This window comes from Choristoneura fumiferana, chromosome 13 (assembly GCF_025370935.1).
Source record: "Choristoneura fumiferana chromosome 13, NRCan_CFum_1, whole genome shotgun sequence".
Taxonomy (NCBI): domain Eukaryota; kingdom Metazoa; phylum Arthropoda; class Insecta; order Lepidoptera; family Tortricidae; genus Choristoneura; species Choristoneura fumiferana.
Window position 1 is genome coordinate 16,949,716 of NC_133484.1, and position 72,089 is coordinate 17,021,804.

A 72,089-nucleotide genomic window follows, 5' to 3' on the forward strand; every position below is an offset into this window, starting at 1 on the left:
TTCAAATCGGTTTACCCGTTTAAGAGCTACGGTGCCACAGAAAGACAGACAGACACAATAGCGGTCAAACTTATAACACCCTTCTTTTTGCGTCGAGGGTTAAAAAATAAAGCCTTGATAGACGGATCCCGTTTTTCCTTTCGAGGTCCGGAACCTTAAAAATTCGACATTCAGGCGGTTAAGTAAAAAATGCACCCTAACTTTAATAAAATTGGCGCTCAAAAATGCATTCAATGAGTCCCATTAAGTTTAACGGGTCGTTAATGGGGCATTCACGATGCAATAACGTTTTATGGTACAGCGTCATTATTATAGTCTTAAAGCTACGTAGTTGGATAATATTTTTATTGTTATGACTTTTATTTGGGTTTAATAAAATAGGTAAGCCGTGGTGGCCTAGTGGTTTGACCTATCGCCTCTCAAGAAGAGGGTCGTGGGTTCAAACCCCGGCTCGCACCACTGAGTTTTTCGAAATTCATGTACGGAATTACATTTGAAATTTACCACGAGCTTTGCGGTGAAGGAAAAACATCGTGAGGAAACCTGCACAAACCTGCGAAGCAATACAATGGTGCGTGGGAAGTTCCCAATACGTATTGGGCCCGCGTGGGAACTACGGCCAAAGCCGTCTTGTTCTGAGAGGAGGCCTGTGCCCAGCAGTGGGACGTATATAGGCTGGGATGAATAAAATAGGCAATTTCTTAAGGCATCATCATCTCGGCCTATATACGTCTCACTCAGAAAAAGAGGGCCTGGGCCGTAGCTCGCGCGCGGGCCCAGTGTGAATTGGAAACTATACACACGCTGTTCTCACGATATTTTCCTTCACTGTAAAGTTCATGGTAAATTTGAAATATTTCAAATTTACCCATCTTGATCATTTCCCACCCTATGTCGAAAAAATCGGTGGTGCGGTCATGTATCTCGTGTGGCGGAGGAAAGAGTGGCTAAGCGCATCTTCTTTTGAACCGACTTCAAAAAAAGGAGAAGGCTATCAATTCGGTTGTATTTTTTTTATGTTTGTTACCTCAGAACTCCGTGATTTATGAACCGATTCGAAAAAATTCGTTCGTCTAGGAATGCTTTCAATTATATCCCATGAGCACCAAATCAGGATCTGATGATTGGATCCTAAGTAAATCGAGGAAATTCTTCAAATATTGTAGGAACGCCTATGGAAATTTTGATATATTATATATCATCATTCGGTGAAGTGGAACTGATGATGAAGACCAAATTTGACCAATGGAGCGTTTACTCAATAACAAGTACTTCACGGGTTGAATTTCAATTATTTTAACGCAGTTGCTAAGCAATTTAAGCTCATCGTAATTCATATGGTGAAATGGAACGGGTGATGAAGCACCAGGACTCCTCAATAATGAACGTCTCTGCATCGGAAAAAGCAATTTTTCATAAAAGGTGACGAGCAATTGACATTAAACTATTGTATCTTAGATCTTTTACACTAAAAAGCGTGAAAAAATAAATAACAAAAAATAGAACCGACTACAAAAAACCATGAAAATATTTTTTTACCAGTATGAAGTCGGTGCCTCAGCACGAGCCAGCAGGAGTGATTGAAGCCCAATATACTCGTATAGTTGTAGGTGAGGTAGACGATTATGGGATTATAGGTGCTGGCTCGTGCTGAGGCACCGACTTCAGACTGGTAGAAAATTATCTACATGGTTTTTTTTGCAGTCGGTTCTATTTTTTGTTATAAATTTTTCAGAACTGGAGGAGAGTAAACGAAAACACGGCGGACGGCTCCTACGGTTCAAAAAGAGCAGTACCCTTAGTGTAAGTTTTCGGTTACAAAATACGTCTCGATCGCGTTCGCATTAAAATCTCAATTTATATGGAAACACGAACAGCGCCTCTAGCGGGACGTTTGCGATGTTCGTGTTTCCATACAATTGAGATTTTAACGCGAACGCGATCGAGACGTATTTTATAACCGAAAACTTACACTAAGGGCACTGATGCGACATATGAAAAGGTCGCATTGAGCCATCGCGCGCGATGTACGGTAGGTACTATTAGTTATTCTGTGGCGATGGGTAGATTTAGCAGCACAGCGGCTTGAATTGCAGAGGTAAGTTCGCGAGTTTGAGGAACAGCGTAAAGCCGACCTCGATGCTTAACGCGACGAGCGTAAGTCTTGGCCACCTGCTGCCATTAATTATATACGTGGACAGTGTGCTTACGTGCCGACAATTCGGACGTACTTTCGCAGCTAAGGTAGGCTATGTAAGCCGGACTGCTGGGAGCCGGAGCCGGGTTTTGCAGGTGGTAGGACCTTGTGCAAGGTCCGCCCGGATTGCTACCACCGTCTTGCTCGCTAATCCTGCCGTAAAGCAGCTGTGCTTGCACTGTTGTGTTTCAGCGTGGAGAGTAAGACAGCCGGTGAAATTACTGGCACTTGAGGTATCCCATCTTAGGCCTCTAGGTTGGCAACGCATCTGCAATACCCCTGGTGTTGCAGATGATTATGGGCGGTGATGATCTCTTACCATCAGGAGACCCACTTGCTCGTTTGCCATCAAGTCGAATAAAAAGTAAATAAATAAAAGTTTGATACCTTCACGAGTTTCTGTAAACGGAGTCTTGCCTGACGGACGGAAGTTCATCAAAGTTGGTAGGTATCAGGGGTCCGTTTTTGGCAAGCAAAGTATGGAACTCTACTAAACTCAGTTTATTTGATATGAAAATGTTTGGTATTACTAAGGGTGTATTAGTTTGGGTTGATACCAACTTGCCTTTATCAGAAAGAAAGGGTAAATTCCCAGGGCGGCGAGAAACTTTTTCCAAAGAAAATCTTAGCATGACCAGAGTGTTGTAAATCGATTGATCCTTTTTATAAGCAATCCTTTCTAATACTTATTAGAAACTGCCGTTACCCGCGACTCCGTCCGCTTAGAATTCGTTTATCGCTATCCCGCGGGAACTATGCAATTTTCCGGGATAAAAACTATCCTATGGCCTTCTCCGTATACAATCTAAATCGGTTCAATGGTTTAGACGTGATGAAGTAACAAACAAACAACTTTCGCATTTATAATTCAATACAATTCAATACAATACAAAGACTCTTTATTGTACACCAGAAATAGTAAGCTATAATGTTAGTGGGATGCGAAAGTATATCTGTCTGTTACCTCTTTAAACTTAACGCCTGAACCGATTTATGTAAATGAAATTCGGTATGAAGATGGTTAGAGACCCAAGGAAGAACATTATGATAATTTTATCCCGAAAAATTGCAAATTCCTGCGGGATAACTGTAAGTGCCTTATCATTCCTGTGGTGCGACAGTACTCGTTTTTCAAATTCAGCACAATATTCCATCAATTTCAAAAGGAGTCCCCAACTTACCTGTGTAATCCAATCTTTGAAAATCCTATACTCCAGTGTTATCCTATTGGATATCCCTACACGACTGGCTGCACTACTGTCTTACATGATTTAAACCAGCTTTAGAAACTCTGAAGAGAATTTAATAACGCCGTTTGTAGCCAAATTCCTTTTGATGTCCACAAAAATCTATAATAAAAGTGGGTTGCCGTTTGAAACATGGTTGTGATTGAGGCAAGTGAAGTAGCGGTTATAAAAAGGGCTTGTAAGTATTTGAAGTTTATTAAGTTATAAAAGTATAGGCAAGTGGTATTTTTACAAGGTTACATTTAACTTGCCCGGTTTGTTGTTGGGTCAAATCTAACAAGCTTATTTTGACCCACTTTCTGTGATCGGATTTACTTGAAATTTATTATTTTCCGTCATAAATATTTAAGTCGAGTTGAAAGACAGTATAGTCAGCAAAAAGTTTGTATTAAAAATTATTTTTTTAACTTAAAAACTTAATTATGAAAATAAGCGCAGTATGTGTCGCACTGAATATTCTGAACGCTGTTGTATAAGTATCAGATCAGCAAATGGGGCATAATTTTTAAAATAGCATCACTCTTGGGCCACTCACGTATCAATAACCAACGTACCTACGTCCGACTGTTCCGAAACAATTCGTTGTTCATTGTCAAGAAGAGCTCGGGAAACCCAACATTGAACTCGTTATCGTCGAGGCTTAATAATGTGTCTGTGTCTTATGGTAGTTTTAACTGAAAAAGATAGCAAATCAGGGTCCCTTAATAATAACCCCTAATTTCCTTAGTACAATCGCCATCACAAAATTGGAGCTGTCTATATAGGTGTTCATAAATGTGTGAACACTGCCGTATTGTCAATCCCGAAATTTCACCTTCAGCGTTTTGAGCTCCTAGTCGCCGATATTTATGATGGCAAATGCACTTTCTTTAATCCGTAGTCGAGTAGGTAAATCTCGTATGGTTAAGTCACCTACCCGCTGGATTGGATTGCGCGTATTTTATTTGTCTTCTTTGTTGTGGTAAGTACGTATCGGCTCCGGGCGATCGTAAAAGGGTCGACGTTCGTAAGCTTTTCTTTTAAAACAAAAAGGCCCCTTTGAGTCTGCCTTTTAGACGGCCAGTAGGTAATGACGGAGACGGGTTGTGCACTGGAGATCGATTTGAAATTTATATTAGGCGAAAATTTCGTTTGACATAGACTTTCATACTTTTTAATACTGACGCAAAAAATGGGTGCTATAAAGCAATATGTCTGTCGGAAGCCGTGGCGGCCGAGTGGTTTGACCTATGGCCTCTCAAGCAGAGGATCGTGGGTTCAAACCCCGGCTCGCACCTCTGAGTTTTTCGGAAATTTACCAAGAGCTTTACGGTGAAGGAAAACATCGTGAAGAAACCTGCACAAACCTGGAAACCTGGGATGATCTGTCTGTCTGTGGCATCGTAGCTGTCAAACGGATGGGACCGATTTTGATGCGATATTTTTATCTGAACGCATTTGTCTTGCGGTGGTTCTTAGTTTTGCTTCAATAAAATTGGTTCAGCCGTTTTTGAGATATTGAACATTGAAATGACAATGTATCGTACTGTGAACTCTTTATTGTACATTAGCCGTTACCCGCGACTCCGTCCTAATCGAATTCGTTTATCGCTATCCCGCGGGAACTATGAAGTTTTCCGGAATAAAAACTACCCTATGTCCTTCTCCGGGACTCAAACTATTGGTATACCGAGTTTCATCTAAATCGGTTTAATGGTTTAGACGTGATGACGTAACAAACGAACAGACTTACAAACTTTCGCATTTATAATATTCGTGGGATAAAAGCATATGAAATTATCAAATAAAAAAATAATACACAAGATATAGACAACATTAGAAATAAGGTCTCACGAACTTTTATAGAACCTTAGTTAGTGAGTTAACTTTGTTTTAGAGTAGGTACCTACCCTTCTTGTGTAATATTATACATATACCTACCTAATTGTTGGCAATAAACGCATTTCCTTTCTTTCTTCTCTCTTTCTTTCATAATAAGATGTACAAAGGCGAACTTATCCCTTAAGGGGATCTCTTCCAGTTACCCTTTTGAATGTCGTGTCAATGTTGTGGGGTTAATTAGTGAAATTAACAGTACCTTATGCGGATTCATATTTACGAGTACGTATTTCATCGTTCAAAAATGTATCACAAAACGCCAACCTACCTGCCATAGGCTTCCTATTACCTAAGCTGTGCTCCAAAACATCTTGCTTAAAAATACCTCTTCATATTCTGGAATATTCCATGCTAAGTCCCTGGAGTGGGAATCGAATTCAGCTTTCGCTAAAATATTTCACTAGCCTAAGAGCTGTCGGGTAGGTAAACGTAATAATAACGTGAAAATCACGTTGCCTTCAGAATTTTGCTTATGCTCGTAACATCATTTAGAAAATAAGAGTAAAATTTTATAACGGTCAGATTAGTCGTTCACCGAGGATTTTGTTCCACTGAATGATTGGCATTACAAAATACCAATGATCAATCCAAATGAGTCAATATGGAGAAGTCGGAAACTAAGAGATAACGACACCTGTTCTTGGAATGGCGTCGATTTTTACATTAAATAAAAATAGCATTAGTATTTTTTAAGACTGTCGTTCAAACCGGGAACTGAACCTGGTCAAAATTCTTTAAAACTACTTGATCTTGTGGACTATAAGGACTCAATTTTGCTGTTGTGATTTTTACATGATTTTTTTAAAAAATTTTTTTTTTCAGGGTGAAACGTTAAGGGTTCAAAGTCAAAGTCAAAGTCAAAATATCTTTATTCAATTTAGGCTATAACAACCACTTATGAATGTCAAAAAAAATCTACCACCGGTTCGGAAAAACCTCTGCTGAGAAGAATCCGGCAAGAAACTCAACGAGGTATATATATTTTTTTAAAACAGATTTACAATATTATTAATGATATGTATACATCACAAGTATTTAACACAACTTTATTTTTAACACAGTAGGTTCGCTATTTGAAGGGATCGCTAATGCGGATCGGAATTATTTCCAAATATCCCTGTCCATGATATAATCATTAACTTTATAATACGCCTTTGATATTAATGTCTTCTTGACAATAGATCTGAATTTTATATCCGTTTCATTTATAATATTTTTTGGAATTTTATTATAAAAACGTATGCAATTTCCCAGAAAAGACTTTTTGGTTTTAGCCAGTCTGTAAGATGGAACTTTAAGCTTCCCTGTGTTTCTAGTAGCCTTTGGCTTATCGACGTTAGTGGGAAAATCACATATGTTCTTCCTAACATACATGAGATTATTTCAAAAACATAAAGCGACGGCAGGGTTAGGATATCTGTTTCCTTAAAAAAAGATCTTAAAGATTCACGCGTCTTCAAATTATAATTGTTCCGTTTTTGTCATTTCTTTTTTCTTCTATGCAATGCCGTTAAATAAAGAAAAATGTAAAGTAACAATATTAAAACACACTCCTTGACAACAGAAGCGAAAATTTCGCAAGACAAGTTATAAGTCATAAAAATGTAACTAAATTTTTCAATGTCTTTCAAATTTTTATTCAGTTCATGTAATAAAAATGTCAGCTGGTTTTACAACCTTTGCCATGAAATGGCCATGTAATCCAAATATATGAAAGTTTTACGTACATTCTTTCACCTTCAAAGGTGGAATGTCCGATAAAAACGTCGTTGTCTTTGTCGAAACAGGTGCCATTTTTATAGCCTGATACAAATGATATAGAGACAGAAATTTCAAATTTATTTTAATATTCGAGCGATATATTTACAGTGAAGGAAAACATCGTGAATAAACCTGCACAAACTAGCGAAGCAATTAAATTGTGTCTGTGAAGTTCCGAATCCGCACTGGGCCCGCGTGGGAACTACGGTCCAAGCCCTCTCATTGTGATTGGAGGTCTGTGCCCAGCAGTAGGAGATTATATAGGCTGAGATGATGATGATGAACATTCGATACATTAAATGATGTGTCCAATGTCGAGATTGAAAAAAACACTGTCGGTTTTCGTTTGTTCGGTAATATACAGCGTGTATTTTTGATACTACCTCAAACTGTAACCAGACGAAGGTTTAAGTGCTGTGAACCGATATCAAAACATATTGTTAATTTAGAATTAACTACCAGAGCGTAATTAATTTTTGAAATATTTTCGAGCAGCAATGTAATGCGTACAATAATTTGATACGAGAGAGAAGCGTCCTGTGACAGCTGTCACATCAACAAGTGCGACGTTTTGAATAAAAAACATAGTAGTACCTATTACATAGTGATACATTGCGTTCTAATTAATTTTGGAAGGAAAATAATAAGTAATTTTATTTTTTTACTACGAGTAATACATAATAAAACGTGATAGTATCAAAAATACACGCTGTAGATTAATACTTGTAGTTAAGTTAGCCAGTGGCTATTTAGCCATTGGCTAACAATATACCTGATAAAAAAACCACAATATCGCTAAGGTTTAGTAGGGTAGAATAGGATGAGTCGACAAACATTCAAGGAAAGTTTCTCACCTAGATTTCCTCTCGAAGGACCATTATTCGGTTGTGGAAAGGTTAATTTTAAAACAGCTCTCCAGAGAGGAAAATAAAGGAGCATTAATAATAAAAAGTGTCACTGATAATCCCTAGTGACAGCGAGACAAAGAATATCACAATTTAAAAATAACACCAATTCAGTATTTTACCGAAAACACGGAGAAATTTCAAATTTCCATAAGGCTTATCCTATCCTGGTGATATAAGTAGAAATCAATATTCCAAAACATGATACACGCATATTAGAATTCATGCACAGGAGGGATTTCCATGTAAATTAGAAGCATAATATTACATTTCCATAAAGTGTACACTGTAAGCCCAATCAATATAGATTTTTCTGTGCGAACTTTGACAGTACTTTTTTCAATGCGGGTTTGTTATAACAGGTGAAATATTGGTACATGGCATTAGATCGAGAGGTCTATTTGACATTAAAGTCTAGGAACCTATGATTGGCTCATTTAGTTATTTATCCCATCACAAACGATACACAAATAGCAAAGCTGTCTTCCCGATGTTTTCCTTCGCTGAAAAGCAAGTGGTGAAATTGAAAAAACATGGCATTTCTAATATAAATTCTGAAAAAATCAGAGGGGCGAAACACACGATCTATAGACCACACTACTAGGCTACTCTTTGGCTCTACTTCTACGGCACGAGTCCAAAGTTCTGAACTCTGAACAAACGTTTCTAGTCTGTAGCCGCCACTACCTCTACATTCTAGAAACGGTTCTTTTATTCTGAAGGCACTGCTATAACTGTTTAAATTATCGCGTTCTGCTTTCCCGCCGCAGAACCATACGTGGACGCAATACGAGCTGTATTCCAATGGTTTCTCATCAAACCGTTTTTCCTTTGCCAGAGCACCCTTTGTTTAAATTGGGCAGGAACTTGTTAAGGTACTATTCGGAATGGAGAGCTTAGGGAACTGTTCAAGTGGTTATTTTTACTGACTGATGTGTGCATGTATGCCGTATGTAATACGAGTGTGTTAGGTTTAGACTTTAGTAAAACAAAAGAGTACCAAATTTGTTAGCACTGTGCTGTATTCTGGGTAGTCAAGATCAACATGTGAAAAATATTTTAAAATATTTATATTCATTTAAATACCAATAATTTATAAGTGGCGCGCGTGGTAGAGATAATTAACCAATTTCCGTAGAATTTACATGTTATTACTGCGATGTACAGGCGCTTAGGTACACCATCCCACAGTAAGATAAGTGGATAACAAAAATAGGTACACCTACCGTATTCACGTTGCATTAGACATCTACGATATGATAAAATAGATTATGAAATTATACTTATAGTCATCTTCAAACACGGTATGTACTTAGCTAATGTTTTCCTCTTACTTAACACGAATTGTAGTCGTACAGATGAAAAAGACTATTACTTAGTGGCATCTTCATTACATTAGTACGGATAGCAAAACATGTGACGATCTTTTAAGAAGACGCCGCGTTAGAAAGAGACCTTAGGCTGCTTGCAGAGTATAGGGTCAAAAGATTAAATCGTTCATCATGGATTATGAATGACGGTTCCGTACGTTTACACTAATTAATCCTGGCTTAGCATTTAATTCGAAGTTATAGGTATAACTAGCTTTTGCCCGCGGCTTCGCCCGCGTGGGATTCGGTTATCGCGCGCTGCTCCCTCGGGAACTGTGCGTTTTTCCGAGTAAAAAATAACCTATGTCACTCCCTGGCCCATGAACTATATCTTTGCCAAAATCACGTCGATCCGTCGCTCCGTTTCGACGTGAAAAACGGACAAACATTTAACACACAAACACACACACTTTCGCATTTATAATATTAGTATATTAATTCTTGTCCTCTTCTAGAAATTGAGTGGTCTAAATCAAAATGGAGTTATTTTGAGTTGATACATTGATCTCGGAGTGCAATTTATATTTTATATTGCAATTGGGTTTCGCTTTTCCAGATTTTCCGGGTTGTAAAAACTCACATGCTCGTTTGAAAGAAGTAAAATACTGCTAGCTACCGTGTGGCTTAGACAGTATACACGGAAAAGATAAATAGGTACACGTTTGAAGCAGTGAATGAGAAATACGGCAGTTTCAAAATTAAACGCATTCTTTTTTCTGATATATTATTTTCTCAGAAAAACCAGTGCACGAAGAAAAAAAGGTTTTATATTAACCTAGTATCTTAGTCAAACCAGTAAAGTAATTACTTCTTTCCCGAGAGACTTTCTTTGTGGACTGATGATTAATGTTCCATATCTTTACGCAGATGTTTTTTTCTTCCGCGGTGAAGTTTCCAAGTACAATTTGATTAAGACAGCCTTTCGAAGGGAAGAGGCTAGTACTTATAAGGCCATCTTGAAAGGAAAATGGAGTGTTCTTTTAAATTTGATACTACCTTTACATCGCGGCTTCGCTCCTAGGCAGAACAAAAATTAGATTAGTCCTTTGTACCGTGACTTGACGAACTATATCTCAAGATATATATTTGAAAGTTTTTTCGCAACAAAAATTATGTTACAATTCTTTGAAGTTAAAACTACGGTAGAAAGCTTTTTAACAAAGAAAAAATCCGCTGAAAAAACTGAAAAGCAAAAAAATAATAAACCTTTTTTTTGTTTAACCTTAATCTACTAGTTTGAAGCCAGTGCCTCAGCACTAGTCCTCAGGAGTGGACCTATAGTCGTAGTCGTCTATCTGATGGGCTTCTATTACTCCTCCTGGCTCGTGCTGAACAACGACTTCAAACTAGTATCTAGATTAAGGTTAAATAAAAAAAACTTTATTATTTTTTGCTTTTCAGTTTTTCGGCAATTAAATTTTTTTCTAAAAAGTTCTTATTTTATATTTTTTTCCACATTTAGGGTTGGATTTTTTTTCCAAATTTATATGAGACTAACTTTGAGGTGTATCCTATCCAAAAATAAAGAATTATCAAAATCGGAAAACTCTGTGAAAAGTTATGCGTGGTCATACTTTAAAATCAGTGAGTGAACAATCAAACATTCCCTGTTTTTCTACCCTCAGGGTTGCATTTTTCCAAATTTATACGGAACCACCTTCGGGGAATACCTATTCCAATAAAAAAAGCATTGTCAAATCGGACTACTTTGTAAAAAGATATACGTGGTCATACATAAAAAAAAAATATACGCTTCGACTTGAGATTAGAACCTCCTCCGTTTTTTTTTTCGTAGGTTATAAATTAACTATAATAAAAACCCTCCTATATAGAAAAAAAACTAACTAATAGGTAGGTAAGTAAAGTTGCTATCCTACTATTTATTAAACAGATACGTTGTTACGTCCAGTCATAGCGTACTCGTATTGTATACAAAATAAAATCCCATTGCAACATTTCAAATCAAAAAATAATAATTTCAAGTTTACTTTTATCAAATTTCATAGGCTCTCAAACTTTCATAAATAATAATTATACTAAACACGAGCTAGCTACTTATTTTAATTAAGGCTGAATAAACGGAAACCCATTCAGCCCGAGCCTCGTTTAAAAAGTTTTAATTAAACCGTTATCTCATTGTGCGATTGTCCTATAGACTGTAGCGACGGTGCTAGGTGGAAAAGTTTATTTTGGGCACCACAATCCAATCGCTTTGAGCTATAAATTATAAAAAAAAAAATGTTTTTTTCCTACTATACATAATAACTTCGTCTTGACAAAATTATAACGAAATTCACCATAATTACAAGGTATTTTTTTTACTTCAGCAAAAGTCATCTGATATCAGATGTTATATATAGCTCAAAAGTGAAGTTTTCTGGGATACCGCCTTTTGCCTCGATAGGCCAGAAATAGCTCAAGTAAAAAAAGAGTACCTTGTAATTGTGGTTAATTTCATTATAATTTTTGTGAAAACGAAGTTCCTTAGTCATAAATATAATATATTATATTATAAGTAGGATAACACAAAAGTTAGTTTTTTGGGATACCGCCTTTTGCCTCAAAAGGGCAGTATTCTCTTGGAGTTTACAAGATGTATTCTTACTAATATTACGTATATACTTAAACGCGAAAATGAGTGCGTTTGTGAAAATTAGTAGGTATGCTCTCATGCTTTAAGTACTCAATCGATTGGATGAAATTTGGTATGGAGCTAGTTTAAAACACTGAGACGGGTAGGATAGTTTTCCCAAAAAAATATTAAGTACACACTTGGCGCGTTATAAACGAATTTTATTGCACACAAAGTCCAAGGATACAGCTAGGTGCTACTAAAAAAAAAAAACATTTGGACAGTTTGGCGCTCCTCCACAGTTTGATTTACTTCTAACTTTTTGTTTTTCAGTAGTGCCGAGCTATCGATATCAGGTGTATGATTTTTGTCAAAACTAACTTAAAAGTACACATCTGGGATCAGTGTGACGTAACAGCCCATTGGCTGTTACTAAGATGTTGAATGCAATTCCCTTGAGATTTTAAAAAGCCAGCGACCCGCCAGTTTCTCTAATGCTATACAACAAAACCTACGAAACGTATTGTAACTTAAAAGGAGTTCTTAAGGAGCCAGCTCCACTTGTAATGGAAACCGCGCTTAAGGATTCTATGGCTTGCACTGGTACTTACTAGATGGAATTAGATACAACTTCACTAGCTAGGTCAGAGATAACTGACCGCATCCACTGCTTGTGTCGGACTGAGTTTATGTGCATTGATTGTACGAAATGAGTTAATCGGGTGCGTCCTAAGTTATATAACAACGTTAGATATAATTTCATATTATAAACGTTCATAATTTATAATTACATTAAGTATAACGTTCGATTAGTATAACAGTTGTTTTATATACTTTCATAAGAAATAACATGTTTATGGGCTTTATTCATATTATTATAACATACATAAGGTGTACCGCTTATAATTTCTCATATAGCATTAATATGATCTAATATCAAGTGATATACTTTTTCTTAATTACTTGGTAAAAAAAAAACAGAAAATTAGGTGTTTATCACCCTTTAATTTTGTATTGCAAATCAAAATTTGTGCGAGCGAGCGAAGCAAGCGAGCAGGACGGTTCAGAAGGTTAGCCTTGGGGTGGGAGCGAAGCGGAGCGTAGTACCCGCCTTAGCCTTAGATGTTAGGTTTTTTTATAGCAGCGAGGAAACCGTAAAAGTGAAATAAAAAAAAATATTTTTGAGCGTTATGTTTTCCGTTGTAAGATTAAATGAATGTTATATGTTTTGGTTGTTAGAGGTTGCGAATATTATATTATTTGATCGTTAGACTTAATGTATTTATGTCCATAGCTCATTATACATTATGATATTATATATTTTATCATTTCGCGTTATGAGCATTATAGCAAACGTATTTAAAAAATATTGAAAGTGAAGTTATACGTAATGAATATTATATTTTTTGTTTTTATATATTCTATTACTTACCCGAGTTAATTCATTACTACCTTCTGAATTCTTCATAGTTTTTATATCATTTTAACGCAGATAAGCTATTTACAATGGCTGTAGACTGGGCTAACACTTTTAATACATAGGGATCACAAAAGTTACGCTGTCCTTCGGGACTTGTTTTTTTTTTGCCCATTTAAAGTTTCCCACTGTTATGCAAAGGCTTCCCCTTTTTCACCATTCCTCCACAGGAACGAGCATAAATAAATAAATATTTTTTGGACTTAGTATACCCACGCACCTAATTAATATAAACTTAACATTTAAAAGCATTCAAGCTTGAATATTGTAAGCAAATTAAACATTACACACAGTTAATGTTATAATATGGAGCACTTTGACACATTTAATGATAGTTGTTTCACCATCCATTGATTAAATTTATCTGATGGATTAATGTGATGCCGTCTCTGTTTGTTTTGTTCGAATAGACGGAGACGGCATCACATTTATTCGTCAATTAAAATTAAAATTAATCAATGGGTACAGCCCCTAAATATCTCCATGTTCATTTACTGATACTCTTACAGGAAACACTCAGTAGTAAGTATAAACCATTCACCAATTATCCGATTTTCATTCTCAATAAGAGCAAAACGACTGCTGCCAACAATAAACAGTAATTTGTTACAAACCACAATAAAATACGACATAATACGTGTCATGAACACCCGAACGCAACTTTGTTCCTGGCAATTATTATGAGTACAATTAAATCAGAATTAAAATTGGTATACGGTTGCTGGCTTATAACAATAACGGAGGCCTTTACAAAACATTGCTGGAGTGTCAATTAAATTTATCACATTTGCTGGGAGAAAAGTGACTGTAGATAGATGACTTCATCATCGTCATTAACATTTAAATTATTAAATTTTGGCGTGTTGCCCGTGCTTTGGTAGCTGACAAGACCAATGCGAGAGCGACGTGTTCGTCAGGCCTAACAAGAGAAGTTTGCGGAGGTTGTTTCAGAACCGCCTTGATGTCGTTTTTGTCTCTTGTCAGCAAGAGTCTTGAATCTGGCTTCATTGTAACCTGCGGCCCTCCAGCACATGAGCATTCATGACTTGATGATGTTTATTTCGAATGGGTACATTTTGGAATATGTGCACGATGTTGTATAATGGACAAAAGAGTAGGTATACAGAGACGCTAAGTCACGTTTTCGTTGCCGTATCATGACTTAGCGTAGGGACCGTCTCTATATACTCTTATGTTGTTAATTATTCCTGTCATTTGCGATGCTTTGTTTCATATTTTATACTTTTAACTGGTATGGGATGGAATTTGTTTTCGTTGTCATTGATCGCTGCGCTGATCAATTTTAACTGAAAAAAGCTATCACAAGTTATCAAACTGTGCCGGGTGAGTTTTGTGCGTGGTTCAAAGTATCGTAGTGCCACATTGATGTTAAATAATAATGGTAAATAAAGAGGTAGGTAGGCATATATAAAGGTTAAAGTAGCACGGTAAATAAATAAAAATAGAACTAAAACTAACTTAGTCTAATCCTAAAAATCTATATTTACAAATATCACCCAAGTCGCTGCTATTGGGTAGTTTTGCAGGGTGGTCATAAGGCTGGCTGTGTTTCCTCGTTGTATGGCAATGCCAATACGTTGACCGAGGAAAGAGCCAGCCCTATGATCACCAGGGGAACGGGCAAACTTCTTTTAAAAAAAATGAAAAAGTTTTGAGAAGGTGCGCTCTGAGCATTGATTTCTTAACCAAATTAAGATCATTATTAGCTTATACATCATGAGATGCATTGGCCATCTGGTTGTTATGGGTCGTACATTAACTATTTAACATTTTCTACATGTTTTTGCAGTTTTTTTTTGTACATCTACTGAAATCGGCATAGCTTTTAGAAGCTGCCATTAGTGAAGTTTTCCTTGTTTTAAACAAAAAACTCCACATTCTTTATTTATCACATTGTGAGTGTTTGAATTTTCCTCATTTGTAATTTGACTTAATTGCGAAACAAACGTGGAAAATAAAAGCATTTGCGACACCTAATACCTAAAAAGGCGCGGGAAGTGACGTGAATTTATTCCCTCGGAAATCCCCCAGTTAATTAGGGAGTTATACGTACAAGGAACCCTAATTTAATTAATTCGTAAAGCCAGACAAGTCGAAGAACTGATGAATACCAGTTTTTAGCGAGCGAGAATGAAAAACACCGTGCCTCCGCGTTGGTTTTAGCCAGATGCTGTCTATCACACCGTCCTATGATTGTCGTTCATCCACTAAGGCTAAAATTAAATCAGGCTTTTGGTGAGTTGTTTTTTGCAGGTGGTAGGACCTTGTGTAAGGTCCGCCCGGATTGCTACCACCATCTTGCTCGCTAATCCTGCCGTGAAACAGCAGTGCTTGCACTGTTGCGTTTCGGCGTGGTGAGTAAGACAGCCGGTGAAATTACTGGCACTTGAGGTATCCCATAGGCCTCTAGGTTGGCAACGCATCTGCAATCCCCCTGGTGTTGCAGGTGTCTATGGGCGGTGGTGATCTCTTATCATCAGGAGACCCACTTGCTCGTTTGCCATCCAGTTGAATAATATATATATATAACCAACCATTTACTCGTAAGTATAGCAAATAATTGCAGTGCTAGTTTTATTCTTAGTCTTAAGTGGTCAAATTATCTTTGTTTTCTTAAAATCACCTTAAGAGTAGAATGCGCTGCGGGAACTTAAAAAAAAGTCTTCTCACCAACAAGAGTAATTGGAAGGTCATCACGAAGGTTCACTACTGGCTCTGTACTTTTTTTTTAAATAGCCTATATAGTGTCCCACTGCTGGGCAAAGGCCTCCCCTTTCTCCTTCCACTCGTCTCTGGCTTCGGACTCCGAACTTCGGCTCTGTACTACGAATTGCAAATTTATACGCAAGCTTAGAAGTTTAGTTTCATTCTAAGCGTGCATTTTAAATGCGAACTTCGTATCTTGCCGTCCCGTTGACGCTAATATTATTTATTAGGAGAGTGAGAGGGACGGAACGATATGAACTTCGATTTTCGAATTTCTTAGTAGCCCCCCTGATCCTCAACTGACGAGCACTACGTCATCATCATCATCATCATCATCATCATCATCATCATCATCATCGTCGGCCTATCTTAATCCACTGCTGGACATAGGCAGGTCTCTCCAATTGCACGCCACTGAGCCTTGCGAAGATAATCGCTCCACCTAGAGTGTAGTAACTTTAAAGAGAAATTAAACACGAAAGTAGGGTGAGGGCACCAGTCATGGACAGGAACCAATAATGGAATATTTTTTCCGCTAACCCAATATTAAGAAACGGACGCTACTTTTTCTAAAACTAATGACACTTATTTGCAGATAACTGATAAAGTTCATGAATGGTGAGCTATTAAGGCAATGAATCCTTGCTGTCCATTACTGGATACTACTGTGCTTAACATGTCCATGATTGGTGCCGTCAACCTAATAGTGACAAGTCAGAAAAGTGTTGCCATATCTTTGGCTTTGACCACCCCTATTTCTTGTTTTTAAATTCCGAGCTGTTGCGACACGGTGTAAATTTCCCACATATTTCGGTGCCTCGCCCGATCCCTCAGGGTCTGAAGACAAATGGGGCTAATTCGTGATGGAACGACGGTGCCGCGCCAATTCCTACGGCTTTGCCCGTAACAAAATGATCCCATAACATTTACGCAGTGGTAACACCATGAAATTGATTCTTGAGCGAAAATTGGCTACAGCGTGGCGTGATAGAAATGTATTTGGTGCTTCATTGGAAGAGAAACTTGAACGTTGAATATATTAGAAGTCTCAAATCGTTTTTTTTTCGTTCTTTATAGGCAACGTTTAAGGTAGACTTTACGAGTACTTAGAGCGGCTCCGGCGTCACTAACGCAGCGACAGTAACTCGGCAATAGAGCGATAGTATTATGCAGTACGAAAACGTATGAACTAACGTTCGAACGCAGCGTCACTTGACTGTCGTCTACTCGGAAGTCTACCTTTAGTACAACATTTTTTCAATGTTAAAGATTTTTTATTTTGTTAGCAAATAAAATTGTATATTATATAATTATAGGCCCTCTTTACCAATGTAATTCAAACTTTCAACTTGTCACATTACTGGCCCTAGAAATGAAGTCGTATCAGATATTTATGCTCACTTTGTGTCAGATATTGGTGCTGGTTTCATCGTATTTTGTCAGATAACGTATTTATCTTGCTGTCTCAATTAGCTTTAGTAAACTTCAGTAAGGTAGTTGAGAAAGCAAGATAAATACGTACTTTTCCGACAAAATACGACGAAATAGTACATTGTGTCTTAAGGGCGGTAAATAAGGAATTACGAACGAGAGTCTATTAGAAGCCCGAAGTCGAAGAGGGCTTTAATGAGTCGATGTTCGTAATTCTAGTACCGCCCGTTCGACATACAATGTTTTTCATCACATTTGCGAGTAAAATTATAAACCTCTTGGCAGCGCCAGCTCCCCGCCCCCCCCCCCCCTCCGCAGCATGTGCATGGCGTGCTTGTGCAGCGCGCGTAAGGAGCAGCAGCACACCATGCAGTAACAAACTCATTTACCGACCTTGGGCTTCATGACATGAAAATTAGTACGGTCAATGACTTATTTACCGACCACGGGTTTCATGAGAAGCATATTAAAGTCGAGGGTTTTATTTGGAGGGTTGCAACCAAGGTAGCCTGCATGTTACGACACTGTTTACGAGCAAGTGTGATGAAAAACATGGTTCACTACATCTGTAACTTGGAGGGCTGATTAGATATTTTTTCATATTACGGTCTTACTATCTTTAGCTGCGCGAATCCGAATACGACCGAGTCATGCTTACACGTAATTTTGCCGTCGAATGAGGCTACCCACGTATGCCTTTACGGCATGTTAATATCCGGGCCGGATATCGATTTGTATCAACATTGCAATTGTTACCTGGGCACGGTTAGACTATCACGTAACATAGTAGAGATTAACTGCGTTTCAACCGTAATTCCAAAAGCATAAAATATATGGAATAAAAAAAAACATAACCCTCCAACGGGCAGTCGGGTAAAGATGAGCCATATCGAACATGATGTTTGCGATGATGGGCGAATGAATTCTATGAACATACATAATTAACTCAGTTTTCTACAATATGAATTATGTATGAATTTTGGGAAATTCTGATCATCTACTAGGCTCAGGTATATTCACTTAATTTTAATGCATTTTTAGGGGTCCGCAGTCAAATAGGAACCCCTATAGTTTCATAATTGTTGTTTTGGAGTCTTTTTGTATTTTTTTTTATTTCAACTCCAAATTTGTTACTTTTACGGGTACCTATCCCGTGAAACCATATCGAAAATAACAACATAGATGTCGTTAGTGCTGCTGCTTAAGTAGCATAGTAGAAATAAGCAACCTGAGATATGTATGCATAGGAAAAATTCGTGTCTAGATTCCTTTCCAGCAGTGGTGTAGGGGTTATAGCACGCAGCACGGAATGCTGAGGACCTGGGTTCGATTCCCAGTGCTGGTCTCTTTTTCTGGTTTTTCTGTGCATCCATGTCTCAGTTTGTATTTCCTTATAGTTTCGCCATGTCTGTTGAAGACACGGAGATATGAAGGTGTTGGCTGAAAATCAGCAGCATATACTTACTGCAGCATGTTTTTATTTTCTGTAAATTATGTATTATTTTAAGTTCGATGTCGAAATAAAGTTATGTCTATGTCTATGTCTGTCAGTCTGTCTGTCTGTCGGTCCTTCCGCGGTTAAGCTCAGAGACGTTTAGTACATACTAAAAAGCTGTTATTTGGCTTAAATATAACTACATATCAGTCACGCCGACAAAGTGGTAAAATAAAAAAATAAAAAAAAATGTTTTAGGGTACGTATAAACGTTAAGTGGGGGTTAAATTCAGATTGGTAGTAAATATATCAAATTTACAAGGAAAATTATAGCGGCTAAGATTGCTTGAGAATTATTAGTAGTTTAAGAGTAAATAGCAGCCTAAGGTATAAAACATACCTAAACTTTGAAGATTCCGTACACAATAATAAATCCATAGAAAAATATCACTTGATTTTTTCGTAATGGCTAGGGAACCCTATCCTGGGCGTGTCCGACACGCTCTTGGCCGGTTTTTTATTTGTAAATTGGAATCGAAAATGAAAAGTAAATTTTTGAGTATCGTTCGTTATGTTTATTGACTAACGGATAGCCTTATAGAGATTCTCAGTTCGAATCGTGGTAGAGATCAGTGGCATATAGAGTCGTAACAACTCGATTCCGATTTTTAAAGTTATTTTGTTTGTAATTTGTTCATTTTACGATTTGTAGTCTATGTTACGAGTTGATGTATCTATATTAACTAAGTATATAACTGGACGAAAAGTTTTACCGCATACGCCAAGTTGTAATAATTGACTATAGAATAAATGATTTGTAACGGATAACTCACGTCTTAAACCGAGTTTAGCTCGACATGTTTCGGGCTATTTCGTAGCCCTTCTTCTCAGGAGCACGCGACTCGGTGGCTGCCCCAACACGCACACGCGCACGAGTGAGTTATCCGTTACAATATCATTTAATATGAGTGAGTCTCACGGTAGTTTTATGTTCAAAATTGACTTTAGGTTCACTATTGGTTATAATAGGGGTAATGTGAGGGTATTTATGGAAAATAAAACGTTCAATAATTAAATACATACATTTATTCGAAACTCTATACTTGGCGACTCAACGACCATACCAGAAGTCATTTAACATAAACAGATAGCTGGAGTAAAATTGCACAAGCATACTTATATAAATAATCAACAACGCAATGTAAATAGATTTTTAATTATAAATTTTAATCTCAAAACGACTAGAATATTTTCATATAGGGTACTATAGACGGGCGTCAAAAGCGCGCGTTTAAAAAAACTCTGAAAACCATAACAACTCTCTTGGACAATACTTCGTCATTCCAATCACTTCTACAATTATAATATAAATGTTTTTATACTAACCATTTAATAATCTATCTGCTTAAAAGATTAAAATTATCTCATCACCTTAAGAACTCCTACTCACATGAGTAAAAGTATGGAATTCAAGACTGATTGTTAAAACGTCTAAGATGTTTTTGTAATTAACAAAATCTGTTTCAAAAATCCTACAGACAGTCACTAAGAAAAACGGTAACTTACTTGACAGACGTAGATTAAAAGCAGTGAAGTCCAAAACAACTACTAAAAGCATTTAAACATTCATAATTCGGGTAATATGTTGCGTAACAGTAGGTATATAGAATTATTTTAGATATAAACTACAAGATATGCTATATTATAATAATGAGATAGGTGAATATTTCATTCGTTGTCATAAGATAAATCCTAAGGACTTGAAAATGACTATTAAAATGCTTGAGTTTTGAGCATTTATTTTAAAAATTCAAGATTATTCAAAGTTTCAGAATCACGCATTGTTCCACTAAGAGAGAAAGACCAGGAAGTATTCTTTGAACACAGACACATTTAACGGTATTTATATTAATTTTACATTTTAGGTGACATCTTCTGAATACGACGGCTGGATATGGCAGCTGTCAAAAACGCTGGACTGCTATGGTTTGCGTTTAGCTGGAATCTGTCAAATGTCACGTGACATTAGGTATTGATGGAATGTTAGACGGTTTGTCGTGCTCCTTTGCCCACGCGTGGGAGTTCATCGGCCTCTAGACTTAGAAGCTGGTCCTGCCGAATATAAAGTTGCCAGCGGCATTTGGGTCCTCGGTGGAAAAGTACTCTTTCCACAGCTCTTGAAACTCTTCCCAGAAGACGTTTGCTTTTCCCTGGCAAAGAAAAATAAAGCTTAAATATTAAGAGATAAACTAAATGCGGGCTCGATTTTCATATCGTCCGATATCAAGTAACTTGCGAGATTTGTCAGAATTAATAGAAATTGACATTTTATTCGAATTAAACGTCATCTCAACTGATACTAGAATTATTTTTGAGAGATATTCGAAATTTGAATGCAAAAAAGAAATATTTTATTACTAAGTGATAATATCATTTTTACAACGGTTTAGTTTATGATTATGATTGTGTGTAGGTAGATAAAATAATATTATAACAATACACTCCTTTCTTTGGGCAGTCGTGTAATAATACAAACGTATCGGTCGAAAAATATAAAACATAAATATTATTGGAGACTTCACACCAATCACAAAACAATCACAAAAACTTTTGTCTCTATGATTTTAAATCCAAACGATTAAATTAAAACGATACCGACGTAATCTACGAACAAATTAGGTCCTTACTTTTTAGTCAGACGAAAATTGATTTTATTAAGTCTGAAAACCCAATTTTCTTACCCCAACTTATGATTTTTTCTGTAATCTCGATGTTATTTTTTTTCGATCTATTGTATTTTTATGTGTATGTATAAATAAATATTTCTCTCTCTCTCTCTTAAGTACAAATGAAAAGACTGAATGGAATGATCTTAATACCCTAGCCCATTAGTATATGATTTACAAATGCAAAAGAAAAGCAATAAAAGAACACAACAAGCACATTTGGTTTGTAAATGAATTGCCGCGAATAAAATTATAACCGAAGCTCTTAACTTTATGATTTCGTGTTTCCCGCTATTACTGCTAATGTAAAATTGATGTCGCCCCTTTTGGGGAAAGGCATAACGTAAGGCATGATTTCACTGTATTCATGGAATACAAATACGTTAGCTTGACTTCAGAGGGAGGTTTTCGTTTATTATACTTACTTATTTTTTCCAGAAATACGCTAGACTGATAGAGTTAGTTCGTCAATTCGATTTTCAATAAATATCGAATCAGTTTTTTTTTTCAGTTGAATCAAAAATTATGGACATACCCGCCTGAGTTGCCCGCGACTCCTGCGTAGAATCCGTTGAACGCTATCCCGCGGGAACTATGCAATTTATCGGAATAAAAACTATCCTACGTCCGAATCCGGGACTCAAAATATCTGTATACCGAATTTCTTCTAAATTGGCTCAGTGGTTTAGACGTGAAGAAGTAAGAAACAAACAGACTTACAAATTTACAAACTTTCGCATTTATAAAGTGGGTTTTCAAAGTGGGATAGCTGGGTAAAGGTCTGTGTGGTGTCACACCTACGTACGCTTTTTAACCCCCCACGCAAAAAGAGGGGTGTTATAAGTTTGACCGCTATGTGTGTCTGTCTGTGGCACCGTAGCTCTTAAACGGGTGGACAGATTTGAATGCGGTTTTTTATTTGAAACCAGGTTTTCTAGCAATGTTTCATCAAACTCGGTTTAGCCGTTTTGAGATACTGAACTTTGAAGTGATATAGTCGGGGGTTTTCCAACTTTTCGTTGGTTAGGTTATAACTAAAAAGTGAAATCACGCCCCACCCACAATCACCCCCACTTCTGAACTTTGACGCCCATCATCTTTATGATATTTTGGTTGATTGTCAAAAGAAAAAATAGGTGTTCAATATTTTCTGATAATCAACCTAACTGACGGACTAAAAAAGGTATATAAATATTTTATTTTTTTGCCCAGAAACCCTAGTCATAAATATTGTAGCAAAAATATTAGTTCTGAAGGTTTCTGTGACAAGCTGGTTGGCGCTAGAACCGTGAGGGCCGTTTGATAACTTTAACATCTATATGTCATGTTTATTATTAGTTAAATAACTAAAGCAGCAATTACACTGAGTCGTTCGCCGCATGCTGCATGCGGCGACCGCAAAAGTGTAAAGAACACGGTAGTCTGCCGCATTCGGCGAGCGACAGCTGCCACCGCCTTAATATGGCCGCCGCAGTAGACGGACATACTAATGTAAAGGCGACGGTCGTTCGCCGAAGTACTTTGAAACAAATTTAGCGACCGCATTTGGTGAACGACGCAGTGTAATTGCCGCTTAAATGAGCCAATCGTGAACAAAACAGTAACATCGAACGGACCTCTCGATACAACGTATATTTCGCCCATGTTTTCATACACTGTAAATTTTGAATTAAAAGTGATTTACGCGAGCGAAGCTACAGTAAAGGCTGGTACAAAATAACTTCATGAAGTGGGCTCAAGATAAATAAGCAGTTTCAGTTCGGAATGGAAGTAAGTGAACGCGATTAGGGAGTTATTTAACATTTTACAACTCTGTTTTTCTTGAGAAATGGAATTAAATTTAACGATAAATATTTAAATGAGAAAAGTTTTTCTTTTAATTCATTTAAAAGCCTGGAACTCGAGGATGAAACTTGTCTTAAATTTTGATAGAAGTTTGAAGTTTTTGCAATATAAAAAGGGTAAGCTAACTTGAATTTAAGATCGGCTTATTTAAAAAAGTTTTATATGAGGTACGCTACGGTCAAGCAAAAAACATCTACAAATTTAAATTAATCAGTAAGTACTGCTTTAGGTACATTAACTAATTAAAACTTGTATTAAATAGTTTGCTGAGCAAGATTGCTAGAAAATTTCAATTACGCCTCGAAAGTAAAAAAAACATGAAATCCAATCCAAGTTTGTGTTTCTTACAGAACTCTAAGGTTCATAATTATTAGTATAAAACTGCCTCGCAGCAACAACACAGTTTTTTAGCTTATTTTATTGGTATAATAACAATAACATAATATGCAAGTTGATGCAAATACTAATATGTAGGTAAGTACCTTAAATTGCTCAACTTACGCATTGCAGACATACATCATGATTATAATAAAATTATACTCAGCATTGAATATAACACAAAAAATAGAAAAAAATATTACTGCTTAACTGGAAAAAGGAAATCAAAAACAACCGCGTCTTATTTCATTTCCGTTAACTTTATGGGAATAATCAACAATTTTTGTAGGATTCAACTTTAAAACAACATTGTCGCAGATTTTTCAAGTTATTGCCGATTTTTTTTCCGAAAAACCCTCGTTAAAGTTCCTTACCTTGGCCATCTTGCTAAACGCCACCTTGCACTCCTGAGGGTCAATGCCGTAGGATGAGCAGACGGTGGTAAATTCGTCGCAGTCTATGGAGCCGTCAGCACTGGCGTCTTCCAGTTGGAACATGAACTGGCTGTACAGTTGTTGCCATTTGAGGGCCGCGGACGGATTCTGCGCGTAGTCGTTCCACATCGACACCCATTCTTCAACGGACACCTAGGAGCAAAGTTGTTTGTTAATTAAGCCTTTTTTATTTTTTTATACGGCCAAATTGTAGCGCATCAGGGATTTTCAGAGAGGCGCACATTGATGGCTTTGCCCATGTTGCGTAAGTGGCATCCCTTATGTGAAGGATTCGGAGCCAGAACCAGCCAGAAGTCCTTTACGGTGAGTGAAAACATCGCGAGTAAACCTTTAAAATTCTTTAACCATAACCATAACCTGCATCGGTCGGTAGGCCTCCAACAAGATGGAGCGACGACCTGGTTAAGATCGCGGGATCGCGGTGGATGCGAAAAGCACAAGACCGGTCTGAGTGGAGAGCCTTGGGGGAGGCCTATGTCCAGCAGTGGACGTCTTTCGGCTGACATGATGATGATGATGAACCTGCATACATCTACAAAGAAATTCAAGGGTGTGTGAAGTTCTCAATGCACTCTGGGGCCGTGTGGGAACTGCGTCCCTCTCATTCTGAGGACACCTTTGCCCTACAGTGGGATATAGGTGAAAGTATACAGGCCATATTATAGTTTGACGAAAAAGGCGTTGCTACTCAAACTACAAAGCATTTTTTGAAAAGATATAATAATAAATAAACGAATGTTAATCCACACGAGTACAATGTTGTAAGCTCTTATACACTCGGCCGCACATAATATACGTGACTGCCCCGCGGCTGTTCCAGCTAATAAAATGCCTCCGAACAATAAAGGAATTACTGGAAAAAAATGCTTAATATGGCAGCCAATTTAATTTAACAATGAAAAAACCGCGTTTAATTAAACGTGCGAACAGTACTCGTGATGGAGTGTCGAAATTTTATGGTACTTACAACTGGAGCTTGATTAAGTTCTGATGAGATATTGCAAGTTTATAAATGTTTAGCCCGGTTTAGACTTGCAAGAAAAATGCTGCAAGTTGTATAAGTACATTGCGATATCGTAAAGGTACGGTGGATCGAACGCAGCAATGCAATGCTACTTGCACCTTACGTCAGTACGCTGTAAGTTAAAATTAGTGCCGCGGTTCGTCTTTTATAAGGCTAGCGAAACGTGAGCGAAACTGTCTGCTATAACGTGAATAATTTACTATACGTATATTGTAAAATAAGAAAAAAATTGAAACTAAAATAAAAAGTAGTTGCTTAAACTTATACCTATTAAACTAGCCGTTTCCCGCGGCTTAACCCCCGTTTCTTTCTTTATTTTGTTTCACACTAACCTTGTCCTGACAATAAAGAACACAAACAAAAAGAACTTTCCACTTTGGCAGTTATGCGCTTACATACATTACGTTTATTTATTTTTACTTATATAGATGGAAGAACAAAAAGATAGATAGATTAAGAAACGGCCCCTGTGGAATTGCGCTCAAAAGGCTGGTATAGTATGGTATGGCGGCGTTTCCTTGTCGAATGCTATGCTAATTCTTTGAGAGAGCTAGCAGCCGGCCTTTTAGTCTACAGTTGTGTCAAATTTCAGGTTGTGATGCTAATGCCCAAGGGATCCAAAAGAAAACCAGCGCCATTCGCAGTGGTCTCAAAGGAAGACCAGCGCCGTTCGCAAGGCGGTAAGTATTATGCTGATTTGGGACTTTTTTTTTTTTTTATTCGACTGGATGGCAAACGAGCAAGTGGGTCTCCTGATGGTAAGAGATCACCACCGCCCATATACACCTGCAACACCAGGGGGATTGCAGATGCGTTGCCAACCTAGAGGCCTAAGATGGGATACCTCAAGTGCCAGTAATTTCACCGGCTGTCTTACTCTCCACGCCGAAACACAACAGTGCAAGCACTGCTGCTTCACGGCAGGATTAGCGAGCAAGATGGTGGTAGCAATCCGGGCGGACCTTGCACAAGGTCCTACCACCTGCAAACCTTCTTCTTTCTTCGTAACCGTGATGTGTATTTTCTTTTGTTTATTTTATTTTACGTAATATCACGAATAATGTTTTCATTATCTCTTTCTAATTCCAAAATGCAGATATTTAATTCATAGTTAAGGTAAGATACCTGTCCGTCTCGATTGGAGTCAGCCCTCTTCCGTAGCCCATCCCAGATCTTGATCATAGTTTCATGCGTTTCCGTGTGTTTTGGGTCTCCAGGCTTCCATCCTCGCAAGCTGCAGATTTTCTAGAAGAAAACAATTGTATTGAATAACAGGTTTTAAAATAATTGCATGTACTTAATTCCGAAAACCTTTTCTTTCTTTCTTTCAAGAACGTCGGGAAAATTTGAAGTTGATAGATGTAAAATTTCGGATGTTAGCATGGACAGACCTTTGTCTAGCTGTGGGACTATTTTCATTTACAAATACATACACAATATTATTATGAATGCAACATCCATATCTATTTATATTTATAAAGCACTCGCTTAAAAAAATACTTCAGGCGACAATAACTATTCACCGATTTTGATGCTTTTTTTTAATTAAAGCGAGTTTTTTTGCGGTGGGTCTTAGCTATGTTTCAGTTTAATCGTTGCAGACATTTTTGAGGTATCGATATTTGAAATGACAATGACGGGGGTTTTCCAATTATTCTGTGTTGGTTGTAATAAACTACAAACTCATTCGGATGGAATGAGATCGAAACCGTTGTCCACGAGATAACGAGTACATTAATACTAGACATAGTAATATCTCGTGATGTTCAGCCACATTGTTCACATTAAAACTTTGAGAAGCGCTATAAAATTGAGATAGAGATTGAGATTGAGACTACCACAGGGTCATGTTATAAAGTTACAATTCGTAGAAGATACAAAGTTCGTTAAAAATAAACTTCAGTTTAGTCTAACTTTGAACGAGCAATCCATAAACCAGATTATGGCTGATATTCATGTTGAAAAGAGTTCACTAAAAATAATTAAAAACTGGCCAAGTCGGATCACGCGAAGTAAAAGGGTTCCGTACTATACAAATGCTCTATATTAAGTTTTCTTCGACAATTAAGTACTCGTTATTAATAGCTTGTAAAGCTTAATAAGCTCAAAGCCACGCCACAAGAGAGAAATCTCTTTCCAAACGTATAAACCTTTTGTTTTTGTTATAAAAAAATGTATAAAGAACTATCGTCATGATTCTCTTCACGTTTTTAACCCCCGACGCAAAAAGCGGGTGTTATAAGTTTGACCGCTATGTGTGTCTGACGTCTGTCTGTCTGTGGCACCGTAGCTCTTAAACGGGTCGACCGATTTGAATGCGGTTTATTTGTAAGCAGGGTTTCTAGCAATGGTTCTTAGATATGTTTCATCAAAATCAGTTTAGCCGTTTATGAGATATTGAACTTTGAAGTGACAAAGTCGGAGGTTTGCGAACTTTTTGTTGGTTGGGTTAGTTTAACCGTTTTAGCAGTTTAGGTATTTCGCAAACGGCACTGATTCAAAAGAGGTCTTCCAACCCCTTCAATAGTCTTGCAGGAGCAACGAATCCCCACACTATGGATAAATGGCAAGAAAAAATATTTTACTACTTGATTAGTAATAGTCTGTATTATTAATAGTATAGGCCAGGCTGACGGAGAAAGCGAAATCATAAGGGTTATGACAAACTACGGAACCATAAAAACGAACTTTTAATCTACTAAGTGCTGACTCAGAATTCGGTTGCACCTCAGTATATAAAATGAGCCGGTTTCAAGCTTTTTGCTGTAAACATCCTAAGTAACCCTAGCATCTATCATCATCAGATCAGTTAATATAATAAGTAAATTTTGAAAAAACCTGTATGACAAATTCGAAAAAACTAGTACTTATAGTTACGGAATTAGAAATTTAAAAAAAAACCTTGTTCACGCCATAAAGACAACCTTTATGCCAAATTTCAGCCTTCTAGGGCTAAAAGTTTGGGTTGAGCGTTGATGAGTCAGTCAGTCAGTCAAAAGTCAAAGTCAAAATATCTTTATTCAATTTAGGCTATAACAAGCATTTATGAATGTCAAAAAGAAACGGAAAAACCTCTGTTGAGAAAAATCCGGCAAGGAACTCAACGAAGTATATATTTTTTAAACAGATTTACAATATTATTAAATAATATCTATACATCACAAGTATACTTAACTTTATTTTTAACACAGTAGGTTCGCTATTGAAGGGATCGCCAATGCGGATCGGAATTATTTCCAAACATCTCTGTCCATGATATAATCATTAACTTTATAATACGCCTTAGATATTAATGTCTTCTTGGCAATAGATCTGAATTTTGTATCCGTTTCATTTCTAATATTTTTTGGAATTTTATTATAAAAACTATGCAATTTCCCAGAAACGACTTTTTGGTTTTAGCCAGTCTGTAAGATGGAACTTTAAGCTTCCCTGTGCCCTGTGTTTCTAGTTGCCTTTGGCTTATTGACGTTAGTGGGAAAATCACATATGTTCGTCCTAACATACATGATTATTTCAAAAACATATAAGGCTACGGCAGAGTTAGGATACGCTTACTTAAAAAAAGATCTTAAAGATTCACGCGTCTTCAAATTATAAATTGCTCTCTTTTGTAAGATAAAAATTGACTCTGCAGCAGATCCCCATAAAATAAGGCCGTACGAAATAATCCTATTAAAGTAAAGTGAGTGTCAATTAGTCAAATACTCGGGTTTTTTCCTTTTATCTATATGTATAGATAAAGAGTGTCTCCGTATCCGTCCACTTAATCTTTCCATTCTTGCTTTACGTAGACTTTAATACAAATGTGGTTAAAATCTAGCCCACGGTACACTTTCATCACAGACCAAGTGTTAAAACAGTACGGTAAGGGTTTATTGTAAATGTTGGAGACATTGTACTCTGTTCAGTGGGATACGTTATATTTTAAATATAAACAGGTAGTTAACTTTCTTGTCGGTTCCATCCGAAATTATAAAGTCTTGGACTTCGTTATTACCTACATGAATAATATTTATCTTTGGATATGATAATCTAAATCTGCTAGGTACAAATCTACAACAAAAGTAGACAACATCCATCAAAGGCTGGATTTAAAAAGCAACTAATTAGTATGTCAGTTAAATAAAATAAATTAAAATCATCTTTATTCTAGATCACAAGAATCCATATCATGTCATACAAATTTAACTTGCAAGATTTGACTACAGACAGACAGACAACGGGATAGGTGAAAATAAATAAAAGCTTGTAAAAAATTGCGTGTCCAATATTTTTTGATAATCTAAATGACGGACTCATTGTGCCAGTTGATCAACGAATGGATTTTCAATTACTTGTTATGATCTTTGCATTAATTTTTGACAAGCCTTGTTAACTGTGGACAAAAACCAGGTAAATGTTTAGTTTATAAGTCACATAACGAGAATGATAATAGCATATGTGACGATCTAGGCTCCTTGTAAATGTAAGAATACGCTAGAATAGAAGGCGTTACTTTGCTGACATTTATCTACTGTGTACTGTTGTAGGACAGCGCTCGAGATTTCTCACTACAAAGGCCGAGAGATGAATCTACAGCATCCTTCAGTTTTAATGCCGTATTACTGAGAGTGGGTCTTCAAACACATCTTGCTGAGTAATAGCTTTAGTTGTGTAAAGTGTGACCCGAGACAACCCTGAGATATAGTAGCGATTTGTAAAAGTAATTGATAGCCTCACTACAACACACAAAACTGTGCTATCTCCAAAGTTGCGATTTTATGTACAGATGTCACAGGTTTGTCGCAATGGTGCGACATGTGTTTATTAGTTTATACCCGCGACTTCGCTCACGTAAACCATTGGGTTCCGCAGTTAAAATTTCGGAATTTAACTCAATTCTCAATAAGTTTCCCTAAATAAGAAAATATAGGGACCTTCGTATTCTATTTACTTTCTTGTATTTAGACTGGGTCAATCAGTAAGGACTTCATCAGCGGGAAGACGTCCAATGCTGAACAAAGGCCTCTCACTAAGAACACCACAATGAACGACAACTCGCCACTTGCATCCACCGGTTGCCCGCAATTCTCACGATGTCGTCAGTCCACCTAGTGGGAGGCTTGCCAACGCTTCGTCTTCCGGTTCGTTGTAAGGACTTTATTTAGTAAGAACTATAGATATAAAGATTTTAACTCACCTCAATAGCCAACTCAAAGTCTTTCCTTTCTATCGTGCCACTTTGATTGACATCTATAACAATGGTCATACTTAAGTTATACTCAACGTCAAAAACTGACACTATTCAAGCAATTTAGGTATATCAAAAATCAAAAGGTAAAAAAGTAAATATCGAATTTTCTACTACTATTGCAAAAAGGATTATTATCTATCTACGCTCATCAAATTTCATCCAAATTAGTTCAGAAGTTGATGCGGTTGATTTACAAACATATTCGCGACTTTCTGGTTTATAAGGTGCAAGGCGTAATTTTGAACGTGATGAAAAAATAGCGTTTTAGCCCAGAAAATTTTAATGTTCAACAATATAATGCATAACGTATTACTTGAAATTACTCTTCTTGAAATCATACATTTTATCGGATTATTATATTGTCCAATATTGACTGACTTTGAAACATTAATGTATCGCGTACAAAATTTCACCCTGTAGTATTATGATTATTACTTCAACCTTATAGAAATAAATACATGTTGAATTTAAATATAAAACAAAACTTCTTAAACTAAACAAATCTTTAAAAGTGTTAAACGAAACACTTACCAAAGAAGACATTAAAAACGTAGAGAAGTTTCTTCCGTCTGAACTCAGAGATGGACATTTTTTATCTGAAACAAAGAGATCGGAACTTTAGCTTTTCTCCAGTACCTAATACCCCTTGATTTAAAAGCCTTATTTATTTTAAACTCAGCCCTCCTTTAAAAAATAATATTTAGTCATGATTGAAATGTATAACCTATGAGGTACCATATCTATTAGTCTTATTAAATAAAAAAACTGGCTAAGAGTATGTCGGACCATGGAAAAAGAAAGCTACGGAAAAATAAGTACTACATAGAGAGAAAATTTCAAGGTGGGTTACAACCTGTTTCAACAAAAAGAAGTAAAGATGAAACCACAGGTTGTGTAATTTATAACAATAACAAAAGTATAAAAAAGTTCAAGATTTTGATAAAACATGTCTAAGAATCATCGCTAGAAAACCTGTTTTTAAATAAAAGAAACCGCATTCAGATCGGTCCACCCGTTTAAGAGCTACGGTGCCACAGACAGACAGACTTATAACACCCCCCTTTTTGCGTCGGGGGTTAAAAACAACCATACATACTTATACATCTTAAACACATATTAATAGATAGACCCAGCAACATTTGAATAAACTATTTGATACAAGATAAGTGATAACTGAGCATAATTATAGTGCTCCCACAGTAGAGACATAAAAAGAGAGATAAAGATTTTGCGTGTTTTAAATGTATTGGTACTCGTAAGTAGTTTGAACCAAGTACTCTGGATAGAATACCAGCTTTCAAATAAAAAAACCGCATTCAAATCGGTCCACCCGTTTAAGAGCTACGGTGCCACAGACAGACACACAGACACACATAGCGGTCAAACTTATAACACCCCTCTTTTTCGTCGGGGGTTAAAAACAGGGGAGCGCCAAAGTTCGCATACCCATTCGCTAGTCATACCGTATTTTTTGTCCGAACCATCGTTTGTCATAATTTTTTTTCCACTGAAACCTTAAATTTTTCTGAAAATTTTAAAGGGCATCCTATAGAAACTATAGTTTAGGTTAGGTTTGTTTTATAACAATTCCGAACAATCATTGGATTCGGAGAAAAAAGAGTTATAACAAACGATAATTCTGGCAAACATTACATTCGGACTTTCAATAAGTATGCGAGCCGATATGGACCCTATTAACAGATGTAGAATGTAGGGTTAATGTTTGAAAATGTTTGAAAATGTTTGAAAAATGTTTATTTCGTTATAAAATCATTGGACAAAAATTAGGGTTGGGGCTTCCTAGTAGGTATTGGATATACCTGTAACAGGAAGTCCCGCTCCTCCATAACAATTACATAATTAAGTATAACAAAACAAATTATACCAAGAAAAAGAAAGGGAAAAAAAGGGTTAAGAGAGAAAGAGCATCGTACAATTTATCTGCTATCACAAATAAAAAATCAACCATGCCACAGACCGTGTGACTGGTCAATAACAGTCACACAGTCTACATAATATGTTAAATAGAACAATTTAGATCGCAATTGAAAAATACCACAAGCTATTATTTCAGGCAATCGGGTCGGCAGCAATTTGCTCCCATTCTGCGTTTTGTTTTGAAATTGAATGCTATTTCGGTTTTAAAAGCTAATTTGTCGGTTGTTTGTGAAGCAATCCTGAATTCTGAGAGGTTTATTTAATAAATAAAACGTTCGGCTAGATTTAATGTATGTTGTATTTGAACTAGATTTTCTTGTTTTAACGTTTTTAAACGTGGTTGGATGGTTGGTGGTGAAATAACTGGCACTTGAGGTATCCCATCTTAGGCCTCTAGGTTGGCAACGCATCTGCAATACCCCTGCTGTTGCAGATGTTTATAGGCGGTGGTGATTACTTACCATCAGGTGACCCACTTGCTCGTTTGCCATCCAATCAAATAAGAAAATAAAAAAACTTGGATTTTTTAAGCCAAATAGACATACCTAACAAATAACCAACCATAAGTATTTAACGGAATATAATATCGACTACTCGAGTTGAGCTAGTTTTTAACCCCCGACGCAAAAAGAGGGGTGTTATAAGTTTGACCGCTATGTGTGTCTGTCTGTCTGTCTGTGGCACCGTAGCTATTAAACGGGTGAACCGATTTGAATGCGATTTGTTTAATTTTAAAATCAGGTTTCTAGCAATGGTTCTTAGGCATATTTTATCAAAATCAGTTTAGCCGTTTTTGAGATATTGAACTTTGAAGTGACAATGTCGGGAGTTTTCCAACTTTTTGTTGGTTAAGTTATAAGCTCATAGCAACAACAAATACAAAGAGCAACGTAAACATGGTTTTTTTGTTTTATCTTTCTTGTACGTGTACCCAATGAACATACTCGTAAATCAATGTGTTTAAATCTTTATTTAAATATCCAGCCCCTTCTTTGTTTTTAAATTTAGTATCTTATTGACTCATAAATAAAAGTCCAACTAAAAATAATGCATGATGTTTAAAAAACACAAATTTCATTCTAAAAACTACAGCTATATTTCAGATAATCCACCATTCATTCAATCTATAAAAATATCGTGAACGTCAAATATTTTCCATGATATGGCCGCCCAATCTAGACGGATTACTGTATCGAAATTGGTATCACAACAAAGGAATAATCCACCTAATAGTCTTAGCCCTCATTTGTCCGAAACTTTTTTGATATCGAAGTCTGAAAATACGAGTTTTATGTATTTTGTGTCGACGTCAATCTGGCTTTTTGTATTGATATTTTGGCATTTTTACTTTAAATGACGCAACATAACTTTTTTTTTCAGAATTAGGTAAGTAATTCTGGATTATCCTTACTCAAAATCACGAGTACCTATTGATTTAAACGAAGAAAAAAGTGTCCCTAATTTTTTTGTCAGTTTAGTGACTTTTTTCATACAGTTTATATGGGTCGTTACGAAATGGAGACATATTTTTTTTATGGAAAATTGGGAACGTTTTTTTTTCTTCGTCAAAATCAATAGTGCTCGTGATTCTGAGTACGGAGAACCCAGGACTACCCAATTCTGAAAAAAAAGGTTTCGTCATTTATAGTAAAAACGTGTGTATGTATGTATGGAAGAAGCACATACATATTTTAAAATCCCGCTGTCAATTCATGACATGATACTGCGCACGTATTGTTTGTGTATTTGGTAGGTATGGTCAAGGACTTTAATTTATGAGTCACCATGGAACCATTTCACAGTAAACGTCAAAGTGACATCGCATTAATTAACAAAGAATTAATCGAGGAGGTTAGTAGACGTCACAGGGGACCGAAGAGGCAGCTTCTGCGAACAAAGAATTAGCCTAGCAATTCAAAGAGGGATTCTGCTAGCATCTTCGTAAACTTGCACTCGTACTTGCAACTACTTGGTTTAAATCATATGTTTTAGTTTTCATTATTATTATAATTTGTCTTTTTTATGTAGGTATTTTAAGTTAAGGTTACTTTAATTTTAATTACTTATTAAGTATTCTTTTCTTCTAACAAATAAACTTGCTCGTCCAAGTCATTAACCAAGAAAATCGTAATGACTTTTCCTTTGAAAAGTTTCCATGGTAGCACATGAATTAAAGTCCTTGAGTGTACAATGCATAATGGTTTTTCATCGTATTAACGAAAATGTTTTCCATTCGCTCACTTAAAATATTCGTTTAGTACTTGAAATACGCGATAAATCCCGAAAAAAAGTGGCATCTTCCTTCTTCAAGAATAACAAAACACTAGAATCTAGATCATACTTGTTTGTGCCGACATAACGTAACAAGAACACGATTGGAAAACTCTTTGTTATTTTGGGTCAACTGTGCGACAATATTTTGGAGGCTGGCGAATGTTGTCACAAAAGTTTGCGTTTAGTCACATTCAATATTTGTTTACGTGATTTAATAAAAACAGCACGATATTTCAAGTATTTTTGTAAAGTTTGTGACAAAATGCGTGTCAGTTTTTTTTTTTTTTTGATTTAATACATTCAATAGCCATCACAAAGAAAGAGAAGCAGAGGGAGGGAGAGAAAAAGAGAAAGAGAGAAAAAATCCACCAATGGCATTACTTTACTGGGTAAGTTTTCTGGGTAAAAAAATATTATTCTATTTGATCCGTCAGATAAATTATTAGAAAATGCTGAACACGTCTTTTTTCTTTTGAAAATCAAACAAAAAAAACTGAAACAGAAGAAGCGCGTCCAAGTTAGAGAGTGGGGGCTCGTGATATCACGCCATGCTAAAAATTTAGCGTGACGTGACGTCACGCGGAAGTTCAATTGGCTATATTTTTAGCATTTTTTGTTTAATTAATATAAGAACTAATCTAATCTAATCAACTATAAGTTGGAAAACCCCCGACTTTGTCACTTCAAAGTTCAATATCTCAAAAACGGCTTAGCCGATTTAGATAAAACATGTCTAACAACCATCGCTAAAATACCTGTTTTCAAATTAAAAAAACCGCATTTAAATCGGTCTACCCGTTTAAGAGCTACGGTGCCACAGACAGAGACACAGACACACATAGCGGTCAAACTTATAACACCCCTCTTTTAGCGTCGGGGGTTAAAAACACGTGTCCAATATTTTCTAATAGTTAATCTAACTGACTAATATTGTAACTAACGGACAAATTAGACTTTTTAGTACAATAGCTTATATTATCCTAACCTCGGTCAGCACTGCTTTCCTATTGGTGAATTTGAAACCCCAACGAAAAAAGAGGGGAATTATAAGTTTGACCGCTATGTTTGATTTGAATGCGGTTTTTTTTTATTTGAAAGCAGGTTTTCTAGCGATGGTTCTTATTTATGTTTTATCAAAATCGGTACAGTTTTTGCGATATTTAACTTCATTGTGACAATGTGGGGGTTTTCCGACTTTTTGTTGGTTAGGTTATTCTTCACACACTGGACTGCCTAGCCTTAACGCCTTCGAAATCCTAAAACAACAGCTTTTACGCCCTTTACCTATAAAATAATAAAAAATAAAATAAGCCTTTATTGCTGTTTGCTTCTAACTTATTTTACAACAATTAGTGTAAGTTGCAAAAGAGGTAAGAAAATAATTAACTTATAAGTACTACTTATTACTAAATCTCCTACTCGGCATTCGGTCGAACCTCCCCTCATAACAGCTTGTCTTTCGACAAAGGCCTCCTCTAGGGATTTCCACTTGCTTCTATCCTTTGCCGTGTCCCGTGTGTAACCATTCTGGGCCTACTACTTTCTTAAAATCATCTTCCCATCTCTTAAACTGCCTACCTCTGCTTCTTCTGCTTCCTCTAGGGTACCATTCAGTTATTATTCTAGTCCACTTTTCCCTCTTTTCCCTCAACATATGTCCCGTCCAGCGCCATTTCAATTTTCTACATACTGTTTGAACTTTTTTGAATTTAGTCTTTCTCTTTAGCTTTTTCAACTGAATTCTATCTCTTCTCCTTACGCCCAATACACTTCTCTCTATTTCATTCTGACATATATTGATTTTATTTTGCTTTGCCCTTTACCTAATGCCTCTTAAATCTGCTAACCTTTCGTAAGTCCATTTTAAGTCTCCGTTTAATCAATTAAGCGTCCCGCGATTATGCACACCTGGCGTCGGGGTACTCGGGCTCTTGGGGGCAATAAGGTGCCCAGTATTTGTTAATTGGCTGGCGTGAAGTACTGTAGGTACTATAGAAACATGGAAGAGGCAAAAAACCGGTCAAGTGCGAGTCGGACTCGCTCACTAAGGGTTTCGTTCATCACTTTTCATCTAACTAGGTGTGGGGACGTGTTTAAGTTTATGAAATAGAGCCGCTGATAAACAAATTATTAAGTTTTAAACTTCACTTTTGACCTTCATGGGGACCCCCCCTTAATTCAATTCAATTTTATTTTTTGTCGGCTTACGGCAATAGAAATAATAATATGTATGTTATGTTCTCGACTTATAGCCCTGTGTAGCGATTGTAAAAGGATTCCGTTGACTCCTTTAAAAACGTCTAAGTTCAAAGTGGTCATAGACCTAGTAATAAAAAGAATTAAAAATGACAAGCGAGCTAAATGCTCCAGCCATATGGGACAGCCCTTATTGAAGTGCATGATTTTTTACAATGCGGTCTAATTCCAAAACCATTTCGAGGAATAGGTTTATTAAATTATTTTATAACATTTTAATTAAAAAATACTTAATGATCGTGTGTATAGGTGGAGTCATTCACGATGACGCGTGCCGTGGCTCTTATTACAATGACATTAATATCTAATTTTGTCAAAATCACGCGTCTTCATGGAAGGCACTAGGTATATATGTATTTGCAGAATAACGTTTGAGCTTTGTTTGACTTTCATCGTAAATAAACGTTATGTAGCTAAACCGCCTAATCCTAACACTGACAGGTGACAGAAGACACTTTTTTTAAATAATAGTGACGAGCAAAGATAAACGCAGTTTTTAACGCCATGGCAACTATGGTTAGCTGTAATTCCGGTAACTTATAAATATGATAAAAAATTTAAAACCCAACTAAAACCAAAATCCTTCAAATAGGTGTCTTAATTTCGCTTATTTTATGAAAAAATAAAATAAAAAATAAACATTGTTTTTTTGAGACCAATGCCAATTGCTCAAAAAACCTTCTATAGAAGAAATTATGCTTCAAAAAGGTTCAATCTCTGATGAGTACCTACAATCAAGGTCATAAATATAACTGCAATCTCTAGATGTCAAAAATAGTTACCTACTATGCCAATAAAATACCTAGTTATTGGACTATGTATAATAACCTACTATGCCAAAGATCACAAGTTTAGCCTATTCCTTCAAAAATATGAAGTGCTGGAATCCGAAACATATATTTTGTTTAGGCTCCCGCAACGCAGTTTATCTACCATGAATGAAACAGATATCCCTTTTGCCATATTTTCCATAAATATAAATAAGATTTTGTAGAAAAGTCGGCAGCAAATTGTTTGGGAGAATATTTATGAAGTGAACCGTGCGTTTGGGTTGCTTTTTCGCTCAAATTGAACGCAGATGTAAGGTTGATACGTTCGTTCTTTTGCCACGTTATTAGGGTTCCGTAGCCATGTCTGTCTGTCTGTCTGTCCGTTCGCGGCTTTGCTCAAGGACTATCAATGCTAAAAAGCTGTAATTTTGCACGAATATATATGTAAACTATGCCGACAAAATGGTACAATAAATAATCAAAAAAAAATATTAGGCGTAATTTGGGGATGTTTTTTTTTCTCATCCTACCTTGTAGTGTGGGGTATCGTTGGATAGGTCTTTTAAGACCATTAGGAGGTTGCTACAACGATTTTTCGATTCAGTGATTTGTTTGTAAAATATTCAACTGTAAAGTGCAAATTTTCATTAAAATCGAGCGTGCCCCCCTCTAAAATCTAAACCCGAGGGTGGAAAAATTTGAAAAAATTCAGGGTGGTAGTAATTATATCATACTTACAAGGAAAACTATAACGATTAATTTTTCTTGAGAATTATTAGTAGTTTAAGAAGTTCTTAGGATTATTAATTGACAGTCAAATGACCTGGAAACATCAAATAAATGCAATATGTAAAAAGCTAAGTAAAACGGCTTTTGCTCTACATAAACTGTCTAAAACAGTAAATAAAGATACTGCACGCGTTGCATACCATGGGCTCGCTGCATCTATACTGAGATATGGCGTCATATTTTGGGGTAATTCAGTTGATAGGGAAGCAGTATTCAAAGCCCAAAAAAGGTGCATTAGAGCCATGTGTAGCTTGAAAATGACTGACAGCTGTAAACCGCACTTCAAATCACTGAAAATTCTTACTCTCCCATGCTTATATATATTTGAAGTAGCATTATTTGTCAAATGCAATCCTAATTTAGTTACCAAAATTTCAGATACACGTAGACTCCCTACTCGATCACAATACCAAAATATGTTGCGCAAAACAGCATGTAACACAGCATTGATGAGAAAAGTATATTAGGAATGGCACCAAAATATTCAATAAAATTCCAGATAGTATGAAAAATCTTAATACCAACCAATTCAAAAAGAAATTGACATGTTTATTAATTGAAAAATGTTACTATAATATTGATGAATATCTTAATGACAGGAATTTATAATTTTATGCTTCTGAAATGACATTATTTTTTAGTTTTATATGTATTGTGCCAGACAGACATTGCTAATATTATTGACATTCATGAAATAAAAATCCTCGCTAAAATAGTTATTAAATTAATAATTGATATTATACGCGCTTACTTGGTTATTTTTAAAATTTTGTTTTTATTGCTGCTGTGTACTTATTGTATTTAGACTTAGGTTAATGACTTGTTAAAGGAAAACAGAAATATTTGTACGCCTACTGGCAAAACATAGAGATTCCTGAATGCTATGCTTTTAAGGTTCCACAAATAAACGTATTCTTTCTATTCTATTCTATTCTAAGAGTAAATAGCAGCCTAAGGTATAAAATATACGTAAACTTGAAATATTCCGTACAAAATACGAAATCCTTAGAAAAATATTACTTAATTTTTTCGTAATGGCTTCGTAACCCTATTTCGGGCGTGTCCGACAGGCTCTTGGCCGTTTTTTTTTTAATAAAGGTAAGGCGTATTACTGTTTTACCTGTAAATTTTCTTTGTACTGTTAAAACAAAATAAAAAACTTTTCCAGCACTCGAATTCGAGTAAACTGCACGAAATTGTGAACTAAACACTTAGTCAACTGACGCGAGTTCATCCCGAGTCGTCTGATAACAAAGATTGCCACCATGTCCAAAAAGTCATTACTTAGTTGACCAATTCAAGTTTTAACGTAAGAATAATTGATATCACAAGTAATCTTGTATAGCGGAGACACCTAATAGAAAGATATCTCTATACAAACAAGTATTATACAAAAAAAGACAGATCGTTGTTCATTGTTTTTCAAAAACAGCTGAAAATTTCAACCATTGGGTTGATGTCGAAGATTGAGACGTTTATATTACAGACTGCTTGAAATTTAATCCACATATTTAAAAGTACCTATTACAGTTATTGCACTATGAGTTGAGCAATTTTTTTTTGACCTATCTGCCATTAAATTATAAGAAAAAATATTTTCTTAACTCAGTTTAACCATCTTTAAGTACTTAATCGGGAAATGAATAAAAAAAAAACCGACAAATTGAGAACATCTTATTTCAAAGTCGGTTTAAGATGCGTTGTTCATGTGGTTTTTCATGTTGGAATTGAATGTTTCTCACCAATAATTTATAGTTTCTGAGTAGGTGTTAGTGTAATAGGGTTCCGTCCGAGGCAATCAAGTAACTAATTAGTGGTGCGATTACAGTACAACCCTCGCTAACATCAAAAACCTTTTCGAATGCATAGCACTGAAATTGGAACGAAATACACGTTTCCGTTGGTGTGTAATCCAGTCAGTAATCAGTATGTTATTTGAGAGCGGAGGTAAAATGTTTGTTAAAATTGCTTTGTTTACATTACATGCGTATTTGAAGCCTGACTAGCTGACAGCAAAGGGTGTTTTTTTTACATGTGAATAAAAGTAAAACGAGTAAAAACCTTTGCTAAATATTCATTCTATCATATCATATATCTTATCCTTCTTATTACTATTATAAATTAGAAAGCTAGTGAAGATGTTAGGATGTTAAGAGGTTTGGATGTTTGTCCTTCAATCACGGCTGAACGGATTTGATTGAAATTTGGGTACTGAAATTTGGCATACGAAGATCTAGATTGAGACAAAGGATACTTAATACTTAACACAACTTAACTTGTGTTGTTTAACATTAAACAAAAATGGAGGGTGCTGTCCAGGAACGTTGAAGTACCTTAGCTTTCGAGATTACGTATTAACTTCGTCTTTGTCTTGGCTTTGGCATATTTGACCACGAATGTCACGTAAAAAATTTAAGTAACCAGGTGAAAATTGAATTGTTAAGACACCTCACCAGACTAAAGAGTTAAAATTACCCTAACCTCATTAGTTATTACGCAAGCTTCACGTATTATGGTAATTTATGGAGGCCTGAAACATTATAAACTTTTCCCACGAGCCCACATCTCCATGATTTTACATTATAATTCCCAGTGCATTCATTTGCTCGCATCTGAGGGGAATTTCAAAGCAGTTCCTATAATCAGTTAGATATGGAAATGGTGACAAAAGTTTCTAGTGTCTGTATAGTTGAAGAGCTGGTGAAGCAACGAGCAGTTTAAAATTGAAATTAAGCGACGATTTAAATTTTGAAGCAATTATTAAAATGGGGTATGCTACGACTCCAGAATGGTATCAAAATGATGGTAACATTTTCGTGTGAACAGTTTTATTAGATGCAGCTGCAGCCACAGTCAGGATTCAGTTAAGTAGGTACATATCTAGTATAGCGATTTTGTATTAAAATTTCCTTTACTTTATATTTTCTTTTACTAACGAAAGAAACTGGGCCCTATTTTACAAGCTTTTCACCTGTCCCGTTGTCTGTCTGTCTGTCTGTAATCAAATCTTGCAAGTTAAACTCGACCAACTTCCAGTGGTTGAATTGACTTAAAATTTGGTTTACTTATGTAAATTGCATGACAATACAATTATCTGGTAGTGACATCCTGGAAGTACGGCCAGAAACGTCTCCACAGGACGGAACTCTTCAAAGGCATCGACTTGAAATTTGGTATGAAAATGTAGTTTGGATGACAATATATATAAGTACAGTCAAAGAAAAGTACAGTCAGCAAAAAAAAGCTTGTATTAAAATTATTTTTTTTTACCAAAAACTTATTTTTGTGAAGCCTTGGAACATAAAAGGAGATTTGGGGTTGAAATCAAACTATATGATTACAAATATATGTGATAATATTTTAAATCTGTAAAAAAAAATATATACTACCTCGTTGAGTTTCTTGCCGGATTCTTCTCAACAGAGGGTTTTCCGAACCGGTGGTAGACTTTTTTTACATTCATAAGTGCTTGTTACTCGTATATGTTAAATTGAATAAAGATATTTTGACTTTGACTATCACTCCAAGATGTTGTAAATCTAAATATTGCCTAAACTATCGCACTGAATCAACTTTTGACTAGCTGCGGCAATGAACTAAGTAAATAATCTTACTCTATTAAGTAAATAATGTTGCTACATTAGCCTTCTTTCCATCTATTTGTCAAATAATGAAAAATATATTTTTAAGTAAAGTCTTTTTTTCAAATAATGAAAATAAAATTAACCTCAAAATACCTAATTAACTTTACTATTACGTACAACTTTAAGCAACTGCGCAAGCTGAGGTTCGGAGAGATATTAAATTATGTGGTGAAATGTCCGAGATTAATTTTAAGCCTTTTATTTAAATACCTTAAATGAGCGGGGTCGCAAAAACGATGCGGTCGTTTATAGCGTTCACTACAAAGCGCGGTGATTTTGAACCCTCGGTGCGCGAATCCAAATCGTACTGGGTCGGCTTTGAAAAGGTATTTTCACAGAATGTGATATGTACTTCAAGTTTTTTTTTTATGATTTGGCTAGAATATTTTAATAAAAATACGATTATATAGTTTTTCAGTTGTGATTACAAAAAGAGAAAGGCACCTTTCTGTGCTCTAACGACCGTTGTAAGACTTCTTCTTTTTATTATCTAAGTTAGTCAGCGTTGACGTCAGGATAATCTGGGACATAATGGCTTCTTGATTAAAGGCGATGATTGACCAATTAGATTGTTGACAGTGATTAAAGAACAGTTTGAAATACCTACTAATTGTAACTTGTATTTAATTGCTAAGAAAAGCTGTAATATGATTATATTATTATTGTAGTATTTGAGTTTGAAAAATGGAACGAAAATATGGAATGCAGCATTTGTAACTTTTATGATTATATACAGTCGGGCTCTCTGGCTTAATGACGGCCAGACTATATTTTCTAATTGGTTTATCGTATTTAGATAAATATTAAACGTGGAACTAGTAATCTAAAACAAACGTAGCAGTTTGTCGAGAATATATAATGTGTAGTACCTCACTTGTAATTTGAGTATATAAAAAAACGGGTGATTTAAAATCTGGTGGTTATTTTTTATTTTTTCAACATTGAAAATTGTTTAGCGGAACAGATAAACTTGACTTAACATAGGTGGAGGTTAATAATTGAAGCACCTACGCTATTTTCTGTGAATCCTTGGAAAAAGGGTTCGTGATCTGTTATTTTAATTTTTACCCGGCTGCCCGAAGGTGGGTTATTTCTGTTCTACAGGATGTGTCTCAAAAAGACTTTGCCAATATATTTAGTTCTGCATTCACACATTCACATTTCTCATTTGAAGTGTGTTAATGTTTTGGCTCTCAATATAAACTTATATTAACGTGGTTTTAGTTCAACTGGGCTCCGATTTCCGGGTACCCAGGGTAAGCCTCACTAAAGTACGAGCCGAATCCAGTTACGTTTGTATGGGATCACAGTTTCCGTTCGGTTCGTTAGATCTTCTTGAGAATTTGTCTTGAATGTGTTAAAGAGCGTTCTCAAATTCTATTTACTTGTGCTAACATTGAAGACTGGGAAATGTAAAGTGCCCTTAGTTTTGCGTGTTTGGTTGGATATTTTTATCATTATCATAAGCCGGGAGACGTAATGTCCACTGATGCACAAAAGCCTCCCCTTTAAAACGCCACAATGAACGACAACTTGCTACTTGCATACACCGGTGGCCCGCAACTCTCACGATGTCGTCAGTCTAACTATAGGGAGGCCTGCCAACGCTTCGTCTTCCGGTGTTTGTATCATTTGGCGCGTTGTTGGTATCATTCATTCAAGAGATATTCATTTAGTCTCTAGGACAAGTATGTACTCATACCTAAATACTCCAAAAAATACTGTGTCTACCTTGTAAATAATATATAATACTTAGTATAAAAAGCTTCGACTGATGGCCGATGGCGTCAGAAGGTTTTCGAATGGCGTCCGCGGACCGGGAGACGAGCTGTCGGTAGGCCTCCAACAAGATGGAGTGACGACCTGTTTAAGATCGCGGGATTGCGGTGGATGCAGAAAGCACACGACAGGTCTGAGTGGAGAGCCTTGGGGGAGGCCTATGTCCAGCAGTGGAGGTCTTTTGGCTGACATGATGATAAAAAGCTTAGACAAGAAAGATAAAGTACAGAAGTACTTAATAACAATAAAAAAGGTTTTCAGTGTAGAATACGAAACAGGCAATTAGGTAAAAAGGCTTTGAAGACTTTAGTACTTAATAAGTAGGGCTTGCACGTGTCTAATTTGTTAAACAATTAAAATAAAGTTAAGGCAGCCTGCCTTCCTTATCTGTCAAACGGGGTTATTTTGTAACCGTTTAGACCGTTAAAAATCCCAATAGGTAACGTAGACCTAGAACTCATTGAGAATACCCAAAAACATTATGCTAAGCATAGCTGCATTCTGTGTTTGTAAATCCTGGCAATCATGTGCCTTAGTAAGCTTCTATGGCAGAGGAACAGAACGAAACTTAGTATTCGACCAATCATATTAGCTGAATTCCTCCTATCTAGTAGTACTAATAATGGCTTATTTTTCTTAGATACTCATACATATTTTGGTCCAGTAAATCGTACTAGTTGAATTATATACTGTGTGTGAAGAACTAATAAAATAAATTTACTTTGCTAGACAAAGTGAGTTAAAAATTTCTCAGATATGAAGACATTTTTTACTATAATAACACCTATTTTTTAGTTAGTTTAGTTAAGTACCTAATTTAAAATACTCTGTATTAATAAACAATCTACGTTTAATGGAGGTGTAAACTGCTTCCACCGTCAATTTAATGAATTGGAGATGTATACTCTTAAAGTCTCTCAACGTCAAATATATATAATTTATAAAACATGCACTTAAAGTCAAGTAATCTCTATACTTTTCGATACTAAAAGTAAGCTAGTTAAATGTTTCCTTGTGTTCCTTAACAGCACTGCGTTGCAATACCTCGTGGCGGTAGGAAGGTAATCAGGACTTTACAAAATAATAAATACCAACCTACTCGTAAATTGAATTTAATAGATGAGAAAAGTCACCTGTTATAAATAACAAATGTATCTTTATTAGATATAAAATCGATTGTTCATTTCATATTTCAGCGTTGTGAGTCGTGGCAGTGTTGCCATATGCTACTCGTCAATAATTTATTTGGGTTACACAAGGAGTAAGTTTTTTAACAATGTAATTTTTGTTTTTGTGAAAACTACGTAGCTGTATGACTCACTGTTTATGTACCATATTATCCCAGCCTATTTACGTCTCACTGCTGGGCACAGGTCTCCTCTCAGAATGAGAGGGCTTGGGCCGTAGTTCACACGCAGGCCCAGTGCGGATTGGGAACTTCACACATACCATTGAATTACTTCACAGGTATGTGCAGTTTATGTACCGTAATCATGTATATTAGGGTTCCGTAAGGAAGGAAAAAGGAACCCTTCTAGAATAACTTCGTTATGCGTCAGTTTGTTCGTGTTTTTTTTTTTCAAGGTATAATTTTTTTTTTTTAGTTTTTTTTTTACTTCCGTGTTCTTACATTAACCTATTTTCAACCAACTTTTATTACTTACTATTGACACAGATTTATGAAATCAAGAAATAAATCCTAAAATAACAAACAGTGAAAATAAAAAATTCCGAAGCTTACTGAAATGTGAGAAATAGCTTTATTTTGTAGTATTGCTATGAAATGCAAACTTGTACTTGTATTGGAACCATCAGTGCGCGACTCTGACTTGCGCTTGACTTGCACTTGTCTTTAATTTACCTCAAATAATTGTTATAATAATAATACGTCAATTGTAAAATATGTCATAGTGATTTCTCCTTATAACATCTTGTCCCTTTGTTTATTTCCAACTGCAAAGAATACATCGAAATGACAACAAGAGCCAAAACAACTTCATAACTTGGCACTTAGTGCTCAATCTAGTTTGCCACTCTCAGAGCGCTAAGCTAGATGGATGTGAGATGGAGGCTTAACGGGGGCGGTTTAGCGGCAGTTAGGAATGAATTCCCACGCAGTGTTTTGAAAGCTAAGTCCATTTTTTTATACAACAAGCTTTATCCGCTTCTTCGCTTGCTTTAGTAGTCTATCTGTCAATCTTTGTAGGCTATCTGGCACCAGAATTGAAATACCGGTATTTTGAATAATTCTCCTGGAAATTCCCTAAAAACTAAAACGCGGTCTTAATTAGTGTTGCTTATGAAACATCGGCGTCAAATTAAATTTATCAAAACTTAGCAGTCGAGGTTTTCAAATTTTATTCATATTCAATCACGGTGACAAAATAGGCATTTGTTTCTTTCCAATATGCAATCTATAGTATAAAAGTGAACCGAACGGGAACAAAAACGAGACAGAGCAGGATGGCGCTCTACAACACCATTTTGACACGTTTCTCCCAAACAACGCATTCTCTGGAATTTTAAAAGCAATTCGATTCTTTGACCTTGGGAATCGCGAAAACTTGAGAAAATATTTTAAACATCCAAGACACGAGAAAAAATATTCGTATTATTCTTACAAATTTCTGCCCCGGCCGGGAATCGAACCCGTGACCTCAAGCTTTGTAGTCAGGCTCTCTGACCATTTGGTCATCCAAACGTCAAAAAAAATCAGCATAATGCCGTCCATAGGGACGACTCTGGTCTTCTTTTGATACCATCAGAACTTTATTACATACAACCATACTAATATTATAAATGCGAAAGTGTGTATGTTTGTGTGTTTGTATGTTTGTCCGTCTTTCACGTCGAAACGGAGCGATGGGTCAACGTGATTTTTGGCATGGAGATATTTTATATAGGCCAGAGAGTAACATACCCTACTTTTATCCAGGAAAAATGCTCAGTTCCCGGGGGAACAGCGTGCGATAACCGAATTCCACGCGGGCGAAGCCGCAGGCAAAAGCTAGTTATCTGTATACTACATCCAAATCACGCACACCTGTCCTCTCCCAGAGGCACAAATTTGTGCCCAAATTCCTTTGATCCTGTTATCCTGGGAGATGACAGATTAAAAAAAAACATAGTTTGTCCTAACTTACCTTTAACCTTTGTTTGCTATGACTATCTGCCATTCCATTTAGTTCACAAGCTATGTCAAGTAAATATAATGTTGAAAATAGACTGAATGGTTTCGAGAAAAGTATTGGCACGGTCGTGTCTTTGTTTTGTTTTGCTCGACTGGGCGGGGGCATTCCCGTGCCCCTAGAGTTTAAAGTTTTCAACTATATTACATGTGCAAAATTCCTTAATCGACTGACTGCTATTTACCGTTGCGATATAAAGAAACACACAAACACACATGTTCAATAGTACATTGTGTCTTAAGGGCGGTAAATAAGGAATTACGAACGAGAGTCTATTAGAAGCCCGAAGTCGAAGACTGAGGGCTTTAATGAGTCGATGTTCGTAATTCTAGTACCGCCCGTGCGACATACAATGTTTTTCATCACATTTGCGAGTAAAATTATATATTTGTAAGAGAAAACTAATATTTTTTCAAAAATTGCCGATACCGCTGATTGCGCTCTTGGCAGCGCCAGCTCCCCGCCGCGCTGCCCGTCCGCAGCGTGTGCATGGCGTGCGTGTGCAGCGCGCGCACGGAGCAGCAGCACGCCATGCAGTAACAAACTCATTTACCGACCTTGGGCTTCATGACATGAAAATTTGTACGAGCAATGACTCATTTACCGACATTCACATTAAGGTCGAGGGTTTTATTTGGGGGGTTGCAACCAAGGTAGCCAGCACGTTACGACACTGTTTACGAGCAAGTGTGGTGAAAATTATAATAGTCCATTTATCAAACCATTCTCTAACGATATTTCCGCTACGTTTATCAAAATGATACTCAATAACACGAGTTTTCCGCTAAACAATTGCCTATAGGCGTGTGCTATTTCGTTCATACAGCCCAGCTAATAATATAGGGTGGCTTTATGCATAATTTAACAAAGGCAACGAAAATAGGCTCTTTTGTGTTTACCCCAGATTGTGTTAATTGATGTACTGACGCCGCACTTTCGCCGATAATTATGGTTCACCTTCCGCATATCATCATAGATCAGCGTGTTTTGATAAGGACTGTAATTTGTCGTGGAAATTAATTAGGAGAGTAATTTTAAATAGTCCACATTTTCTATGATTCGCAGATAATACTATAACGTTAAACTTTCGTGATTACCACTTATAGACAAACTACCACCAACGGGACTTATCACGCTAACACACACGAGTAATATTTACCTCGACGTTTCGGCAATATTACAGTGGCCGTGGTCACGAGTAGACTGGAGTGTGGGGTGTCAAGTCTGCCTAGCAGCGCGAGTCCTTCGAACTAACCGCACTTGATCACCAATAGTACCGGTATAAGATAATACCATATAATACTGTCGTAGATAAAAAAAACTTGCGGAATGGCAATAAATAAATAAAAGCAGTGTATGAAACAAGCTGCGACACCAGTCGAGAGCTACATTTACTTAATAAAAGAGACAATTTACGCACCTGAATGAGTTGAATATTGCAAAAAAAGATCGCAAACTATTTAATTTAATTGAAGGATTATATGAAGTATAATGCAGTTTATTTGTTTATCATGTTACAAACATAGTTAAATTTATCACATATAACGCACACAATCGATATTCAAATAGAAATAATATAGTTTTATTCTCAGTACTAATTCCCGAACCGAGTAAAGATAGGTTTTTTTTTAATTTATTTATGCAGTTTGTCTCGTCACTAAAATCGATATGGTTCCTTAGAACCAATCCTTAGACTTAGAACAAATCTCTGTATGTCTTATACGTGTGCTATCGGCAGCCAGACTTTTTTTAAGGGAGGTTAAAGTAACGTTATTTCATTTAATTATTACCTAAAACTCATACTTTGAAAATTTTCTAACAAGATAATTGCCAGCAATGTAAAGCAAAGTAAATTGAAAAGTAATAATCAAAGTATCTGTCGGCTGTCATTTACACTTACTTGGCAGTTTACTTTACTGTACATTACTGGGAATTATATTTTTGTTAGAAAGTTAATAAAGTCAGAATTTTAGTTTATTAATGAAATTAATAGCATGGTTGCGTTAAAGAAAAACGTTACTTTAAACTCCCACACACTGTATTTAATTTCAGACTTGCCCATACTGATCGATCTAAAATCCTCTGTTCTACAATAAAAAAGACTTTTTGTTGTTGACCTAATATTATTTAACTTGAAAATTGACAATTATATTAACACTTGTACGCAGCCTGCCATAGCCATAATTAAAAGTACATTTTACTACGCATTGTTAACGTAAAGCAGAAAATGTTTTATGAATCGATATAATAGTGCTATTATAGGCAAATTGTCGGTCTGTGGCAAGTTTGTAGCAAGTTTAACACGCTACGAGGTAACAAGGAAAGTTTTCCTGTTTACGGAAATTTCAGAATAATATGTGCTCTTGTAATATTATGACAGTATTTCAAATTTATAGGAGAAATTTGCCAAACATTATAATAATATTATCTCTATTTTCATGTGCAGATGGAATATAGACAGTTTGTGATAAGTACTCGTATAGCCAGTGGAGTTACATGTGGATATCGAAAAGAGATCCATGGGTAGGTAATCATCATCATTATCTCAGCCGTAGGAAGTCCACTGTTGGACATAGGCCTCCCCCATAGATCTCCAGTCGCTGCGGTTGACAGCGGCCTGCATCCACCGTGAACCCGCGGCTCCAGGTCATCTGTCCATCTCGTTAGTGGACGTCCTACGCTACGCTTGCCAATCCACTCGAGAAATTTTCGGCCCCAACGACCATCTGTTCTCCGTGCTATATGGCCCGCCCATTGCCACTTCAACGAGCTAATCGCTTGGCTATGTCGGTGACACTTGTTCTCCTATGTGTCTCCTCATTTTATGGGTAGGTGTTTCTTCGATATCGATAATTTGAGTTTTTATAATATGTCTAGCTGTTCTCCGCGAATTCGTTTGCGAAGAATCCGTTGAGCTTGCGCCTGCGAAGACTATTTATCCGGGATTTAAACTATTTTATATCTTTTTCAAGGTCTCAAACGAAATCCATGGCAAAAATAATCAGTGTCTGTAGGTACCTCATAAGGAAAAACGGAAAAAAATAATTAAATGACAAAAATCTTCCACTTAAATTCTTATCTTAATTTTTAACCCTTATAAGATAATTTTGTAGTTCGTGTGTCTGTATGTTTGTTTGCATGTCCCTCTGTCAAGACCCTTTTTCTCAGGAATGCATGGAGGTATCAAGCTGAAATTAATAAATATCTGAAAATCTTCTCGTATCTGTCTATGTCAAAATACATCTAAAATGACCCCACACTGAGTACTTTTTGCTTAGGCGAGGGGTTCTACTTAAACTAGATACAAATACCTAGAAATTTGTATGAAATCCTCAGTGCCCAAGTCCGGCTCGCACTTGGCCGTATTTAGTTTATTTCGATACACGAGCATTATAGTATATTATTACTTCACAAGATCAATCTATTGATAAACATGATGCCCCTAGTTGTCGCGCCACCCATCGTATAGGTTCCGGGTTCTGTATCAGAAGAGACAATCTTATTCACAACTCTATGCAAAATATCAAGACCCGTGAGGATATGAGATTCGATTATGCTTAGTAAATAATGACAAGAAACATTGAGTATGAAAGTATTGGAAGTATATCTCTCTTTTGTCGATGTAATAGTACCTATACATTGTTTACTTAACACAGTTTCCGTAACCATGAAGCGCTTGAAAATTTACACTTTTTTCGTCGAAAATAATGTTATGCACTAACCGCATTGAAGCAAAAAAAATAGAACTGGTCAAAAATTACAAAAACTCTCAACCTTGTGTGACTTGCAATAACAAAAAAACGTTTTATCAATTTATATCCCCCTTCTCCCCTCCATCAAAGATATTTTCTTACTGATTAGAACTCGCTAAATTAAAAAAAAAACTGTTGCAAACCCGCATCTCCAAAGTATTTTTCACTGCGGTTTTTTATTTCATAGAAAAACACATTTACATAGACAAAAAAAATCCTAAACATTAATATTAAAAGGTATAAGTTAAAACTTTTTAACATTGACTTTTAGGGAATCTACGTATTACCCAATTTCAATTTTATTTATTGCTTTGTTACGACTCTTATTGAAAGATATCAACGCGTGCTATAGCTCTTATTGAGTTTTTGGGTGTATGCGTACCTACTCTTGACCACGGCCACTGAAATGTAGTCGAAACATTGATACATAGATTATAGTTACATAGTATTTCAGTTACAAGCTTTTATTTAACTTGCCCTGTAGTTGTTGTTGGGTCAAATCATCCAAATCCAGTGGTTGGATTGACTTGAAATTTTGGCACATTTATATAAGTGATGGTGACAATACTTTAATCTGGTAATGAAAAACTGTAGACAGAATCATCTTTGTGCTTATTAAAAACAGAATGAGACTAGAATTCAGTACTTTTTTTTTAGTTTCAGCATTGAGGAGTTAATGGCATCGAATTGAAAGGTACGGAAATGTTTGCATGAAAAATAAAACTCTCAACAAAAACAAAAACTTATACACTAAAATAAAATAAAGCGAAGCCTTATCTCTTCTGATAATCTCCAGGTCTACACAGCCATTGTGCCTAACCTGTGTCAAGTTAACAAAGGCCTTTTAAATCCCGAAAAACTCATTGTTCCAGGACAAACTATTGTATAGTTGTTCTTTGTTCAGTTTTTGCTGAACTCTTACCCCTTGGATGTAACGATAGCAAAGCTTGTATATTCACAAAGGGCTCCTTATTTGCATACGAAATGTGTTTGGAAATTGCTCGTTTAAATGTTATATAGAAATTAATGACTTTGATAGCGTCGTTTCCTCGTTTGAATATTTAAATAAATAGCACGGGACACACATTTGACCTAGTTCCAAAGTAAGCAAAGCATGTGTTATGGGTATTAATTAAACAACGGATATACTTTAATACATAAATACATACTTAAATACAGATTAAACACCCAATACTCGAGAACACACAATCGTATTTTTCATACCGATATATTGTCCGACCGGGAATCAAACCCGGGACATCGAGCTTCATTAGGCAGGTTGTCTAACTACTGGGCAAACTGGTCGTCAAAATATAACATTCTGAAATTATTTCCAAACATTCACTAACTAACTAACGCCTTAGATATTTATGTTTTTATATTATATATATATTTATTTATATATATATATTTATTCTATTATTTATCTTAACTGAAAATTAGACTTTATCACGACGTACTCATCACTCACTCTCATATAATATTTCTGGCGAACTTAATGCGTGTTAAAAACACTATGTTTTAATTAAAACTACTGCTCTCTTTTATACTTTTTTCATTACATAGATGGCAACAAGATACGGAATCTAATAAGGAGGCAAGAAATATTTCATTTAATTAAACATTCAGGGAGTGCAAGCAAATGTTTCGAATTTTCAGACTCTGGATACGACGAATTTCATTGTTTAACTCGGAACAAGATTAGTATTCTCTTGAATGGTTTCCAATTTAATCTTGGATTCTTCTACCAATTCAACGTCTCTGTCTCTGTTCTCTGGACAATGACTGAATGGGTAGAGTTTCTTCTCCATGAGAACATTTGATGTTGTAAGTTAACTATTTGATTCGATTAGGTAAACATAAAAAGTATATTAATATATTATATCATACACACTTTCGCCTTACATATTTACACTTTATAAACTTTCTTTGCCTAGTATCCATAGTACAAGCTTTGCTTAGTTTGAGACTAGGTCAATTGGTGTCAATGGTCCATGATATATTTTTTTTAATAATTTTATTTTTCTTACTCACTTTTGATTTAGATCCAGTCTTCAAAAACAAATTCAAAGAGAAACACTGACCGAGTTCCTTCTTTAACTCAAAAACACGTTTTGCCAAAGATATGACGAAAAATCGTTAGAGTCGTTTTCTAAATCCCTGAAGTAAATAAATAAACTAAAAAGAATTGCTCGTATATAAACGTAGTACCTGGGTGACCAAGCTTTGCTTCTACCTTTCCAAAAAGTAAGTCACACGTAGCATTTTTTAATGGAAAGAAATAATTAATGAGTTAACATAAACTAATCGTTATAGGTATCAAGGTGTTTATTTCTAATTTTTTCACACAATATAATCATTATTTTTTATGTATGTTATTTCATAAATATGACTTTATTTCATATAAATAATATAGAAAATAGCAATTAACAAGTGTTATTCTCGAGTGACATAATTTTTAAAATCGATCTCCTGATCAATTGCAATATCAAAAAACAAAACGATATAATTTAGTGCTATATCAAAGCAATACTAGAAACTAGAACGCAATAAACCTTTAAAGAGGCTCAACCGCATTCAGTACAAACGCTTTTCGCATAGTAATGGCGCGAAATTAGCCAATACATCACTGTTAGCGAAAGATGCGACCTTTATATAGCTTGTGTGCTGAAATGAATGAAATATAAAGGATTTGAATGAAGGAAGCTTTTATTAAGGATCTTTGACTTTGAATTACTCAGCAATTTTACTTACAAATTTGAATACTCGTATATTTAAAGAATTTTTTATAATGTCTTGTTTACATGAAACTACCGTGAGTCGCGTTGCTCCCAGAGGAAGGGTTACGGATTAGCACGAAACATGTCGAACTAAACTCTATTTCAGACGAGAGTTATCAGTCGTGTTTAATTCAAACCTTATGTTAAGTTTAAAAGAAGTCAAATATTAGCCGACAACTGTGTTTACCATTATATCACAATCACAATACCTACGTATAAACTTGTTTTCTTTTCCACTCCTATTTATGCAAAAAGAACACAATTGGGTCTCACTTTCTAACGTAATCGTATAAGCATGAGAGCATTATATTAAATCTTAATCCTCCTCTCAACAATAAACTCTTTAGAACTACCTTCCATTCCAGTCGCTTTCAAGTCTACAAATCAAAGGCTTTTCGAGTGCTATTCGAAATGCACCGTTCGATGCAGCGTCCAATTAGAACGAACTCTTGGGCAATTGCTGTATAACGCTGAATTATAGGTGAACACACAGCTAAAGCTACCTTTGTAAAGCTCTAATATGATTCGAATATTGATGTATTTATTGTGATATACTTTGAAAACACTTATGATAGAATTAAGCTTTTGAATCGGAGTTAAATAAATAATAAGTTTTTGGTAAAAAAATCATTTTTAATACAGGCTTTTTTTGCTGACTGTGACCCACTTCTAGTAGTCGGATTGTCTTGAAATTTGGTATAGGTACTTATGTAAATTGCGTGACAATACAATAATTTGTTAGTGACATTCTGGTAGTCCGGCAGGACGGAACTCTTCAACGGTTAATGGCATCGACTTGAAATTCGGTATGCAAATGTCGTTTGGGTGACAATGCAAGTACAGTCAACATAAAGGACAGACAGCAAAAAAAGTTTGTATTAAAAATGAAATTTTTACCAAAAACTTATTTAGAAGCAATTGGGATGTCCCAATTTTGACAACGTATAATAAATCGAAAACCGTTTGGAGAAATAGGCTTTGTGAAGCGTTTTCAGAAATCAGATTCCAAAAATATGATAAACTGGATTAAATAAACAAAATTTAAGTAATGACCTTCATTTGACCCTTGCAGTATCCCGTCACAAAGGCAGTTCTAAAGCAGGTCTACACTCTAAAGCAAATTGACAGTTTGAAATGTTGCTGTCCTGCTTATAATAGCAAAGAGTGACAAAGACAGAACTTTAATCACACGATGCGCACCCGGCTTTAAACAGTTGTCATTTATCGTAAAGTCCGAAATGTATACGAGTATTTTCTATGTATTTTTAAAAATTAAATATAAAAGAATTTAAATATCAGATTTTAATAAAAAATATCTATTTACTATCACACCATTAAACAAACATAGGAATAATCGAAGATAAAAGAAGAGAAATAAATAAAACTATTTGTCATGGTTCATTTAGGACCCTAAGCCGTGCTTGTATTATTGTCACATTGTAATGCCACAGATTATGTTATGTACGACCTGAATTTTTCTAGGCAATGGAACGTGGCTGTCTCACTGTGACGTCATCCAGCAAAGTTCGTAAACAAAAAACAAAAATTAAATACTCATGTAAATTCAAAATCGATGAAAATGGTATCTTAAAATATCCTATTCTTCCCAAAAATTAAATAAAAACTGTAGGTTATTTTTTTTGGTGCATCCCAATTGCGAACATATTGAAAGCACACGAAAATCTCACAATAACACACGTAAAGAGATAACACAAGCATCTGTTCGGACAGGTCGTTTATAAATTGTAGCACGTTCGATTTCAGATTCAAAGTGTGTCGGAGAATCGGAAGGTACGGCTTATGTACTGAATTTTAAGATAAGAATTTGGGGATACAATGTGAAGAAGCTTACAACCTTTCAAGTAAGGTAAATGTCCCAATGCTCGATATGCTAACGCCTAATAGATGACACCCTTCTTTCACCATTGCTAATGACATAAAATTAAACATAGCAATTACTGGGCAGTGTCAACTCGGACTCGGACGTTTAATGCGTCCTAACCTTAATCAAATCTATTTTAAGTTATAATACAGATTGTGTTATATCCCTTTCTATAACAACAAATAACATCGTTATACATCTAAAATTATATTGTAAAGGGAAAAAATACTGTGTTCTTTTCTTTAACACATAATAGGAGGTACTCAAAACCGTGGGTCACCAGTTTTGTTATTTTAGATATTATTTCATTTGTTTAAAAATCCTTTCACATTATCGGAGAATAACAATAGGCTTTTATTCCGGAAAAATGCAAAGTTCCCGCAGGACGCATACGAAGTTTCGGGCAACACCTAGTAATATGTAAAAGTCGTTGCAATATATTTTTTTTTTTTTCAAATAAATTTCATGAACTTTAATAAATTCTTTGTTTCGATTCATGCTAAACGAGTTGTTACTTTATTTAAATATCTAAGTATTTTTAGCTGCCGCAAAATATTTTTTACCTGTTTTGTTTCTTCTTCGAGGTCTTTAAAATTGAAAGTTCCTTTTATAAACTAAAACTAGCGTGCTGCTAGCGACGGGCAAATATTTATTTTACCAACGACTCACAAGCACGGAAGGTAGAAACTAGTATTTTTAAGGGTTCGTCAAACAGCAAGAGTGGCTTTCTACTCGATACTTCGTTACTCTGTTGCAGGGATGTAACGGATGTAGTTTTATCGGAACCGAAAACGAAACCGGAACCAGGATCGGAGCCTGAGTGATAGGTGGACGAGATGTTAGTGCAACACGTGGCAAGCGGGGCGATGAGCGAATGACTGGTATAAACCTGTTTGTTTTTGATCATTGACATCTATGTACCTTACGGCACATAGGTGTCGATGTTTTTGTTGTATGCCGCTCATGTCCTCCCGCCGCGCTAAGCATTGGTGTCCGATATAACTTCCGTTTCAAAAGTTACAGAACCGGAACCGAAACGGATGTGTAATGCCAAACGGAAGTTCCGACTTAACGGAAACGGAACCAGAGCTCCGTAACATCCCTGCCTGTTGCTAGTTCTAAAAAAATGTTGATTAAATTGAAAACAGCATTTCAACGAAATAAAAAATCTGTTTGGGTCTATTGAAGTAGAGAGGAGAGTTGTAGAATTGATCCACATTTAAATAAATATTCAGTTCAAAAAACTAAAAATCCCTCTTTTGGTGGTTAGACTGCGATGGCGGGATGAACTGGATGACTTCTTGAAGGACTGGCCTTTATATGCAGCGGACAGAGAGCAGTGAAAGTATCGGGGGGAGGCCTTTGCTCAGCAGTGGGACAGAATATAGTGGGACAAAATATAGTGGTATAGCCGAATATTAAAGAATTTAGTTAATGGTAAGCAAAAATGAAAAGGACAAAATTAGGATATTATAGGATAGGATATTTCTAACCCAAACTTTCAAAGCTTTTGTATCATATACTAAACTCCACAGTAATGGAGAAATTACTGATTTATGATTTAATGCTTCGGAAAATACATTAATTTGAAATATTAGAATATTCCCGGGAAGGAACTCGACTCTGGTTTTCAGACACTGTCCAAAAGGTAGAAACACGTTTTATAAATACTTACACTACCCGTTACCCGCGACTCCGTCAGCATAGAATTCGTTTATCACTATCCCACGGAAACTATGCAATTTTCCGGGATAAAAACTATCCTATGTCCTTCTCCGGGACTCAAACTATCTGTATACCGAATTTCATCTCATCATTATCAACCTACAGCAGTCCACTGCTGGACATAGGCCTCTTCCATGGCGCGCCACAACACTGTCTTCAGCCCCTCACATCCATCCGCCGCCAGCTAACCTCTTGCAGCACATCTCTGGTGGAAACAGCTGAGCGGAGCGAGGCGAGGTAAATGAAGCATTTCTATTGGTGAATGAAAAACATATTCCTCGCAACACATCCTCGCACATCTCTGGTGGAAACCCGTGCCTCAGGACGTCCTACACTACGTTTTCTCGACCGTGGTATCCATTCGAGGACTCGTCTGCTCCACCGTTCATCGGTCCTGCGACAGACGTGGCCAGCCCAACGCCACTTCAGCGAACTAATTCTTTGAGCAACGTCGGTAAATTTCGTTCTGTCATTTCATCTAATTAGTTCAATGATTTAGACGTGATGAAGTAACGAACAAACAGACGTATAAACTTTCGAGTTGCCCGTTTTAAAAGTATTAGATTAAATTAAGTAAGGAAGAGAAGATTTAAAAAGATTTAAAGAGAACCGTTCATCTCACGTATAGGTAGAGCAACGAAAGCGAACTAGACATGGTCTTTCGGTAACCGGTTAAAGTTAAAGTTATCTACAGTTTCTTTAGAGACGTGGAAAATTGAACTAAAATCCTTTCCAATTTTCTTTTCTTGTGTTACATATAAACGAACTAAGGCACATGATGTCACAGTGAGCACTAGAGTGAATCCGACATCAGACACAATTGAGATACCTAATCTGATGGCTTGTTCCCAGTTAAGGTTCTCTACCAAACATTGAGAAAAATGAGAGGGTTTGGGCCGTAGTTCCCACACAGGCCCATTGCAGATTGGGAACTTAACACACCATTGAATCTCTTCGTAGGTATGTGTAGCTTTCCTCATGACGTTTTCTTTCACCGTAAAGTTCGTGGTAAATTTTAAATACGATTTCGCAAATGAATTCTGAAAAACTCAGAGGTGTGAGCCCAGGATCGTACCCACGATCCTCTACTTGGTGGCCTTGTTAATCTTAAATTTTATAAGGAAGAATTGTGTGCAGTTTACCATGAAATTAAAAGAAGCTTCAAATATTAAGAACTATATTTTACGTGATTTATCAAATGGGTCCATATCGGCTCGGCTCGCATAATTGTTGATAGTCATAATCAATGCAATAATTGTTATAATGTTTGTATTGTCATTTTTTCTTCATAACTCTGTAAATTTCAAATGTAATTCCACATAATTTCAACCTGAGGTCATTTGAAATTCTAAAATAGGTAAAAAAGGAAGGTTTTTAAGATTAAGATATATTTTACGTGAATTCATGCGACTAGATACGCACCCTTATCAAATAATTATTCAAAAGTATTCACAAGATGTATAAATTTCATTATAAAGGTATTTTTTCTTGAAGTTTCTAAGCTCGAAGATAACGCCCCGTTTTCGAATTACGCAAGAGTTGAGAGCGGCTTGGCGTTTTGAACGTTCCGTTTCACGTTTTGGTCTATATTTATTAAGTGAGGATAATTATTTACTATTATTTATTTTATATAAAAACTATTTTATGATATCACGTTGAGGTAAAAAACACAAGTCTCAATTTAATCGGTGTCTGGTGTAAAATGTTGCAGCATTGTGAACATGTTACAACATTACATACTTCATATTAATATCATATCGAAGGAAATGATTTTTATAATTGACTAAATCTATTTCCTATGTTTAAAGACACCCCACTGTGCCCCACTTTTACCTTCAAAAGATGTACTTTGTTAAAACTATATTTGTATATTCACAAAATTCGTAACAGATTTCAAAATGCAACGACACTGATTCAATTGTAATTAAAGAATGATTTAATTGCATTTTATACAAATATTGACGATGTTAAAAAAATGTCACAACTTTACTAAAACCTTACCAAGAAAACTCTTGCTTCTAAAAGCTGACTTTTAAAACAAATCCTTTTCCTTGGCAAAACTTTTTACGCCGAGAAGCTCTGACTGAAAGCTTTTGTTGCCAATACCTACGTCAAACTTGGAGCAAGGAAGTTTCTTTCACAAATTCTAGCAAGTATGTAGAAAAGCTTTTCAAATCTTTTTAAATAAAGGAATTCCTAATTTTTTCGAGATTTTTGCGTATTTAATTCTGTTTAAGTAATTGATTCTATTTCTTCCGCATTGTCATAAAGATATTCATCTACGTTATATATTTTAAAACCTTGATTACTTTTTACTTTTTTTACCGCACAAAAACGAATTATGTAAGTATGTCATTAACACGGCAATAAAGCTACGCATGAAACTTTTCATATCCTGAACTTGAAACAAAAACGAAACTTTTTAAACACCCAAAAATACAACGGAACATCACTAAAATCCCGTTTAAAAAGTAATAACTCTCAATCACACAATTTCAAAATCCTGGCTGGAAAAAGTTCAATTTAAAAATAAATCCTACCTTTTTAAAACGGCGTCCGGGAGCAATGGTAGCACGACGTCAAATGCCGCGCGGCGATGGCTCCCTACTGAACCTGCCTCTTCGTACCTATATGTGCTACGCTGCAGTTCGCAAGAACCTGAGGGGCGATTGATCGGGCCCGAGATGCCTGTATATCACTTACAATTTACGTAGCACTGTTAAATGTATTGAAAAGTTCGGATTTAGAACGCATCTGATTTTAGGTGGATCTAGGCTGTAATTTAATGAGAAAGATTTAGTGGTACGCGTGACTATAAGATTGTATAAAAATGCTGACTTAGAAAAAATTCTATCATTTTCAACTTTCAGGTAAATATAAATCACTCAGAATTGCATTATTACTATTTCAATTCAATTCAATTAATTTATTCTAAAAACCATAATTTGTTAGTATTACAGTACACTTACATGCTAGTACATGGCACTATCATTAATCGATTTACAGGAATTAAATTTAAAATTAACTATAACACTCAAGGTACCACTTTAATTTTGACTAAGTATCCTGAAAATTACGGTTCGCGTAGACGAAGGTCCATGATTGTTGGCCTTTTGGAGAAACTCAGAGTTACGCAATGGCCCATAAAAAGATGCTTTTTATTCGGAATTACGTTGCGTCGAAAATTTTATTTACCGACATAGCCCGAAAAATATGTAAGTTAAAGTAGCAACGGGCCGGGCAGACCACATTTCTTGAAGCAGATAACCTTTGGAGGAGCAAGATTCCATTGCTTGGAAGATGCAGCGTTGCAGGCCTCCCTGTAGGTGGATCGATAGCAAGAGGAACGGGAAACTGGTGGATGCAAGTGGAAAAATGACATTCATGTTGGGCGTTGGCGTTCTAAAGGGGACGATTTTGCTCAACACTGGACGTCTTACGATTTCAATACGATACAATGACTCTTTATTGTACACCAGAAATAGTAAGCGATACAGAAAACAGATACACAGAGAGAAAATTACGAGGTAAGCAATAGGCGACCTTATCGCTTAAGAGCGATCCTAACAGAGCGATCCTTTAAAATATCAAGTCCTGATTATTTTAATTGAAGCATTCCCTGGTGTTAATAAAGGCATACTTAAACTCTTTTTATGCGATCACTGCGCAATATCGCGCAAATGAATTGTAGGCGCCGACGCCCTTAAGGACTTTTACTACTTCGTCCTTAACACAGTTATTACTAAAATAGTGATGGGACATCGACGGAAGTTTGTTCATCGATAAAAATGTAGCGTGGTGCTTAATTTGTTCAGGGTGACAATGTGAGTTCAACAAATATTAAAAAGGTTAGTTTCATTGTGTGCCAAATTGAAAATACATTGTTGTTTATGTGGAATAGGACCATAAACATTTAAACCAGAATTTACGCTTATAAGTAAAATATTCGTGGGATGGGTGGTGGAATTTTCAAGGTTTTTGAAGTCGGTTCCATTTTTTGTTAAAAAGTTTTTATTTCATGGTTTTTAGTGATGTGTAGCCAAAATGCATCTCACGACGATTCCATTAAGCTCAAACACGGCTTAGTTATATTATTTTATAACAGAGTACCGGTACCTATGTTATTCTTCATCAGGCCCAGTTCACCAAATGATACTTTTTGAACGTAAATACTTGATTTGGTGTCAAAAATGACAAAATCGCTATAGGTGTGCTATAAAAATTTGAGGTTTTCCCTCGATTTCTCTAAGATCCCATCATCAGATCCTTACTTGGTGTCAATGGGAACCCCTCGAAAGTATGGCCATTAAAGCAAAAAAATAATTTTGAAATTCGGCCACAACTGGCGGAGCTATCGAGTAACAAACACAAAAAACACAGACGAATTGAGAACCTCCTCCTTTTTTGAAGTCAGGTGAAAAATACTCTCTCAATCTATGAAGAGGCCTGGCTCAGCCAGTGGGATATATATATATACTTACAAGAGATGAAGAAGTGAGATAAATAAAGTGAAAAAAGATATACTCGTCTCTTTTTAGATATTTATATCTAGGAAGATGCGTGCCATAAACGGGATACATAACATAACATAAAGAAAGAAGCCCTTTTCCCACCAAAATAGCTCAAACGAAGCTTAATAAATATTGTTAGGTTACAAAATGCATTTTTAATTAACTTTGTCTCGCCCAGACAGTTGCACGACAAGTTTTAAATAGCATTTGGGTCATTGGTGCATAGATATAGATGAATCAAATCGCATCGAGTGATGCTATTCACTCAAATGTAAATTGTTATAAGTTTACAAGTTATGGTCTTGTTTAGATATCAGAAATTGAATGAAATATAATTAATTAGGTGCTTACTAGTAATAATATTGTGGTGATGAGAAAAAGCCAATTATGCGTATTGGTGTCTGCGTGCGAGTGATTCTTGAAGTTTGTTTAATGGGTATCTCTTTAAAATTGTACTTATTTTTATATTTTTTTTATACAGAGGATACAATAAAACAATCATGTTCAGTGAAGTTTTCAATTGTTTACCTAATAGAGTTAAAAAATAGCAGCCCTATAGACAGCCAGATGTACAGACAGCGCAGACTTAGTATCCTAGAGCACCTTTTAAATAATTATAGAACTTTAAAAACTACTGGATGAACCAAACTTCAACACTGTGTAGATGAGGTTGGCTTCGGGTTTTTTACAGTAAAAATACCAGTCGTAACTTTGTTCAAACTTGATTTAAACTTCCTCCTGTTAACGGGTCGTCGTTGTTACTCGTAGACAGTAAACACGGCATTAATGGTGAGAAGCGCAAATAAGTCGATTTAAAAAAGAAGTGTATAGGTATTTGAGGAATGAAAAAGTGGTGATGATGAAATTTCTCTTCGTTTTATTTCTAGTGTTGTGGTATAAAAATAATTCGATACCTACTAAAAAAAAAGATTCGGTTTTTTCAGATTTGTTTTTACTGTATTATTATTATTTAAGCAGTATTTTTTTATTGTATTCGATCCTCTAGGTTGTGGCATAATAAAGTGTTTGATTATAAGTTTGGTCTAATGTTTTGTTTGTATCTGTAATCTTCATTGTGTGTATGTATGTATGTAAACTCGTTATTACACATTTTTTTTTATTAAAAGTAACCTTATTAACATTCAATGATTATCCAGCGGCTCCACACTACGCTATGCCTGTCACGGTGGTATCCTAATTCAGTTTAAAAATAAATTAACAATAGGAAAAATTAAATAGCTGTTTACATACAGCCACAATTAAAGCATTTATTTTTTTATTAAAAAAGAAAGAAATACAAATACACAGAGAGGAGAGCAAAGGCGAGCTTATCCCTGAAAAGGGATCTCAACATTAAGGTTAGGGGTGTGTATTGGCAGTTCCTAATAAACGTTTCTCTATTTTACTTTTTACCCCCCGAAGCAAAATGAGGGGTTATAAGTTTGACGCCAATGTCTATAATATAAATAATAAATGGCTATCTGTGGCATCATAGCTCTCAAACGAACTGACAGATTTCAGTATTTTTTTACGTGAAAGCGAGTTTTCTTGCGGTTGTTACAATGTTTAAATGTTTGATCGGTTCAATAACAATTTTCAACTTTTCTAATTTGGTTAGATTATTATCGATACGTTACTTCCCATCACTAATAGTTAAGTTGGAAACTCACTTTGCCGATGAGGGGCAATTAGTGGTGCGGAGCAAACACTTGGGTGCTGCTTAACGCCTGTGATCACTTCTGGGGCTGCTAGCATGCAAATTTTGTAAATGTTGAGAGCATATAATCCCACAAGCATTGTAAAATTTTAAAAAAAGTGCCAAGTGCGTATCGGACTCACGCACCGATTCCGCACTTTGTAGGATTAGATAAGATTTATTTAATACCTTTTGAAAATATACATTATAAACATATATTATGTCAGTTAATTACAAGAAATTCACAAATGGATCGTCAAAATGTATACAAAAAATAAATACAAAATGAATACATTTTTTAAAATTTAATAATCAATAAATTGTCAGCCAAAAATAAAAAATAGAATTTAGAATGTCAAATTAGGGTTCAGTTCAATAATAATAATAATTAAAAGCAAAACAATAATATATAATCTAAGTCAAATTTATGCAATAGGAACAAACAATAAAACAAAACGAACAATAAAATAAAATAATTAAAATTTCAAAGCAATAAAATTAAACATAAAATTAAAATTTACTACACAAAATTGTAAAAAATGACATCAAAACAAAAACAAGAGTACAAAACAAGGTCGGTATCTTTGAGTATTCTGGTAGCAAAATGTAGGCAGTGTGAGGTAATTTTAGGTAAATGTGACAGTTAAACATAAAAAATATTGTTTTTTTTTAGTAGATGTTACAGGGGACCGAAGAGTTGGCAGCTTCCTCGGACAAAGAATTAGCTTGGCTATTCAAAGAGGAAACACTGCCAGCATCTTCGGGACCTTGCCAAAGGGGTTCTCTTTATAAGTAATTTGTAAACCCTACCCTATATTTTTAATAGTATTTATATGGAAACATCCATTAAACGATTGTATATTTTTTGATCGCGTTGGCTCAAAAGTTTGATTTCTCACTCCTCTAAGGTCTAAGGGGCAGCAGACCTGAATATTTGATTTTAATGTCCGCTTGATTCCTCCACACGTTCCTGAAAAACAGACAAACCGACGTACGCATGCATGCGCACACACACATGCCGCACCCTCCCACCACACACACAAACACACATCCACATACAACCATACGCACGCACGCACACACATGCTAGACGTAACAACACGCGCGACTCAATGTCATTTTTAATGCTTTTACGTTGTCATGCATACATAGCAGTAAAACTCAAAGCGGTGCTATAAAAATCCTTTCATAGTGATTGATAGAAAATAGATTAGCTATTTCATTTCATAGCGGCATTTAAATGTTCTCCCATTGGCTAGTTGATAGTTTTCCAGTAGGTATTCATAAACATAAAACGATACCTAATGGTCGCTCGACAAATTTGTATCGGACTGTTAATGTTATTATCGTCCTTGAGCCCCCTTCGTAAAAAAAAGTATTCTTATTGAATTACATAGTTCTCTGTTGTTGAACACCCTATATCTTGAAACTCCTAGTAGGGCCTGTCTCTTAAAAGTTGTACCCCTAACTTTTTTCCGGGATTTTGAAATTTTTATGTTACATCTACTCAGAATCAAGAGTAGGTACTATCGATTTTCAGAGGTAAAAAAGTGTCCATAAAAATTTGCATATATTTTTTGTACCTCCGTTCCGTTACTGTCATATAAGTTTATAAGGGAATGGTAACGGAATGGAATACAAAATTTTGGGACACTTTTTTCACCTATTAAATTATTACTCGTGATTCTGAGTAAATCAAACAGAAAAATTTCAAAATCCCAGAAAAGTTAGGTATACAACTTTTAAGAGAAAGGCCCAGAAATATCAAGTTTAAACTAAACATTAATTAGTTAATTACTCAGGTCTGCGATCGCTTCGAGCTGTGAAAGATTTTTTATGTTTTGGTTATCAAACGATTGCTAGTGATTTTTCACACACAAAACGTGAGGATTTTTTTTACTTTCACTTACAACTTGTAAGCTTTAAAAAACTACTTTCACTTCCGCGACTTTGGTTATAATAATTAGTTTATCGTTATATCGCGGAAAGTTTTAAATTTTCACATTTCTAATATTACTTAAAATAACTGTATAACTATCCCAACCGGCAGTAACGTTATGAAAAACAGTAGGTACTAATGGCGATTGTATTGTGAGTTCCGTGTGACAAATTTGGTATCTGTGTCACGTTTGCGAATGATTCAATAACTAAATTAGCCAATCGCAAGCAAGAATGTCACGTCAAACGGATCTTAAGTTACCAACGCCATCTAAAGCGTGACCAGAAATATATGACTAAGTATTCGCCATGTTGTGGAATTTCATTGGAACTAATTTCTTAAACTGGCAATAAATTTAATGATTTTTCTTTGAACAATAACAAAAATGCCCAAAACGATTAGTAGTCAACAACGGATAAACTACTATAAACTACTGAAAAAAAAACTCTTGGGGAATGAAACTATTTCACTACAAAACCTTTCCAAATTAACATCAGAGCTAACAGGTAAACGTTGTAGACAAGTCAAGATGTCACTGTTCCGACTATACTGAACTATTGCCATACAAATAAGAACAATAGCACCCTCTTGGCAATAGTCATATATGTTTTTGGTTTATCTTTAACAATATTTCGCCTGTCAAGAAAACTTCATTGAAAATCAAGATAATTTTTCATAACTTTCCATGTTCACCTCTTAGCACTTTTTCTGAAATAATATTATTACTTCGTACATTTCTAAGCATCTATTCCTGAGCTTAAAATAAATTTAGAACAACACAGTATCAGAAGAATTCAATTTACTGCAACATTTTGTGAGCAAAATGAATTGAAAAAGTTATTTCGTGCAACTTTTCCGATTCCCGTTTCGAAATGACTTGGCTTGTTCCAAAATTTAGAATTACTACAGGATCCAGTTTGACGGAATGGTAATGAAGGGAAAGTTAATATTTCCTCACCCGTATAAAGCTCCTTAGACTGGCCTAGTGATTTGACCTATGGCCCTCTATTGTGTACTTACATGTAATAAAGTCCTTTCTTAAGTTTTTATCTATATCTGTATTCTATACTTCTATACTAATATTATCTATAAAAAGGAAAGCTTTGTATTTTTGGATATTTGTTGGGAATGAACTCAAAACTACTGGACTAATTTCAAAAATTCTTTCACCATTAGAATGCTACATTATCCCTAAGTATTATCCCGCTATCCCACTAATATAAAAAATGCGAAAGTTTGTAAGTCTGTTTGTTTGTCTGTTTTGTTACTTCATCACGTCTCAACCGCTAAACCGATTTAGATGAAATTCGTTGTAAAGATAGCTTGAGTCCCGGGGAAGGATATAGGATAGTTTTTATCCCGGTTTTTTTATATAGTTTATGGATACTGAAAACCGAATTCGACGCGAACGGAGTCGCAGGTAACGGCTCGTAGGCTTTATAATTACTAAAAAAAATAAGGCTTTTCTAAAAAAAAAAAAAATGCACGTAACCCAAGGTGTAAAAAATCAGACTATGTTATGCATACTTTTGTCTTTGTTGAAATATCTATTTTTATTTATAACAATAAGCACTAAAACACAATACATTAAACATTTAAAAATATTACTAACAAAAAATATATAACCCCCACAGTCTCAACACCAAACGGCGCAAAAATATAGCCCTCCCAAGGGCTGTATATTTGCGCCGTTTGAGCTGTTCCGCTGTTGCTGCTGTGGCGCCTTTTTGTCTTTGTTAATCTTTATCCAAATAAATTATTGCATAGTCAAGACTGCGATTCCACTCAAAAGATATCACTAATTTAAAAATTATTATTTCATATTATTATCGTACGGCCTTTCGAATACAAGTCCTGCGTTTCTTATAAGAAGGCTTCGCTTAGGTATAGTTTTTGGGAAAGGGAGCTGAAATTGCTTGTGAAATGCCCCTGATTATATTTTGTCGAAAATTGTGCCCGAGCTAAGGTGGGGCGGAGCGCTAGTGTAATATATACAATTTAATACTGTTCGCAACGCTCTGTTTTCGACCGACGGCCTGAGCACAGAATTTGAGTAACAGGACTGGCAACCCCGCCTATGGAACTCTAAAGACTAAAACACCAAAAAAATACTTTTTGCATAATTTACTCGTTCAGCAACTAATAGACATTGAAATATTTTATTTTACCTTACTTTCGGGTAAAATTGAACGTGCTAAGCTATGCAGAGAATCTAACCCTTCTGGGGTCTCGGGTCGCAAGTGTACCTACTGAACCTTTTTGAGTAACACGACGGGAAAAGGACCAGTGAAATTGCATTTGTCATCAGTGAATCTCGACAGATAACGTTCGGTAGTGTTAAGTCTATTTGGCACGTGCGAGAAAAACGTGCGAATTCCTGTATTTTTTTCGTAACTCTGTGAATATATGGCTTGCAATGGACGTTTTTATTCATCGGATATATTGACTCGGGTCAATATATTTAATATGAGTGAGTCTCACGGTAGTTTATGTTCAAAATAGCTAAATTGTTAATTGGAATGGTATCGATATGTCTGTTTACGGCTTGGGTTTCGAAGCACAAACATAGCGCCACTACGAGTACGAGGGACCAGCGGTACGGAGAGCGTTTTTTCTATTCGTTGCGTGGCCCAGACACTCGCCGCGCAGTAGTTACCAGGTATCACGCGCAGTGAACAGAATCACATGTATTTAGTCGTGGTCGAGCTGTTAGATTTGCAATTACTCGAAACAAAGTACAGTCCAGCAAACCGTGAATGTTTGCGGGACACTTGGAAATGCGTTAGGAAGAGCAATACGGATACAAAGTACTGGAAAAGTCATAGATAATAAAATATGACACGGAAAACGCAGTTTAGGTACATTGCATAACAAATATACATTGAAAGAAAGAAAGAACATTTTTTTTCGGCCTATAAACAAAGTATCTAACAAGATAAAACAACATAAATAGTTCACAATAACGTATTATTTAAAGCCGAAGGTGCTGCCGCTTTAGTAATGCTTAGGTACGGAACCACAACGCTGATTCAGCTGCAGACAATTATAAATGAACATATCTGTTGCGTAACATCCTAAGTATAGCATAATTTTTATAACACTGTATTGTAAAAAACGTTCATTGTAAAATTTTACTTTTCAATTCGAATTCGAAACTATTATGCTTCGGTAAACTGTTAAATCTTTATGGGTCACGGATTATTAAGTTGGCACGCGAGAAGAAAATCTTTTTTATTTTTTTATTTAATAGGCACACAAGACAAACGTAAAACTGAAGTAAAATTAAAACCCTTACTCTTATTTAATATCTCCGAATTTCCCTAGTCAAAATAAACCACGCACAGCCGCGTACCTAACTATTTGCAGCGTACTACCTGACGCAGTAATAAAAGCGTAACAATTACGCGTGGTTTACGCGGTGTTACGCCGATAGCGCGTAACTGCTGCCCTGATAGCGCTAAACCCATTTAACTTAAACGTTACAAACTGTTTTGTGGATCGCGAGGACTAAGTATACCACACTTTTGATTCTTGCAAGAATTTAATAAGCATGAATATAAAATATAATACATATGTACTGAATAATCCTTTGCCATCGTATTTTCTCGATAACGCTCGTATTTTACATGCTATCCTCAATAACCATCAAGACAGTGTAGGGGCAGGTCGCATCGGGAGATTAATAATTGATATAGAGTAGTTAACACCCCAGTTAAGATTTTTATTCGATTTTTGTTTACACTGCATTCTCTATACAGATCGTGGGGATATTACCATCTCAGTACATACTACCAACACGTGGTTTGGCATTTGTCACTGATAAAATAAATACTAAAATTTATTCAATACAAACACGTCATAATTCATAGACACGTCGGCAGCATTCGCAAGTAGTCGTGTGTTTCGAATTTTCACGATAGGTAATTATTCACTACATTTGTAATTGTTATAGTTAAATAAAGTAAATCGAAGTCACTTCCTGCTATCTGTCCCTCTGTATGTATATACTACGAGGGTTCTAGATTCTTACCTATACATTAAACAGCAGAATAGTTTGGAGACAGCAATTCAGACATTTTAAAGAAATCAAAAATTGTACAATCATTTAAGCATAAACAAAAAATATCTTTAACAAACAAGTTCAAATATTTTGTTAAATTATGGAGAAGAATAGCGATAGCGTGTCATAGCGTGTTAAAAAAAGTTGAAATCCCTAAAGTGACAATGTATTGTATTGTATTGTATGGTATTATAATAGTATTGTATTTAATAACTCTTTACCTGTGAACATATGAAAATAGCAGTTATCAAGACAAAGAAATGGACAAATGCGAACTTATCCAAGAGGGATTTCGTCCAATGAGACGTGTCATTTTAAACTATAAATTATACTTTATTCACAATTGAAGTAAATACAGTTTTATTTTTAGCTCTGAAATGTGTTACATGATCTTTAAGTTCCATAGACCTGTCGAATTAAATACAAAAAAAAAAACAAAGTGTCATATGCTGAAAAAAGAGTTGACACACTTGATTACTTTACTTCAGAAAATTCAGATACACCTTTTTTGTTCAAGCAGTCTACCTTAGCCGTTAAGAAAAACAATGTGCGAAGTGGAAACTGTACGTTCGAGATAATATTAATGTGTGAGAAAGATTGCTGGAAGATTTATTCCTTTGTTTTAGTGGTAAAGGTCTAAGGGTGTTTTTATTGTTTCAAAAAAGTATCCAGTGAAGGTTCGGAGATATACCTACGGGGTACCTCTGATTAGCCCCATAATGCATGGTTCGATTCTACTCGTATAACTGACGAACTTTTTTGTGTTGTTTGCCCGTTTTCAAGACCGGCAGTTTGTTGATTTGGGACTTTTTTTTCCATGTTGTCGCTAATAAATATTTTCTTCTTTCTTTTTTATTCTGTTTAGTTTATAAGAAGAACCATAATTCACATTATTTATTACGTTATATCTTTATGATTCTGATGAATGCTGTAGGGGTTTTGTTTAAAATAAATAAAATAATAAAATAAAATAAATATCATGGGAAACTAACACTAATTGACCTAGTCCCAAACTAAGCAAAGCTTGTACTATGGACACAGGCAACGGATAAACATATTTATATAGATAAATACATACTTAAATACATATTAAACATCCAAGACCCGAGAACAAACATTCGTGTTATTCATACAAATATCTGCCCCGGCCGGGAATCGAACCCGGGACCTCAAGCTTCGTAGTCAGGTTCCTAACCCTCTCTAACTCTAACTTGGCCATCCGGTCGTTAAGAAAAATAGGTCTTTATAAAAAACAATCGTGTAGCTAAAAATTGTGTCTTCGTAGTAAAGTAACAATAACAGTTAGGTACAGTTAAACAATTCAAAGCAGTTTTGCAATCAATCTGTTTTTTTTTTCTTTCAAACGAATGTGAGAGTGTTTTTTTTAATTTAGGCGGATACCTTTTTGACTTAAAAAAGTTAACGTTTAACATAAACCTTAAAATACAGCTAAGCTAATACGGTATCCAACTTGATCATTCTCGTTATACAGTTAATTGAAAACAAAGCTCCCGAATTAAGCGTGTAATTGAAAGAAAACACTTTCGTGTCCCTGTTACTCACTTAATTGAAAGAGCTTTTATATTTTCCGGAGAGCTGTCTGATTACTTAATATCTTTCCAAAAGATTTAATGACTACTTAAAAGTTTTTGTTAAAAATTACATTTTTATTACAAGAATTTTGCTGATTGTACATTTTGTTGTTGACAGTACTTGCACTGTCATCCAAACTACACTGGCGTACCAAATTTCAAGTCGATTTTATTAACCGTTGAAGAGTTCATTCCTGCGGAGACGATCCTGGCTGGACCACCAGAATTTCACTACCAGATTAATGTATTGTCACCGGATCTATAAGTAATCCATATTTGAAGTCATTCTAACCACTTGAAGTGGCACAAAATTAGGTTGCAAGCTTTGACCCGCACATACATACATACCTACATTGCAAGTTAAAATAAAAGCTTGTAATAAAAACACTGCGTGTTTACCCGTGTTTTGCAACACCAGTTAAATCCCGTTCTAAATGCGATCAAGAATTCAACCTCACAACTCGTTATGGCAACGTTATATTTTAAATTTCAAATTGGACCAATCAGCGCTCGATAGTCAACGCTCTAATAGGCTGTCCTTGGAACTGTGCCTAACGTGCTACAGTTACAACAGGCTGCCTGGGCCACAGCGGGCCACTACCATTAGGTTTCTATCTTTAGGTGGGTATCTTTGAACTCAGGAATTTTAGGCTAATTTACACTTCGTCCACGTAATAATCCAAAAAAAAATCCAATGAAATAAGAATCGAGAAGTAAGTTTTCTCTGAATTTTAAACAATGTTTGTATTTGCATTTTGTTTGATTTTCAGCGCACGAAAACTTATCGCGCAGTATATAGGGTGTGATTTCATAACAGTGTATGACTTGGATGATTTTATACGAATTACGT

General features: G+C 35.7%; 1 protein-coding gene across 1 annotated transcript; it reads right to left on the minus strand.

The window, feature by feature from the left end:
- Positions 1 to 20,068: 20,068 nt before the first annotated feature.
- Scp2 (Sarcoplasmic calcium-binding protein 2) lies at positions 20,069 to 60,086 on the minus strand. Its single transcript, XM_074096554.1, has 6 exons — positions 59,982 to 60,086; positions 31,196 to 31,260; positions 30,611 to 30,663; positions 26,554 to 26,673; positions 24,324 to 24,536; positions 20,069 to 21,210 (listed from the first exon to the last, which is right to left on the minus strand). The coding sequence occupies exons 2-6, from the start codon at positions 31,251 to 31,253 to the stop codon at positions 21,100 to 21,102; spliced, it is 555 nt and encodes a 184-aa protein (XP_073952655.1). The 5' UTR covers positions 31,254 to 31,260; positions 59,982 to 60,086; the 3' UTR covers positions 20,069 to 21,099.
- Between the last annotated feature and the right edge of the window lie 12,003 nt (positions 60,087 to 72,089).

Excerpts from the sequence above, each read along its gene's own strand:
- Scp2 (XM_074096554.1), bottom strand. The coding sequence starts at position 31,253 with ATGTCCATCTCTGAGTTCAGACGGAAGAAACTTCTCTACGTTTTTAAT. Across the intron at positions 26,674-30,610 it reads ACTTTGAGTTGGCTATTGAG|AAAATCTGCAGCTTGCGAGG; the intron begins GTGAGTTAAAAT and ends GTTTTCTTCTAG. Across the intron at positions 24,537-26,553 it reads ACTCCAATCGAGACGGACAG|GTGTCCGTTGAAGAATGGGT; the intron begins GTATCTTACCTT and ends CTTTGCTCCTAG.